This window comes from Callorhinus ursinus, unplaced genomic scaffold, assembly GCF_003265705.2.
Source record: "Callorhinus ursinus isolate GAN/ISIS: 27379988/994484 unplaced genomic scaffold, GSC_fseal_2.0 scaffold17, whole genome shotgun sequence".
Lineage (NCBI taxonomy): Eukaryota > Metazoa > Chordata > Mammalia > Carnivora > Otariidae > Callorhinus > Callorhinus ursinus.
In genome coordinates this window covers 38,204,183-38,274,803 of record NW_027397079.1, presented here as the reverse complement: position 1 = coordinate 38,274,803, position 70,621 = coordinate 38,204,183, and the positions used below count along the sequence as shown (strand labels likewise).

General features: G+C 49.1%; 1 protein-coding gene across 1 annotated transcript; it reads left to right on the top strand.

Annotated features, from left to right (window-relative positions):
- The first annotated feature begins 14,772 nt into the window (after positions 1-14,772).
- SFRP1 (secreted frizzled related protein 1) lies at positions 14,773-56,673 on the top strand. The gene is made up of 3 exons (XM_025886301.2): positions 14,773-15,561; positions 20,609-20,686; positions 56,318-56,673. The coding sequence occupies exons 1-3, from the start codon at positions 15,018-15,020 to the stop codon at positions 56,638-56,640; spliced, it is 945 nt and encodes a 314-aa protein (XP_025742086.1). The 5' UTR covers positions 14,773-15,017; the 3' UTR covers positions 56,641-56,673.
- The last annotated feature ends 13,948 nt before the right edge of the window (positions 56,674-70,621 follow it).

Here is a 70,621-nt window from a genome sequence, read left to right as displayed (position 1 = left end):
GAAAGCTGTGCAGAAAGCAGTTCCAAACGTCCACCTGCATGCACTTCGTGGAAGGTGTCACCTGCTCCTTAGCCGGAGCTACTTGAAAAAATGCAGAGGGTGTGGTGGTCCTGTGCTGCATCCTGCAGCCCAACGGGGCGGGGCAGGATGGGCCAACTTCCCTGCCGGCAAGCGGGGGTGGGGTGGGGGGGTGGCACCCATCCCAGGAAGTCTTTGTTGTGGCCTGGTGTGAAGGTGAAGATCTCTAGCCTAGTGACACAGGACCTGGTACATTCAATGGTAGCTCAAAAAGATTTGTTCACCTTTTCAGTTAGTAGCTCCTCGGCTCCATCCCCTACGGCCATGTCCTGGCAAAGATTTTCTGAGCCCTGGGTCTCAGTTTTCCACTTCCCAGCTCTGTGGCTTTGGACAAATTGCTTAACACTTCACTTTCAGTTTCTTTGGAATGATCTTACCTCCGAGACTTTGCTGAGAAGATTTTATTGTGCTAATATATGTACAAATGGTTGTCAACATGTGTGACACAAAGAAGGCATTGAGTAAATCTTAATTGGATCAGAATCTGAATCTTATTTCAGCTTGTGGACAGGCAAATGAGGTCTTCTCCAGGAGGCTAGAAACATCCTGAGGGTGGTTCCGTGTCCTGTTTACTTTGGTCTCCTCAACCGAAAGGCAGGAACTGTAATAACTTCATCAAGACGAGAGGCTGGTCAAGTGTTGGTCATACCCTGAAAGGTGGGGAATTGTCTTTCGTTCTGGAGATGTTCCCCGAGTATGGAAGCCCCACCAGCCCTGGGGTTCCTTCCCTCCCCACACAGCAGTCCTCATGTTGCCGGGCCCAGCTGGGAGCACCAGCCATGCTGGTCTACTTCTGGCTGATACTCTCCACCTGCGTAAGGCATGTGCGTAGGGAGGAGGGATGCACCACACATAGTCGGAGGTCTAATCAGAACCTGAAAAGGTGGGCGGCACAGGGAATGGGCTGGAGCCCCAAAACACACAGCTGGGGCTGTAAAGCAGGAGAGAAGCTGGTCTCTTGTGGCCGCCTGTGCTTAGGTTGAGGCTTTGTGGGGGTTATCATGTGGGGACTCCTCAAGCATGTCGATGGGGGGCAGGTGGAGGGCAAAGGAGCTGTTGGTGAGGCTAGTGTCATGCCATACAGGGTGTCTCGGGTCTGCACCCTACGCTGGGGCCCGGAGGCGGGGCAGGAAAGCTTCTGAGAACAAGGCTCTCCACTCACAGGCTGATGCCCTCCAGTGGAGCTGAGGCTGGATCCCAATTAGAGCAGGATTCCTGCCAGTGAATGCGGCGCTCTGCCAGGACCCTCATTAGTTTGGCGGGAAATCCTTGCAAACCTTGCTGGATCCTGCCACATGCCCAGACACACTCCCCGAGGTCCGAACCACCAGGCTCTCTGCCTCCCCTCTCTCATTGGATGACACATGGTTTGTCCAGCATTTCCTCAGAACAAACACCCCCAGGCCTCTGCGCGCTCGGATGCTCTCTGCGGCACTCAAGGAGGCAAGCTCACCATCCCTCTCGTCCTGGGACAGGGTCCAGTCCAAACGGGAAAGATGTGTTTTGTGCGGCAAGTTATTACAGGATGAATTCCAGTAGTCTGGAAAGGGCGGCTGCCAAGCGCTCCCCTGGTATGACAGGTATATGACCTTCCAAGTCTCCCTCTTGGCATGGCTGTCTTATGGGTGGATCATGCCTGGTTTCACACCCACTATGGCCAGGAGGGTGGAGGGGTCCCAGGCAAGTGGCCTGGCATTCACCAGTAACCCAGTCTGTGACCTCAAGCAGGCTGTTTTTCTTTTTTTTTTAAGATTTTATTTATTTATTGGAGAGAGAGAATGAGATAGAGAGAGAGAGTATGAGAGAGGGGAGGGTCAGAGGGAGAAGCAGACTCCCTGCTGAGCAGGGGGCCCGATGCGGGACTTGATCCAGGGACTCCAGGATCATGACCTGAGCCAAAGGCAGTCGCTCAACCAACTGAGCCGCCCAGGCACCCAGGCTGTTTAACTTCTGTGAGCCTGTTTCTGACCTTTTGTTCAGAGTCAGAGCAAGTGGAAGAAGCTCAGGATCTCTTCTCTTAAGGGGATGCACGATGCGATGATCAGATGCCCAGACTGGGCCTGTGGTGCCTGGGAGGACAGGAGGCCCAAGCAAAGCAGACTCAGATGTGGCAAAGGGACAGCGAGCAGTTGAGGAGGAGACGTGGAAGAGAGAGAACACACATCAAGTACAGACCTTTGCACATAGTAGGAGCTCATTAAATATTTGTTGATTGATTGCTGGCCCCAGAGTTCTGACTCCATACTTGACTTCTGTGTGGTCTGGAAGAAAGATATAGAGTATGACTCCAAATTCATCCTGACCTGGACAATGGGGGCAATTATCCAGAAATGTGAGCCATCGTTCACCCCCCCTTCCCACACTTAGTCTTTTGCAATAATCACCTGACATTTCAAATGAGGCAGGATTTTTAAGAACCTATGTAATTGAAGCTAGTATTAGAGACTTACATTGTTCCTTCTGCCCGAGAAAGACATTTGTGCTATTCACCCTTCTTTTTTGTTTTTTAAAGATTTTATTTATTTATTTGTCAGAGACAGACACAGCGAGAGAGGGAACACAAGCAGGGGGAGTGGGAGAGGGAGAAGCAGGCTTCCTGCCGAGTAGGGAGCCTGATGTGGGCCTCGATCCCAGGACCCCGGGACCATGACCTGAGCTGAAGGCAGACGCTTAACAACTGAGCCACCCAAGTGTCCCTCAGCCATCTTCTCTTCTTTAAAATTAATATTTATCCTTTTACCTTCTTTTTTTTTTCCAAAAAAATTATGGTCATTGTAGAAGTTTTGGAAAATGAAGAAAAACAAAAAGAAGACAGTTTAAAGAGCCTATGAGTCCAACAAACAGAGACAGTTAACATTTCAGTGTACCTATTTCCAGGCTTTTTAGCTTTTTTCCTTCCTTCCTTCCTTCCTTCCTTCCTTCCTTCCTTCCTTCCTTCCCTCCCCTCTTTCTTTTCCTACTGTTCTTTCTTTAAAACCTGAATTGTACTATATATACGTTTGTGTTCTATATTCTCTGTATGTCATTCATTCATCTATTCATTCATTCATTCATTCATTCATTCATCATTCAGCAAGTCTTTATTCACTGAGTGCTTACCAGGTACCAGGGCACTGTTCTATGGGATATGATATGGGAAAACTGATACAAATCTCTGCCCTTGGGAAGCTTACATTTTGATGGTGGTGGTGGGGAGACAGACAGTAAAATAAATAAGCAAAACATGTAGTGTGTTAGAAGATCATAAGAAGTAGATAGGGAAATAAAGCAGGAAAAGGGGATAGGGAAAGCCTGGGTGCCACTTAAATAGGAAAGACCTCCCTGAGTGGGTGATGTCTGAGTCTGAACCAGCAGGGCAATATTCTCTCCTAAAATCCCGCATTTTCTTTTCTTTTCTTTTTTTTTAAAGATTTAATTTATTTATTTGACAGAGAGTGAGAGAACGAGCGAGAGAACACAAGCAGGGGGAACGGCAGGCAGAGGGAGAGGGAGAAGCAGACTCCCCGCTGAGCAGGGAGCCCGATGTGGGGCTTGATCCCAAGCCCCTGGGATCATGACCTGAGCTGACGGCAGACGCTTGACTGACTGAGCCACCCAGGCACACAGATCCCGCATTTTCTGTATCCAAACTTTGGCATGGCTTTCTCAGGTGCACAAAAAAATCTAGGCAAAAGTCTTGTGTCAGCCATACTGATAATGCAGTAGCTAAGAGGAAAAATGCAAAGAAAAGTGTGAAAGCCTATGACCACGTCCTGGATCTTCCCGTCAGAGTCATCCGACGTATGTCCACAGCAGGAAAGAGAATGCCGTGGGAGAAGGCAGGGTTGGTTTGGGGCATTGCTGGCGCCTGCTTGTCGCAGCTATGCCAACGGGGTGGCTCTCTGGTTTCCCCACTCGGACAAACCTGTTTAGGGCTAAAAAAAAAAAAAAAATCACATCAGAACAGTTCCATTTTTGGTGTTGGCATTGCATTTTTCACACTGATCTTTGCCAAGGCCATAATTATCACAAACATTTGCACCGGGCTCTTCAGTTTTCCAAGTTCTGGTGTTTTTGGAGTTCCTAGTGCAGAACGGGATAAAGTAAAGGAAGTGTGGTCAGAGTGTTCTTTTCACATGAAATTTCAGAGCTGGTCTGGCCCACTTCCTCATGAATTAAGGACCTGAAGCTTAGAGAAGTGTAGAGATTGCAAATGTCTACACTCAGTACTTCAGGCTGGAAAACTAGACTCCTTAGCTCCTTGCTCCATCTATATAGGGTTGAGATTATCCCAGCATCATTCTCTTTCAGGTGCCAAGCTGGGTTTTCCGATGTAAAACTCCAAATGATAAAGATTGTTCTGGAATCAGCCACTGGTACCAGGGCCCTCAAATTAGGAACGAAATCTGTCTTGCCTGTTTCAAGTAGCAATTTCTTTGCCCGTCTCTGGGCCCATGTGGGCTCTGTCTAGGACTGGGCCTCAGTGGCGGTGCCAGCCTCAAGGATCTTTCCTGGATTGCTTTGAGTGGGGGGTCCCAGAAAGTCATCTGGTGCTGGTGCCCCAGTGCCCATGAGCCACCCCCTTATGAAGTCCTGAATATAGACTTTGTCTGGTGAGCTCCACTGTGCTCCGAATGGACTAAGGCCAGTCATTTGGCAAAAATCAGCTCAGTTGCCGCCATTGTTCTTAAAGAGGCAGCGCTGAATGGGCTGTGGACTAATGTATTCTATTATGCCCCTCAGGCTGGCCTCTGAGTGTTGGGGAGAGGGCTGCATTCCACAGACGCTTCCTCCCCTGCACTCTGCTCTCCAGCCCTGCACTGGCCCCAGGGAGGAGCTGCTCAGGGGCCAGGGGTTCACTCACCTCCCAGGAAGAGCCCTTGATAATCAGCTGTGAAGAAGGTGTTCCATCTGGAATGCCTGCAGTGGGAGGAAGGGGTGTTGAGAGTGGCCAAGCGTCCAGTAAGAGAGCCAGGAACGGGCATGGAGAGGCAGGCTGGGCTGCTGAGAGGATCAGGCAAGTTGCCCCTGTCCCGCCCTGCCTCCCTCACATCCACGGATCATGCAACCTGTGTCTGGCGCCCATTGCCCACCAGGAACATCCCTCCTCTGGAGAACAAGAGGGGTCATGGGATTTGTTTCGAGCAGTCTGCAGATCTTTCATAAAAGAGTCAGTTATGCCCGAACCAGGAGAAATATGATGTGTGGAAGATAAGGGGAGAGGGCTTGGAGACAGAGAGCCTGGGCTCACACATTTATCATATACGCCCTTATTAAGCACAAAGGAGAGGCCTGTGTGAGTCTTGGGACACTACCTCTGGTTCCTTGTGTTTTGCAAAGCTAGGCCTCTATCTTCCCTTCACCTTGGAGAGTTGGAGGGGACCTCAGCCAGAGGAGTGAAGAGGGAAGGCAGGGTGTGGCCAGCTGGGTTAGGCGTCGCTCCCAACCAGACAGAGGTTTGCAAGTGTGACTTTCTTGGCTCCGGGGCTAGGTGAGCTCATTCTTCAGAGTTCTCTCCCCTTTTTGGACCTTAGCACTGCCTGGCTCTTCCTACCTGCCATCCTAGGTAATCTGCTGCAAGTGTACCTATTCTCAATGACAGTAACTACCCAATCTTCGGAAAGCTCTCAGAAGGCCGAGAGTCTACTTGTTTAGGATGGTTTGGGCAGGGCCAGAGCTGGGGATGTGAACAAAATGATGGGGAACGAGAATTGTCTTCCAATCTGACAGAAGTGTTAGACCTGGGGGCTATGGGGACCTGCACGTGCCTAATGCCACAGGGAGGTAAGTTCCTGGTGGGCTCATACTGGGGTCATGGCCCCGGGATGCCCTTGGCTTCTCCGAGGTGCTGGACAAGGAGTAGGCAGACGAATGCTCGGGGATGAAGCAGGCTGTCCTGACCGACTGTGACATCTCCTCAGCCTGGGCTCTTCACACCTCCCCTTTCCCCAACTCTCTGCTCTGCACAAACTGCCCCCTTGGTTGATTTGATGTGTGTCTTTCTTTCTTACCTCTATGCTTCTAGGGGTTTGGGAATACATCTTCGATGGCCTCTCTCATGTGACTCAGCCTGGGCAAAGGTTATGTCAGGAGAAAAGGGAGAACGGAATAAACTCCCCGATCGGAAATCCCTGCTAATTGCAAGGAGGCAATTTCCTTGGGGAGGGGATGGAAATAAGATAAAATATCTGGGAGTGTGGGTGAGTTAAAATGGTGTAAGATGCAGAACATTTCATACTCCAGAAAGAATAATTTATTCTCCTGTCAAGGCTCCAATGATAATGGCAATAAAAGAAAATATAAGTGATGGTGGTAAGGATTATGTGGCAATTTAGGAAGGAGCCAGTTATATATTTATGGACCGAAATGGCTGGAAACGCTTCACACCCGAGGAGTTAATGCAGAACTTGGGAAGCTCTCCAAGGCTGAGTGGCTCTACTTGGGGAGTTGTTATTTATGGAGCTTTAAACTGTGTATTAAGTAATTTGGTGGTCTAGACTATAGTTAAAAATAAAGAACAAAAGGGCTGGGTGGACAAATTATGCTTTTCTGAGGGGTGGGGGCTATGGCTTTCTTGTAACACTCCAAGTGTTAGGTGGATTGCTAGAAGGCCATGTTTGCATAGTGACAGATATTAAATATGATAGAGTGTGGTGCTGCTGGGAGATCGCAGAAGCCTCTGGATACACAGCTGCTTAAGTTACAGTGCGTGGGGAAGAAAGCAGGGTCTGTTCACTCCTGGCCACTGCAGTCAGCTTCGGAGGGGCCAAGGGGCAGCACCTCTTCTCTGCATGCCCTTTACTTGCTAAGGCCCCTGCAGCGCAGCTTCCTTATGAAAGAGAGTTGCCTGTCTATCCTTCCTGCTGGAGAACCGGGTTTCGTTATTAAAGGATTGTCTGAATGCTTTACCCGTGGGGTGGCTGAAGAGCTTGTCTGTGACTAAGTCTCCGGTTCAGAAAAGCGGGCCCTTCCAGGGGGATGCTAAATTGAGGGGTGCAGAGAAATGTGATGCACGTGTGTGACAAACCCTGACACTTCGAGATAGGGTGCTCTGCTACTATAGGAGTCAAAACAGGAGAATGGCAGGCACATGTTAGAGTTTCTTAGGATGGTGCTTCTCAGTCTTAAATATGCATAAAAGTCACCTAGGAATCTTGTTAGAATGTAAATTCTGATCGGACACGTCTGGGGTGGGGCCTGAGATTTCGCATTTCTGACAAGTTCCCAGAAGATGCGGATGCTGCTGGTCTGGGGACCGACCTTTGAATAGTAAAGTACTAGGAGACAGTAAAAATTAGAACTTGAAGCTTTTGAGTTTTCTGTCTGCTTGGAGAGTCCCTAAACTACAGATCTGTGTCAGTTAGGCTTGTTTCTAGCTGTATGAAAGAGAAAACCCAAATGACTTTGGATTTCAAAAAGTGGGGGAGAGAGATTGTAGGTCTCACCTAACAAGAATTCCAGGGCAGGCCATCAGGTCATTTCTTACAAACAAGGTTCTTTCCATCTTTCTGTTCCTCTACCCGAGCGTGTGTGCCTTTATCCTCATGGTGGCAGGATTCCTGCTGTACCTCTTGGTATCACACCTGAATTCTAAGCAGGAAGAAGAGGGAAAGGCCAAGTTGCGTGCCTTCTAAGGTTGTCTATTTTAAAAAATGCTTTCCAGGATGCCCCACTTACCAACCTGCACTTGATTCTCGATGCTTAGAGGTGGGTTATAGGACCAGCCTCATTTGGTAATCACACGTCCACTGTGCGCCTACTCTGTGGCAGGCACTGAGCTAAGTACTGGAAATAGGGGGACAAAAAGATGGTTTCTGTCCTCAGGAAGCTTCTAGAGACATGTAAACAAGCAAAGAGTGTTTGAGGAGAGGTATTCAGATAGCTGTGGGACCCAGGGGGCAGACACAGGACTGCCCTGGCCCCTTCTCGCTGGGAGGCTCCAGGGAATGGCCCAAGATAAGGTGGAGAGCTGAGTCTTGGATCGGGGCTGGGGGAACAGGCAGGCCTGCCGGGGCAGCATGAGCTTTAGGCACAGAGACACAAGGCAGCATGGTACATCCTGGGAACTGCGTATCCACTCACATCTCTGTTGGAATTGTCCCAGTGCTGGGGGCCAGCTGGTACCCACCCGCACAGGTGATCTTCATGTGACATACCATCCTCTTGGTCATACCAGGTTTTTTTTTTTTAAAGATGTTATTTATTTATTTGTTAGAGATAGAGCAAGCGAGCACAAGCAGGGGGAACGGCAGAGGGAGAAGCAGGCTCCCCACGGAGCAGGGAGCCCGATGCGGGACTCGATCCCAGGACCCTGGGGTCACGATCTGAGCCGAAGGCAGCCGCTTAACCGGCTGAGCCACCCAGGCGTCTGGCCACCCCAGGTTTTAAAAGTTTTAAGTATCACTCCTGGAATGATCATGGAACTCTGGAAACATCTAGGCTCTAGAGAGGACCATAGGTAGACCTCCTGCCTTACACCCTGGATCAGCTTTTGTACCCGAAAGGCACCCCCCTCTCATGGGTATAGAGCGAGCCCTCTCTCTTGGCATGGCTCAAAGTCTTTTCTCCCTGGAGCCTTTCTTTTGGGCATCCCCATGATGGCAGGCCAACTGTACATGCTTATGGGCAGCTGCCTGCACAGAGCCCTGCGGTCAGTCTGTAACTGAGGACGGGCCAGGGCGCCGTCCTTGCAGTAGTCCCCAGCCCCCACTTCTGATGCCTGTATGTACTCATGACTCCATCTTATTCTTTTTGTGTCCTGGGATCGCATAGGAAAACACCTCATGCCCTTGTCCAGACCTTCAGACCTAGCTCTCCATCCTCCCCACTCTTTCAAAGCCATCTTTTCTTTCCAGCGGGCCCCTTGGAAGAGTCTGATAAATGAATTCACGATAAGACGTTAAGGACAGCTGAAGGCTCTCCAGGTTTCTCTCCCCAGGGATGAGCATTTAGCAAAGGCAGTTCAGCCTAGTGCGGAGTCAACAGGATTGAAATCCAAAGATCTATGTTCCTGATCTGAGTGTGTCCTGCACCACAGTGCCATGGTGGCTGGATTGGTGGGGAGGGGCCTACCGTTCTGAGCTCTGGGTCTTCTGTAAAATGGGGATAATGGACTTCTCTGCCAGCTCCTGAGGCTTTTTGTGAGGCTCTAAGGCCATAAGGCAGGAAGGATGCACCTGGGGAAGACAGTGGGAAGACAGCTCACTCTACTGGGCTGTGCCTGAGCCAGCGGAGGGAGCCTGGTGGGGGGGAGGGGAGGGAGGCTGCCCCCTCTGCCCCCAGGGAGGCTCAGACATGATTGCTTTCCCAGCCAGCCCTGGACAGAGGTGAAGGCTCCCGGAGTGGGGAGCAGGAGTGTGATGATGCGCTCTCCTGCTCCTCCCCCCAGCACCTCATGTGTATCCGAGTTCTTCTGGAGAAAGGTGGTGGAGCTCCCTGGTGTGCCTGCCACGAAGGGTTAGGTAAATAAGCACAGGGAATGTGTCCTGCTGCTGGGGCACTGGCCTCCCTGGGGCAGTCCTGGCAGATTTACGGGTCCGCCGCCAGGGAAGCATGGGCCACTTCACCTCCCAGGGAGAGAGGGGAAGGAGTCACTAAAGCCCTGTTTTTCCTACTCTGTGGTGTCCCAGTGAAGCCTTGAGCTCTGAGGTCAGGACCTGGCACCAGGTGTCACAGGGCTAGAGCCCCTCCCAGCTTCTCTTGCCCTGCCCCACTCCCAGGTGTCAGAGGCTTCTGGAAACCTGGCCTTCTGGTCCCAGTCTCTGTTTTTAAAGATTTATTTATTTGAGAGAGAGGGAGAGAGAGAGAGAGAGAGCGAGCATGTGCAAGCCCCGGGAGAGGCAGAGGGAGAGGGAGAGAGAATCTCAAGCAGAATCCCCGATGAACACGGAGTCCAATACAGGGCTCAATCTCACCATCCTGAGACCATGACCTGAGCCGAAACCAAGAGTTAGATGCTCAACCAACTGAGCCCCCCAGGCACTCCCACCCCCAGCCCCTGTTTTTAACAGGATTGCTTTAGGGCCTGGGGCTCAGTGTTCACTGCCATGTCCATGTCCATGCAGGATTTACAGGAAGTTCTGCTCTCTTCCTGGAACTGGCTTCGATATTCACCACCCCCTGCCCTGGCCATCCTCTAGCGCAGCCTACTCTGTGTGTGCCCTGGGGAGAGAGAGGTGAGTCTGCCTGTGGTGGCATCTGTGCACCAGGTCGGCTCTGGATTTGCACGAGAGGAGAGCCAATACAAAAGTCCCATACTCTCTTTGCAGCCTTTGTATAAGGCGCTCATGATTATTTCCCTTAGACTTCAGATCTAGGCAAGATTTTTCTTTCCTGCCGGCAAAGAGAGCATGTGAGTGTTTCACGCTTACTTTTTGCCTTGGTTCTCGGGAAACGCAGTGCAAAACCAATGCTCAGGTGTAATGCCTCTCTCAGCTTGGGTTTTTTACATATCTGCCTCCCTCTACTACATACCTGTGCTCTTTTTGTGACAGAGGGTCTTATTGAGACCCTTACTGGCTATATGCCTGGAACAGTGATAGATGCTAGGAATGCCTATGTGAGACACAATATGATGAGATCCTGGCCTTCCAAGGGCTCACAGTCATATAGTAGATACCCCAAAGCAAACAGTTTTAAAATGTCCACGCAAGTGCTGTAATGAAGTGTCCACAAGTAGTCTCTCTGGGTGCAGGGAGGAGAGAGGGGTTCATCTGACTAAGAGTGGAGAAGGGGGGTGATGGACTGAGAGGTCAGGCAAAGCTGCTGGAAGGATGGATAGTGGGCTTGCCAGGTAAAATACAGGACATGGGAGTTCAGTTTAAATTTCACATAAACAGGGCGCCTAGGTGGCTCAGTTGGTTGGGCGACTGCCTTCGGCTCAGGTCATGATCCTGGAGTCCCGGGATTGAGTCCCACATCGGGCTCCCTGCTTGGCGGGGAGTCTGCTTCTCCCTCTGACCCTATCCCCTCTCATGTGCTCTCTCTCTCTCATTCTCTCTCTCAAATAAATAAAATCTTTAAAAAATAAATTTCACATAAACAGGAATAACTTATGGTATAAGTATGTCCCATGCAATAATTGGGACATACTTATACTAAAAATATTAAAAAGCAGATACCGTATTTTATTTTCCAAAGTAGCAGGACAGGCATTAATAGTTCTGTTTTACAGATGAGAGCTCTAGAGCCAGAGGGATAAAGTACAAGTCACCCAACTAGTGAGAGGCAGAACCAAGGCATTACTCTGTATTTCCTGACCCTGGGCTAAAATGCTTTTCTCTGCATTGCACCAGACCCACCACCACCCAGCCACAGCAGGACGCCCTCTTGCCCTACTGCATTGCTCCTGGCTGATGGAGAGGATGCTGAGTGTAGCTCTGGAGTGTCAGAAAAACCACTGATGATAGGACAATGGGACAGAATAGGAGGAAGAGACTGAAAAGCGCTCCCCCCGGCCTTTTTTTCTAGGAACAGGCAGGAAGGAGCTCTGTGTGTGGGAAGAGGCCACCAGGTAGGCACCTGGGAGGCCCCTCTGTGGCTCTGCTTGGGCCCAACATTCAGCTTTGGGCAACAGGAAGAGAAAGAATGCCTCCTTAAGCTCGTGTTATGAAGCAACAGGGAATGCACTTCCAACTTTCATGTATGGGCATCTGGCAGTGTGGAAAAATCAGAACTTTTTTGAAATGAAAAACACAAGTTTAAAGTTGTATTTTTCCCCTGCTCATTCAAACTGCTCAAGGAGGGAAGTATGTGCCTCCTGGCTCACAGCTCTCCCACTCTAGAACCCTGGTTTCTGGGAGCTCTGTCATGTCAATAGCATGTTTAAAGAAACTTTGTTCTCGAACTTTCTCCTCTACATACACACATTCTTGCCATTAGGGAAAGGGAGATGGGACTTTGAAGCACAAAGTTTTGATAATATGAAAAAGGACAAAACAACAACAACAACAAACCAACAACAACCCGTAGGCCCCTTTAAAATGCACTCTTTAGTCTGCTCTGCCTGGTGCTGCTATATAGTACATGAACTGATTGGCAGCAGGCCGTCATTCTCCAAAATCTCAGGTGTGGTTTCAAGTCTATCAGTGGTACTGAGACTGAGTCAGTCTTTCCTTTCCAGCTGGGCCTTAGGAGGATCCAGGAGTAGGGGTGCCTGGGTGGCTCAGTCTTTAAGCATCTGCCTTCGGCTTAGGTCATGATCCCAGGGTCCTGGGATTGAGCCCTACATTGGGCTCCCTGTTCGACGGGAAGCCTGCTTTTCCCTCTCCCACTCCCCCTGCTTGTGTTCCCTCTTTCGATGTCTCTCTTTCTGTTAAATAAATAAAATCATTAAAAAAATTAAAAAAAAAAAAGGAGGAGCCAGGAGCATACTACTGGGTTTAGGATTCTGGGTTCTTGGTTATACCCACACTCCCTGTCTATCCTCCAGACAATTGGGTCCCTGGCATGGCTCAAGAGGCCCCTCTCTCAAGCAGTAAGACTGAGTGGGGAATGGGGAGTTGGGGGTGATCAAAGTCCACAAAGAACAACCAGGTGTGGGGTAGGTCCTCTCATGAGTGGGACTGTGAGGTTTACTCCTGACTTGAGACCTCCGAGACTGGGGGAGGTGTAGTCACTTGGGCTACTTTCCAGAATTTTAATGGTGGACAGACCCAAGTCTTTCCACCATCTGGGGAGACTGCAAACATGAGTGTGAGGTCAGCTAAGCCTGGATTTCAGAGGTGAGAGGATGTTATCTACAAACACAACTCTTTCCAATGAGTGAGTAAACAGACACATTTGGCTTGGGATTGAGGGCCTGGCTGGAGGAAAGAAAAAGACCCCCTACCAAACAGCATTTTTTTCTCTAAATGCCCCTTGAATTGAGACACAGTTGCCTGGTCTCCTGCAGTCTATTCTCTGTGAGGAATGTCTACCCCAGCTTCTCGGGCTGAGCTTTACCGATTGTTTAGGGATTAACCCTTGGCCATCCAAAGTCTTGCTCTATGGCTCTCATCTCTTTCACTCCATTCTGCCCCTCTTGCTTTGGTGCACCTTTCATTAGCCCGAAATGACACTGGGGCTGACCGATTGCAGATGCTTCCAGGGTGAACAGTGCAGAATCACAATCTCTGTATGGGCATGAGTGCTTTAAGAAAAGAGCCTCGCTTCTTCACAAACTCTAGTAATGTTACTTGGAATCTGTCCATCAAGAAATTAGGTCTGCGGAGTCCAAAGCAAGCTTCCCCAGAGCTTTACAAACAAGCTGGCCCAGCGAGGCAGCACCTCCTATGGTATCTGCCTTGAGCTCTGAGATCTGTGGCCCATTTGCCACATGGGGTGGTATCACACTGCTCAGATGTGGGTTTTCAGTATCCTTGGCCTCCCTCCACCCACACTTCAAGCAGGTTGGAAGCCCAGCCAACTTCATGAGCTGCTTGCTGTTGTCATCTGTCCCTGGGGTCAGTCATGGTCATACTCCCAGCTCTCTGGAGCTTGACCCTTCCTCTCAGGGTGATGTTTAAAGTATACAAAAAATTTCCAGGAACTCTGAGGGCGGGAAACTTCTGTTTCTTTGGGGGAGAGGGTTGCCTACAGGAGAAGGCCTGGCTGTTGTTTCTGCTAATACACTCTTTTCGCCTTCTGCCTTAATGGGGACCCTTGGTTTTGACTTCAGGTTCCTGGGCCAGCTCTGAATGGAGCATGTGTGCCTGAGTGAGGGGCTTGATATTTACACAAGCCACACTGATAAGTGCACATGTGTTTTTAATGTTTTGGCTTTCTCCACCACAAACATGTCAATGTGTATATGTGTGTGCACACAGATGTGCTGTCAGGCTGGGACTCGGGTAGGTCTTTTTGTTTTCTTTAATTTTCTTGTCTTTTCTTTTCTTGTCCTCCCGAAGCTAACACCTTTGTGAGTAATATTTCCTTCCACACTGAGCAACGTTGCAACAATGACCAGCACCCTCCGGTGTGTTTGAGGGCCACCGTCTGGTTGTCCCACCTGGGAAGGAGCTGCATTTTTAAACCAGCGAGCAGCCCCAACTGCACCTTCCCCCTTGGTTTTGCGGGACCCGAGCCGGACCGGCTGGGGATTTAAAAGCAGACCTCGGTTGGTTCAGCCTTCATGAGCCCGGGTTTGGGCTTGTCCGAAACCCTCTGCCTTGGTACTGCAGCTGCGGAGGACAAAACCCAAGAGGTGGGCTGCTTGTCTAGTGGGCTGCTGCTTGAAATTAGGAAAAAGCGTTAAAAATAAAAAGTCTTCATTATCGCGTGGATTTGCAAGTACTGATAAGCTTTCTTGCTTCTCTTCTGGCCGACTCAAGTTGACCAGCGGTAACTCCCCTCTTTATCCACCCCACACTTCTATCTATTCCTTCTTTCTCTCCCTGTCCTTTTCTTCTTCTTTTCCTCTCCTTTCCCCACTTCTTCTGTTATTTATTTATTTATTTATTTATTCATTTATTTATTTATTTATTTATTTTTGGTTTTGTTTTTTAAGGGGTGTTGACCTGGGTTTAGTTCTAGTAAACCGAACCCCCTTGCAAGTGAAGCGATTGGTTAATTGCGCCGGTGACTGACATGCTAAATGAGTGCGGCTCGCAGCCGCCGGGAGCTGATTGGCTGCGCGGGGAGACTCCGAGGGCTCTGCAACACGAGCACCGGGCACTCGAGTCCTGCAGCCTCAGGAGTAGGTGCCGCGCGCCCGCCCGCCCGCCGCGCGTCCGGGAGCCGGGGCAGCACTCGGGCCGCCGCGCGCGCTCCTCTCCCCGCGCGAGCTCCAGCCGCGGCGCCCGCCGCAGGCCGAGGGCAGCCACCCGCCGAGGACCGGGCAAGCAGCGCGCGGCCGCCGAGCCGGGCAGCGCTGGGGACGGCGCCTTTTGTCCCTGGAGATCCCTGGAAGTTTGCGGCGGGACGCGCGCGGGGAGGCGGCCGAGGCAGCCCCGACGTCGCGGGAGCGAGTGCCCCGAGCCAGCATGGGCAGCGGGCGCGGCGCTGGGGGCCGCCGCTGGGCCGCCTCGGGCGTGCTGCTGGCGCTGGCCGCCGGGCTCCTGGCCGCGGGCTCGGCCAGCGAGTACGACTACGTGAGCTTCCAGTCGGACATCGGCTCCTACCAGAGCGGGCGCTTCTACACCAAGCCGCCGCAGTGCGTGGACATCCCGGTGGACCTGCGGCTGTGCCACAACGTGGGCTACAAGAAGATGGTGCTGCCCAACCTGCTGGAGCACGAGACCATGGCCGAGGTGAAGCAGCAGGCCAGCAGCTGGGTGCCCCTGCTCAACAAGAACTGCCACATCGGCACCCAGGTCTTCCTCTGCTCGCTCTTCGCGCCAGTCTGCCTCGACCGGCCCATCTACCCGTGTCGCTGGCTCTGCGAAGCCGTGCGCGACTCGTGCGAGCCCGTCATGCAGTTCTTCGGCTTCTACTGGCCCGAGATGCTCAAGTGTGACAAGTTCCCCGAGGGGGACGTCTGCATCGCCATGACCCCGCCCAATGCCACCGAAGCCTCCAAGCCCCAAGGTCAGGTCGGCCCTTTCCACGCGCGCGAGCCCCCCAACCCGGGCGGGCGGGGACCCAGGGGACCCGCCTCGGGGAAAGCCCCTGCCACTAGGACCCCCGCCCCGCCGCTCCTCCCTGGAGTTCGGACGTGCTCCCTGGAGGCTGCTCTCAAGCTGTGCGGAACGAGTTTTAAAAGCCTCTCGTCCGTCCGAGGTGTCGCTTAGCACCTCTACCGACCCAGGTGCACGGCCGGCAGCGGCGGCTGCGCCTCGGCCCCTAGCAAGCTCGATGCGGTGCCTGGAGCGGCTCTCTGGGATCCAGGCTCGCTTTTTCCATACCTGAGACAAAGCCTTATCCTCCATATGAAAGGAGAGCCCTTCTCCCTCTGGGAGGGAACCGAGTCCCCGTGGAAGTTTTTAATACCCGAGACGGGATGCCCCAGGAGGAAAAAACCCAAACCCAAAGTGTAGAAAGCCTAGAAAGGCCGAGGAAATGCTAAGGCGCAGCTTTGTTTATTTTCATAGGTTCGATGAGGAGTAAAAAAATATCCACCCTCCTCCCCCCCTTCCCCGAGCTTTCCTTAGCTAGTCATTCAGCCAAGTAGCTCTGGGAGGATTGCAGAGCTGGCTGAGAAAAAAAAGTTTAGAAACAGGATTTCTGTTTTTCCACCCTTTTCAGGTAACTGCTTGGGGGAGGGCTGGGGGCTGGAAAGTGTGTACTCTCATTCTTGCATACCCCCTGCTTTTCCCATTTACACAAATCCTCAGGTAATTAGAAAGATAAAAATGCAATTAGCTCATTGTTCATCTCTCCTTGGGGAGTGGGGCTGCGCAAATTGGAGACTTTTTGAACAGCTCCACGGAGGAGCCTGAGCCTCCTCTCGAACCCCTCCCACTTAAAGGGCAGCTCTTGAGCGGGAGGGGAAAAAAATCCCGGAGAGGCAAAAGCCAACTCAAAACAAACAAAAAATCCAGCGTGGTGGCCTGACTTTTATAGGAACGAATTCTTCAGGAGCAGAGTTGAGGCTGAAAGATGTGCCCAAAGTCCCATAGTCCGGGATGGGGAGCCATACCTAGATGCGATTAGCACAGGGGCGCTGTCCGGAGGGGGTCTGAGGAGGGGGTTTAGGGTGGGGGACCGGCTCTTGGCTGACTTAGTTCATCTTGAAGTGATGCCTAAAAGAGAAATGTCCTCTGAAGGGTTTACTCTTCCAGTGTGAGGGTGGTAGTATGGGGAAAGGGAGTCCCGAATTTGCAAAGCTCCTGCTTATTCTAGGGAGGGAGGAGATTGGTCCAAAGTGACCGGCATTGGGTGGCCTGGGCCCCTGCCAGGTGTGGGAGAGACAGCAGTCTGGCTGCACTGGCCAGGGCACCTCTGCTCGCCCCTTCCTGGGTGTCTGCACAGGGTTAACCTTTGGGGGAAGTGCGGCCCTTTGGGAGCAAGAGCTCAGCAATTACCTAGAGCAAACAAAGCACTTTGTGTTCTGCGGGTGTGGAGCCATCCCCGGCAGGCAGCCCCCAGGCTTTTCCTTCTCCCCTTCCTCACTGGTTGGCCACTGGCTGGCTAGGAGATTAGCCCAGCTCTGTCCCAGAGGCCTCTACTCCACTCCCGGTTGTGTTTAGGGAAGAGTCCATGCCCATGGAGACCTTTGGGGGAACACATTTTGAGGGGAGGATGGGGGACTGGCCAAGGTGCCTACATATAGAGGGGGAAGAATCCTCCCAACTGACCCCCTCAAAGGCTGGAGTGGAGTGGGGGATATCATATAATTGCTGTCTTGCCTTTGACCCCTGGGCTGCTGTTTACCTGACTGCCTCCTCCTGAGTCTGGGCCTTGGTACCATCCTCCTCTGTCCTCCCCTCTAGCCCAGGAGTGCCTAGGCAGGCACCCTCCCAAGGCCAGCTGCCGAGTAGAGATGAGCCACATGAGCCACGAGAAGATCAGTCAGGTGTGGGGCTTGGGAACTGGTTCTTCCCTCATTGTTTTTGGTGAGAGGTTCTGGCCAGAGAGGAGAGAGCACCCACTCCTCCCCAGCACTGCAGCCCTTCAGTGGGAGGGAGCCCCACAGGACCCCCACATGACATTGTCTGAGGTGGCATGGCCATTGTCAGCTCAGCATGGAGGTGGGAAGGCTGTGTGTGTGTGTGTGTGTGTGTGTGTGTGTGTGTGTGTGTGTGTGTGTGTGTGTTTGCAGGGGCAGGTTGAGACAGACCAAACTACCAGTCCTTATGACCTTATGGCTAGTGGCTCCAGAACGGGAACTTGTACTTTGGGGTAAGAATAAATACACAGGCACTGCTTTTATTCTTTCTCTTTAGTCTTTGAAATTAAAGCCAAATTTTCAAGGCAACACATATCTCTGCGTGCTATTCATGTAAATGGGCATGTTTTGGGGTCTTGGGCACTCCTTAGGGGCCATGTGCTAGTAAAGATCAACTTGATAATGAGAGAGAAGTCAAAAGATACTTTTCCCTCCAAAAGGCTGACGCCCCAGCTACATCAGCATCTGTCCCTATCTGTTACAGGAGAGGCATAACTTTATCAACTTTCCAGGAAAGTTATTTCTAAATCTCACGCTTACATTAGACCTATCCATTCCCAGGCCAGTACATTGTTGCTTCCCCTTCCAGCCAGGTTTCACTGACTGAAGTTGGATGAATGAGCATATATTTTTATTTTTTTTGTTCAGATGTGTCATGCGTTAGATCAGCCTGGCCGTTCTAGTCACGGATTGCAGGGCCCACGGTGCCCTCACATGTCCTGAGAGCCTCCAGAGGGTCTGTCCCGGGGTGTCAAGGAGCTGGCCAGGGAAGACCTGCTGTATGTGTGAGAGAGAAAGTTTACGTGTAAATTTTGTGTGTGTGTGTGTGTGTGTGTGTGTGTGTGTGTGTGTGTGTGTGTTTGTATAAGAGCGGGAGAGACAGCTGTGTCCATGTGTGTCCGGATTTTTTAAAAAATCACTTCATTGTGCCTCTAGTGTTAGACTGTCTCCTCTCTTCCCCCTAAAATATTAGTGAAACACAAAACCTTTCAGTTTTTGGTTCCTTTGCTTTAAACATTATTTTAAATCTACCTTAGACCAGCAGTTTAGTTCTACCTCTCAGAGGGATGGTGGATTTCTCCCGCTGAGGCGGCCTGCAGGGCCCCAAGGACACACCAGAGGGGGGCATAGATGAATATTGCATTACACATTCCTCCTTTCCCTGGATCAAGCTGCTCCAGAGTTGGCCAAAAGAAAAGTCAAGATAGGGGTTAGCTCACCCCATGAGCTCTTTCTACCTTGAGAAGTGCTGAAGGTCAAATATTCATTGGTGGGCCTGAGGAACATGGCCCCGTGGACTACAGAGCCCCTCAGGGAACTCAGAGGGTCCAGAGGGGATGATGTGAGTGTGCCAAGGGGACAGTGTTTGATATTCTCACTGCCCGGGCCCTGCTACTTGTTCAGTCAAGATTATATTAATAAAAACTTCCAGTGTGATAACTTCCACTTAAAAAAAGTAAATAAGAGAACAAGGAAAACCCCAAAGCACGGTTCACTCTCCCGGGATAGGTAACATGGTCCTTCCCATATTTCAGGACTCCTTCTGTTTTTCTCCCCATGGAAGCAAGAACCATAATGCGAAAATCTGGGTAAGTTTTTCCCGTTGTCAGAAACATTACCTCCAGAACCTAATTTCAAGTTCTGGCCGAAAAGCAAATTTCCAAATTCTGGGCTAAAAGACAGTTACACAGTCTTCTGCTTGGAGAAGGTTCTGGAGAACCTTGGAGAAGTCTTCTGCTTGGCTGTGGTTCTTGCTGCGTTGAGTATCTGGATGGTGTTTGGCCCTGGGTACAGAGTGAATGTGGGAGAGGAGTCTGAAGAACAATGAAGGGGTGTGGTCCCTGGGTGGAAGTGGGGATGACCGGCTGTGGACCAGGATGTCCTGGGGGCAGCGCTGGCCTGGCAGGGCTGTGTAGCTCTCTCCATAGCGTCTCCACTGTGGGAGGCTTGGCCCATTTCACTGAGCCACAGGGGACCTCACAGGCAGGAGACTCTGCCACGGAGGCCACTGGAAAGGGCAGGACAAAGGGCCTTCCATCTTACCGTTTTACCTTGGGTCACTTCCCTCTGCTCCTCAGCGCCAGACTGGCTTGGACCCCGGTGCTTTGCCAGGGGCAGAGTGCCCTTCGAATGTGCTAGATTTCCTAGATCATGGATTAAACTCCTCGTGGTTGATGGATGATGGTGGGGATGGTGGTGATGATGATAGGCCACCTCACCCGTCCGGGGATTCCACTGTCCTGCTTTCTCGCTGGCCTCCCACAGAGACACTCCACCTCTCAGGGGTCCTCTCCAGCAGCATTTTGGCCTGGAGGAGGCCTCTGGCTCTGGCCTCAGAAGTCTCCTCCCCCTGTGCCTAGTGCCTGGCAGTGGCCCTCATGCCTACCACACACACACCTCCTCTTCAAAGCACTTCACAGTGTTGTGAAAACGCCTTCGGAGGGTTCCCCTCTCCCATTTGGCAGCTCTTGCTGGTGCTGCCCCAGCCCCCACCCAGCTGGCCCTGCCTCCCCCCACCCGGCGCAGGCAGGAACTCGCACTGCAATGGCCCTTTTGGAGAGGGGTGTTCGGGGCCTGTGGCTAGGGCTGGTGTGTCGGAGTTTCCTTCTTGGCTCCTAGAGAGCAGGTCAGATTGATCTGCTGTCCCATTGGGAGTTTGGGAATGGGAAGGGGGCAGGGATCAGAGAGGGATATTTAAGGGCGAGGGGAGAAAGAACCAGAAACAAACACCTGGAATAGATGCGCACTCCCCATCAAGCCACAGTTCAAAGACCCGCCCCTGCCTAGCCCCAGATTAGGTTGGTTTACATGGTTGTGCCGTATTCCACAGTTCCAGCCCCCAGGTTTTCAAGAAACTGTGTCTGTTGGCTTTAGGTCCAAGGTTCCAGGACTCTTTGATTCTCCAGCTGCCCTTCAGAAATTCCAGAAGACCTTTAACTACTTCCAGCCTGGTCCCAGGGATAGCTCCTTCCAGAACCCCTATCCCTGTCACTCACAGCTCCTTTTTCTCCTCCTTTCCCTTCCTAGGCACAACCGTGTGTCCTCCATGTGACAATGAGTTGAAATCTGAAGCCATAATCGAACATCTCTGTGCGAGCGAGTTTGGTAAGAAAGCACCCCTGGCCACCTCTGGGAGGTTTGGCATAGTCCCTGCTTCTTCCTGGTCTGCGTCCCTGGGGAACAGAGAGCCTGTGGATGCCTCTTTCTGGAGCTTCATATTCTCTCCCTTCATTCTCCCCCAGTGGTTGCCTTTCTCAGGCCCATGGTAATCTAGATAGGGTGGAGAACTGGCTCCTTTTTATTAAAGTCAAACTTGCCTTCTGCCCTTCTGTGTGAAGGATCCCTGGACAGGTTTTTGGGGACCTTCACTAGATGTGGAGGGTGGCAGATTCGAGGACAGATGGGGAGGAGTTAGGGAGCAACACCACTCCTTGGATGCTCCCAGGAGGTGCACCCAGGAGGTCCTGCCAGCTGCTTGGCGGGCCTTCCTTCCCTCCACACTGGCTCTTTCTCCATCCACCCCTAGGTGTCAGCACCACTCTACCCAGGCTCTGAAATGCTGGGGAGGTGGAGTCCAGCCGCTGGGGGCATTCAGGTGGTCCCCCCATCAGGTCCTTCCTGGCACAGGAAATTGACCTCCCTCCAGTAGCGAGAATTCTCTCCCTTCTTCCCAGACCACTCTGGGTTAAAATAGAATTCCAAATCAGCCCTTAGAGCCCCAAGAGAAGGGCTGGGTGTGGCCTGGGGAGCAGATCTCAGGGGGCCTTCTAGGGATGCCCCCTGTAGTCAGCCTCATAGAAGACCTGAACAGCTCCAGACGCCCTGAGCCTGTCTTCTCTGGGAAAGGTAAACGTCAACCACATTCGTTTGGAAGGCTGACTCCTTCTATTTCATATGGATGCTGAGAAGTGGCTCTGCTTAGGCCAGGCCTGCTTTGCTGAAGGAAGGTTCAGCCTGACACTGAGAGGTGCATTTCTCACAATTCCTGCTTCGTGTCCCTGAGGCTGCAGTTCGTGCAGAATTCTTACCAGGAAAAGCAGAATGGTAGGTGATGGGAGTCTTTGGCCATTCAGGGTGACCAACTGCATGTTTTCATTAACCAAGCATATTAAAGCATAAGGAAGGGGCTTCCACTGGTCAAGGGCTGTGTCCGAGTCACACGAATATGACCTGTACACGCAAATGGAATGAAATTCTACACGTGACACACATATTCTCAGGACTGTCATTGTGACTGAGGACAGAAGTGGGAGAACTCAGACCCTTTGCTGCAAAGAGCTTCTTGAGGGTGGATATGCCTTGCATGTTTTGTTTGTGCACTAGGCATCTCTGCTTCCTTTGTTCTTGGTGGGGGCCTGCGGGACTTCTAGGAAGTTTGGTCTAGAATGCATTTTCCTGCCTGTCTTTGAGGCACATCCTTTTTTCTGGTTGCCATTTTAAATGAACCCAAAGGAAATGGTAGAGGGCATCTGAGGTGATGTGTGCAGACTGTGTTGACCCTTCCATCATCTGGTAGAAACTTTTGTTTCTTGATGCTCACCTCCTTGCTTCACTGGGGGTGCCAAGAGCCCAGCTGAGCATGGCAGGTCTCCTGCTGTAGAGTCTGTGGGTGCACAGTCCCACGCTGCATTAGCAACAAGCTTTTCTTCCACAAATGGGGTTGAGATTCCTTCCCAAAGATGCATTTGGGACAGAGAAAAAAAAAATCTCTCAGAAATCCTGGGGCAGGAAGAATCTGTTGAGATAGGCTGTGATCTGAAAGAATTGTTTCGAGGGATAACTGAGGGGCCCCGTTTGGATTTCACTGATACTCTTCAGGTATTGTAAATGAGCCCACTCACTTTTAGAAGTTGGCCCCCTGATATTTGCACAAATCCAGGATCCATATTAAAGTAAACTCTGGAAGGTAATATATTAGCTGATGTTTTATGCTCCTGTGACTTCTATCAGGCTCAACTCCTGAGGGAAGAGTGATGGAAAACTCTGGAATTCAGTGTATGAAGGAAGTGATTGACTGACCATGCCTTCCTATTCGGGAGCTCAAATTCAGTGTATCTGGTCATTCATTGATTCACATATCCCTTCATTCAACATTTCTGGAGGGCAAAGCACTGTGCTAGACACCATACTCAAAAATACTTGCCTAGAGTAAATTACAATTTAATTAAAATTTTTTTTCTTAAACACTGACCAAACACTAATCAGTGATTTCCTAGAGAGTCATGGAGTCATGAGATAACTCACCAGCTGAGAAGGGGGCTGTGGGAACTCAAGGCCAAGTTAATGTTAAGGACTTGTTAATGTTAAGGTGTGAGAAGAGAATCCGTGTCTTTATGCTCGGAGTCTTTGGAACTTACCACCCTGAACTTGTCATCAGGTCTCCTCCCTCCACTCCCACTTACTCATCAAAGTTCTGGTAATTGGGGGTTTTGTGGCAACTAGTTCAACTAGAGACATTCCCTGGAAGTGGGCCGAAGAGGCAGGCTTTGGGAAAGAATTTGAACGTGGAAGGTTGACCTTATGGTGTAGGGTAAGGCTCTAGAGGGTGCTCAGGTAACCCCCCTGGGACAGCTATCCTTGCCCCCACTGTAGTAGCTGCCTACTAAGTCAGCAAGCCACCTGCTTACTGCTTATGGGAGGGAGGGGTAGATCTCGTTTTAATAGCCAGTCAGGTCTTGGCAGATCTGACTGATGAGTTGTTTGGGACTGTGTTCCATTTGCCCTGAGCTGATTTTCTTCTTGGCTTCAGAGAATTTCTGAGGTCCTCCTGGACCCTACAGGTCATCATATCAAGTCCACTTACTTCATAAATAAGGAATCTGACTTTGCCACCTGGAGTTCTTTTACTCTCTGGCCTGCTGCCTTCCTCATTTAAGAGAAGATGAACAGCCACTGGGCTTTGCCACAGAGGCATTTATCCCCTCAGCATGGGTATGGTGTGTGCCAGGCTTCTTTGAACTGGGTGCAAGAGAGACTTTTTAGTTTTTTGTTTGTAATGTTCTTATAAGGCCATAAATCGGATTTTTCCCCCCCACTCTGCAGGGGCTGAGCTTAACGCTGCCCTTCTCAGCATCCTGGAGAATGCAGCCTTGTTGAGAAACTTGTTTCTTAGCTCAGTTCATTTCAAGTAAGTGAGGCAGTCAGCCACGCTGATGGGATTCAGTTAGGAAACAAAGAAATTCAGCAATGCAAGCTGACACACAACAGAGAAGAAAAAGAATGTTTTACTCTCTACTCCAGGGATCAAACTTCGCATTAAGTGGCCCTGACATCCCCGGTGGGAAGACATCAGGTTGTTGGAAGGCTTTCTGTGAGCTCGAGGAATAAGGGGGTGCATTCCTTCTGGGTCAGTGCACACACTCGCCCTCCTGCCAATGCATCCTCAGACTCCTGCAGCCTCTGTGGAGCTGGGCGTGCACAGCCCGTCACCTCTTTCGCAGGCGGTACATTTTAAAACCTCTGGCAGGTCTGCATGGCCACTAGTCTCTCTACCTCTGCACCGTACCCCGCCCCTCAGTTCCGAGTGCATTTCTTTTCCCCAACAGGGAAAAGCATCAGTAGAAACACCTGTGTGCTGATACTCAGGAATGCAGGTGGATTAGCCTGGATCAAGTGCCAGATGTGGGAAAGCCGAAAGTTAGATGGCGCAAAGTCTCTGAATTCAACATGGTGGCCAGCCTGTCTGCTGTGCTGAAATTGGGACTCACTGCTCTGCTTTTTGTTCTCTCGGCTTTTCCTGCTATGTGACAACAGGGTGCTGCTCCTTTCTCTTCAACATGCCAATATCGTATTTGCAAGCTGCCCCACTCATAATCCTGCTGGTAACAACTCGGTGCCCATAGGCATCTTTCCCTCACGTTAGCTTATCCCACGGGTGTTAAGATCTGATTTATAATTGCTGGGAGGTTAGGACCCCGCCTCCGGCCAGTCTCTCTGGCTTCTCCAGTATCTGTAAACACCCTTAAGCTTTTCTGCTAGAAATGTGCATGATGATCTACTTCTGCTAAGAGTTCAGAGCTTCCTCTCATACTGGCTTCTCCAGTTTCTTGAGCCTGAGAGTTCAGGTGGCAACTTCTTTATCCCAGTATTTTCTTGCTGTGGAAAAAAAGATTTCTTTGCCCCCAGAAATTTTCCTTGCCTTCTGGAAGGATTTTTTTTTTCCATTTATATGTTTCCTCATAAAGAGTAAAACCATACTTTGTAATACCAAAAGGAGTCAAATAGGAAAGGAAAGAAACCAGCTCTCATTGTTAGCATTTGGGAGTATTTCCTAGAAGAAGTCTTTTCAGAGGTTCCTGAAACTTCACTAATCTGTTCTTGCTCTGCCTTAACTCGTCTTTCAAGGTGCCTTGGCTGTGCGGCTCTTTGGAGGCACAGTGTTTTACTCTGAAGGGCGCTTTGATCTCTTGCAAAATGTAGATTCAGCCTTTCCAAGCTAAACCTTGGGTTTCCTGCTGCAGGTGAGGAAAACTGGCTGCCAGCGCAGTAATTGAGACATCTGTGAGCTGCTGGGGAGCAGGGTCTCTAATCTGCACCATTTTACCTAATGTGAGATGCCCACTAATCATGACATGCGCTGTTCGTTTTGTAGCAGTGACAAAGGAAGCATGCTTCACGTGAAAATGTGAAGATAATCCGTGTCTTAGAATGAACAAAACAAGGCCTGTTTGTACTCAAACAGTCCCAGGAGCAGTCTCTTCCCCATGGTAGGCATGAAATAAAAGTTTGTCAGATGGGATGGTAGGGGAGATGGAAATTGGACTTGGACTGCCTTTTTTTTTTTTTTTTTTTTTAAGTAAAAGGAGAAAGCTCCTTTCCAGTGACTATGTACAACATGTTTATTAATTTCAAGGAAAACTTTACACTCTGTTTTGGGTGACTGAGTATATATGCATGTATGTTAAAAACAGAACAAAAGCACTCACATCCAGAAATCTAGTTCAGTGAAAGTAAAATTAAATAGACAGGGGAGAAGGCACACAGCTCCTAGAGTGGAGTTGGCAGGCTGAAGACCCCTGAAATACATCTCCCATCCACAGATCTGTAAATACTTGGGAGGGATTGTTAAGGCATTTCATGTGAGGGAAAACGTGGGGTTGGCGCTTTCATCCACGGGAAGCATAGCCCACAGCTCGCAGCCCGGGTCCCGTTTGGAGTAGCCTTCCCATCCGTGCACGGGGGCCTGCAGCCGTGGCTGACCCAGAAGCCTTGAAGCCTTTGGTTGGCTGGGCTGGTAGTGATGTCTGTTCCCTGCTCACCCGTGGTCTCAGATTGGAGACTGTCTGAGCAGGCCCCAAACCTGGGGTCCTAGCCAGAGTAGTCAGGCCCTGGGCAGTTTGGGCTGAGGTCACATGGGGACCACTTTGCACTCTGAAACCATGCTAAGGAACGTCAGGGCAAAGGTGGGAAAGAGCCACATTTCCCCTTCTGGTGAGTGCGGTGCTCCCTGTCTCCATGCCTAATTCTCTCGGCTCCAGCAGGCAGGAAGACACTTGGGTAAAGCAAATTTCGGTGAGAATCACTCTGCTTTAGCATAGTGGAGCCCGTGAAAGTATACTTAAGTATGAGAAAGGACAGAGAAGCGAGGATCTGTGGATGCGGCACAGCGTTCCCTGGAACTGAGTTCAGTCCTTCCTTTTCTCCTATGTGCATGCCCTGCAACACTGGGCAAATCCCTTCCCCGATCCAGGCCTCAGTTTCCCTCTATTTCATAGACCCAGGTATAGGTTTTGGTGAGGAGTAGAAGAAGAGGTGGTGTGTCAGGAACCCAGGCCGGACTCACTAAACATTCACTGCGGTTGATCCTTCCAGGGACAGAAGTAGCCCTTTCAGGGATGGTCACCTGTCCCGGGCCTCCCCTGTGGCTCTCCCCAGAGAAATGAGAGGTGCATCTTGGGAGCTCTCTGTCCTCTGTTTTCAGTCTACTTATTGAAATCTTTCCCAAACCTAATTCTGTTTTCAGCCGTGTCCCCTCCTTGCATCACGCCGGAGTGGCTGCTTTTCTTTGTCCTAAGAGTGATTTCGCTGCGGGTGCAATTGGCTCAGGATTGGCTGACACACGACTTCCCCTTCTTGTGACCAAGTCCAGGTCTGACTCCTTGGGACAGTCAGTGGCCAAATGGTGTGGTCGGGTATCCTGTGAGGTCCTCTCCAGCTGGTGATTCTCTGATTAGGAGTGGCCCTGCCCCATTTCTTAAGCTTCCTTATCTTTTTTTGTAAAGTTATTGTAGTAAAATATACATAACATGATATTTACCATCTCTGTTAGGTGTACAGTTCAGTGGCATCAAATACACGCGCGTTGTCACGCACTTTTCCCCACGATCCATCTTTGGAGAGGTTTCATCCTCCCAAACTGAAGCTCTGTCCCCATCAAACACTAACTCCCTATCCGCCCTCCTCCCGGCCCCCGGAAACCACCATCTCATTTCTGTCTCTATGAATTTGATGATTCTGGGTACTTCACGTAAGTGGCGTCCTGCAATATTTGTCCTTTTGCGTCTGGCTTATTTCACTTAACAAAACGTCCCCCTTTTCATGTGATGTATGGATAGACTATGCTGGAGAAGGGGACTGAGAAGGACTGACCCTCAGCTTCACCTCTGTTGTCTGAAGCTTTTCTGGGTGTGGGTGGAGAAAGGTGGGGGGAAGGGATAACTGGGGAAATGGGGGCTGTTCACAGTTTGCACAGGCGGCCCATGTCTTTGGGTGCCGCATTGCTCATTTGTATCCCTTTGTCATTCTAAAGACACGCTGCGCTGGATGGAACCTCAAAGATCAGCCAATCCAGGACTCATGTCACAGACTGAGAAAAATAAGACTCAGATAAAGGAGTTAGTCATGTGATTGCCCAAGTCTGCCCTGCCTGGCATACATTAAGGTTTTTGTTCCCACCAGCACTTCCCTGGGCACCTGGTCCAGATTTCATACCTGTCCTTCACGTACTCCCATGCTGTCAAGGTCCCCCCCTGCCAGGAATGGTGGGGAAGCTCCCTGGGAAGAGGATATAGGGTGTTCCTTCACTGCCCTCAGGCCCTGTGGGATGGAAATGGACTAGTAGGTGTGCCTGCCACAGGGAAAGAGCTCAGCAATCATCGGTTTCTTTCTTTGTGGGGAGGCAGACAGTGCAGTAGAGTAGAAAGAATGTAAGTTTGGGCCAGGGAGACTTGGATTAAATCCCAACCTTATGAACTGAGTGACCACGAGAGAGCCTCTGAACCTCCCTGAGCTTGTCTCCTCACTTGCAAAATATGAGTGGTGATTCCTGTGTTACTGTGTTATGGGGAGAATTGACTCAGTCAAGTGTGTGGGGTTCCGGGAATATGGCCGCAGCTCAGTCCATAATCATGATTATCTCTTCTCACTGGAAAGAATAGTTTCAGGATGGAAATTAGACTAGGTAGGAGGATTCTGGCACGAGTGAAATCAGCTTGTTTGGCAAAAAATTTTTAGGAAATGGAATGGAATGTTCTGGTTAATTCTCTGGTTAACAGAGGATTAGACTGAAGAAGGCTTTTTAAAAGCTCATTTGGAAAAACTTGAAAAGCTCTATGCAGCTTCAAGGTGCCATAGTTAACAAAACCCAAACAAACCTAACAGAAAACAACCTTGTGTATTCTTTCTAGAAGTTAGATCTGGGTTTTAGTTTGATGACGCCCTAAGCACTGTGCCCATGGAGCTTGGACTGACCGTATGCAGTTTTAGGATGTGCCTCCTGAAGGTGTTTTGTTTATTTGTTTGTTTGTATGTGATTTTCAGAAATCTAATTCCTGATACGCGTTTTTCTACTCCTAATTTATTGGGTTCCGTTTAGGAGAGGTTTTAAAGCCCTGTGTGTTATACTGCTCTCCGCACTCTTCCTCAAGCTGATCTCCGGGGCCTTTGCTTCTTTTCCAACAATGGCCTTGTGGTATTTGTGAGATGCACTCCCTTTAACCAAAAAACAGGCTAATTTCAGAGAAGCGAGCAAGCATTTAAATATTGGTAAATGCCATCCAGTTTTGCAGAAATGAGCCAGAAGCTCCAATTTGTGTGTGTGTGTGTGTGTGTGTGTGTGTGTGTGTGTGTGTGTGTTTTAAAGGAGAACAAATGGCCAAAGAAATGTCAGGCCCTTGCCCTGCCCTACCCTGCTTAGAGCAGCCAATTAAACATGCATTAGCTTTGGAAGACTTCTCAAAGGCCTATAGATTACGTTTGAAATCTTTGTTTAGTCTTTCAGGAACACTGTCACACGGATGATTTATCAAAGAAAGTTGTTTATCTGGCAGTAAAATAAACTCTGGGCCTGTTCAGACTAAAATTTCCCGTGAATTTCTACCAAGGTAAACACTGGTAATTGGCAGGTTGCAAATTCCGTGTGAAAGCCAGACACATACACTAAATATTTGAGCGATAGCTTTGCTGTGTAAGAGGCCTCGGGACTGTCACTAGCACTGTCACTCCCACCGTGGCCCCCGAGAGTTTGGCACAGCAGCCTTGCCTGGAGCAAGACCCGGCCAGGCCCGTGGGTGCAGGAGCCTCCTGTGCCGAGTGGGCCTCCCTGGGCTCAAGTGCCACTTGGTGCTAGCACTGGGGCCTTCCTGGTTCAGAGGGGCGAGCCTCAGGATGTCAGCATCCCACAAACAGCCTGTGATGTGTGAGGAGGGACGTGAGCTTGAAGCAGCCAGTTTAGGTTTCTTGGAAAATAGACATTCGTTGGACCAAACTGGTAGGGGGCTGGGACTGGGACGCAGGGGCGGTGAATTCTCCTGAGTTTGAATGGTAGCGTGAAGAGTGCTGCCGACATGTCCCTGGGGCCATTGGCTTTGCTCGCTGGTGAGCGATCCTCTGGAAGAGAGAGGGCAGGTCTGGCTCTGTCAGTGCCCACGACATGTTTGAGAGAGGGACTGAATGAACATATGAATGGTGGTAGAAAAGAAAAGAGATGAAAGAAAGCCTTCTAGGTCTTTCAAAGGAAGATATTGTGGTCATCGTGTATAGTGGCTTTTCGGGGAGGGACGGCTGAATTTTAAACAGCTTGTTTTTGGACAGCTCTGGTCCAGGAGTCTGGAGCTTCTAGATCACCCTGGCCTTGGGTGGGGTCCCTATTGCAGGACCGAGCTTAAAGGTGTTCTAGGGACCTCCTGTAACTTAGGCCTCACCCTGGGTCCCTCTCATCCTGACTTCTTTAGTGGGTCAGGGAGAGGAAGCCGGGACCCAGGAGAAGAGGTGATGTTTGTGTCCTTGGTGAAAGCGTTTGGGATGGAGATCTGGGCTCAAGTGCAGAGACAGCCTCCGTGCTGGTGTTTAAGTCTTGAGAGTAACTGGTGCTGGTCTTTCGGGGTGGGAGGGGCTGCGGGTGTGTGGGGCCAGGCTGTTCTGAGGGCTTTTGAGGGATGGGTGTGCAGGTAGCAGGTGCTTACCGGCTTGCAGATATTTAGGGGAATAAATATGGTATTTCTTTAGGGCAGGAATTAAGGGAAATCATTTACAAATTCTGAAAGGATGTCTGTGAGTTGTAAAGATGCCAAAATAGTGCTCTGACAGTGAGGAAACATGAGTAACCAGCTTCTCCTCCTCTGTGTTCTCATTCACTCGGGCAGGGTTATGAGAACGGCTTTCTCTGGTTTGCTCTCGTCCTTCATCAGCGTGCTCTCCAGGACATATCCTTCTGTAAGAACCTCAGATGTCTTCTTTTCTCTTTGTGAGCCCTTTGAAAATTCATTCATGCGGGTGTGTCTTCCACAACAGATCCATTCAGCTTCTGGAAATTGCTTTAGAGCTGAAGGAAAGCCCTATCTCTGTGTCTGTGGCAGCAGAGTTAGAAACGGGGGCCTGGAATTGGCACTTGGACCCGAACAGACAGCTGCACCTGGAGGGTGAGCGGCCTCCTGCAGGAGTCCCTGGGGGGGCGGTGGCGCCGGCCTGCCACGAAGACCTCCTGGACCCAGAGACTTGCCTGTGCTCCTTCCAGGCTTCCTTTGGTCTCAGCTTTGAGCCAAGAACCTGCTTCTCATCCTCAACAAATTTAAGAATCTGGTGGATGAGGCAGGCCTTGGCCATGCTTGTTTGTCTCTATTCTCTGGTAGCTTCAGAAGCTCTTAGGCCTGAGGAGGGAAGGTCTTCCGTGGGGGCTGGAGAAATTCAGGGAAGTTGACCGCAGGAATGAGTATTCTAACTTCAGATTTAAGATTAATGGAGAAAGTAAAGACTGGAGATTAATTAATCCATTAATTAAGATTAATGGAGAAAGGAAATTCCTGGTGTCAAGAGACAAGGACTAGGAAAGGAGTTGAGAACCCAAACAAAGAGTAGTAATTCTTAAATGACAAAACCCAATGCAGGTAAACAAATATGGGTAGAGAATATCATTTGTCAGCTCTCACAACTGAGTCAGCATCCTGTGTTAGAGCTTTGCCCTGGCTAAAGACTTGGGGACACAAAGCCTGAACCGAGATGTGTTGGAAGGACTTGGGTTTTGTGCTGTCTGTGTACCTCGCTGGGAGGGTGGGGTCCCCAGCTCCTGGAGGAGTTGGAATGAGCAGGTGTGTTACAGTGGTTACCCATCCAGTGTGGCCATGGGCCCCAGACACCTCCCAGGCCGCTCATGGCTGCAGGAGGAAAGGAGGTCAGTCATTAAGTATTGCCATCTGCTCTGGGCAAGATGCTGAAAAGTAGAAGGACGAAGCAGCAGATGAGGGCAACCTCTAACCCCCACGTAAGCTGTGACTGCTTGCACCCAGAGGGAGCTTGGCAAACTGGAAAGGGTTACCACCTTTATTCTGAGATGCAGAGGCGCAAAGGGGCTCAGATGCCTGCAAGGTGCCACATGCTGGTCAGTGGTGTCCAGTGTCTTAGGTTACAGCTTCTTTACTCTTAACCATATTCATTTAGAAACGGGTGTGTGATGCACGTACGTGTGTGTGTTTTCTTTTGCAAATCTATCTGCAGCAGGTATGTGCTCTTGCACAGACTGAATTCAACAGACAGTGGTTGAACATGTACTGAGTACATGGCCTTGCTAATACTTTGTACTACATATGCTCACTTTGGGATCCACACCCAAGGAGATTCTAGTTATGCACACAGAAGTGTTTGGATCATTTCTTCCCAGGGCCTGGGAAGAGGGGACTCCCATAGTCAAAGCCAAAGAGACAGTCTCTTCCTCCCAGTAGGTCTTCTGAGCTCTGAAGTGAGCCCTTGGCAAGGAAGTAAAACCTTAGCTGGCCAGAAGCTCGCTCATACCCGTGCAGATGAGTACAGGCAAGGGGAGATTTTAGAGGGCCCAATTCTATCCTGTAGTGCCTTTTACGCTGGATCCTAAGTGAGAAACCTTGTACAGAGCCTCCAGATGAGGTGAGAGTAGCCCACTTGGTCATGCCTCCATCGGAGCAGGAGCTGGTGAGTTTTGGAGGTGGAGGTGGGGGTCTATCTGTGGCTGAGCTCGTGGGGGCCTGGGGCACCTACCCCCGCCTCATTCCTGGGGCCCTCTGGAGGCCAAAACTTCCAGTTTGCCATGGGCTTCCCGAAGGTGCTTCTCTTCTGCCTCCCACGCCTGGCACCCGGCCCTTGTGTGCCTGCTCCACATGGCATTTCCTGCCTTTGAGGTGGAGGTGCCTCCATGGGCTAATTGCATGTGAGTGGTAGAGGTTTAATAAATGCCTGGATTGAGGATGCAACCTATGTCAGCCTCAGCACTGATTAGCGCATATAAGAGTGGCTGGGCAGGATGATTGGGATGTGGCGGCTGCCCTCAGGGCTTACCTTCTGAGGGGATACAGAGGGGGAAACAGTTACACGTAATACCGTGTCATCCTATGCTGAAGTTCCTCGAATAGCTAGGAAGCGAGGGCTGCGGGAGCACAAGGAGGGGTCAGAGAAAGCTCCAGAGAGGAGATACCTTGTGGTGTTCTCCCAGGCATTGGTAGTTTGCCAGGCTGAAAAGATGGGCATGGGAGGAATGGTCTATGTGGAGGGCCCAGTACAGATCTGGACATGGAGATATGACATTATCTGCATATTGAGGAGCAGAGAGTCTATTCGCAGGCAGCTTATAAGGTGTGTGGAGGCAAACATTTAGAAATGAGATCGACAAAATAGGCAAAAGTCAGATCACGGAGGGCCTCGAATGCCATGCTAAGGAATAAAACAGTTGTCTTGTTGGCATTGGAGAGGTATCAGAAACCTATTTTGGAACGTTACTTTTACTTTTATTTTAAAAGAAGACCTTGGGAAGGGAGGGAGACTGGAAAGAAAATGTACTCATTAATCCAAAGCAGTGAAATGCTAACGGCAGAACTTCAGGCAAGATATTTTGGATGGACGAGTCTGCGGGTAAGGGTGAGGAGGGGCAAGAGAGGAGGCCCTCAAATCACATCCTTTTTTTTTTTTTTTTAAAGATTTTGTTTATTTGCGAGAGAGAGAATGAGAGACAGAGAGCACGAGAGGGAAGAGGGTCAGAGGGAGAAGCAGACTCCCTGCTGAGCAGGGAGCCCGATGTGGGACTCGATCCCGGGACTCCAGGATCATGACCGGAGCCGAAGGCAGTCGCTTAACCGACTGAGCCACCCAGGCGCCCCTCAAATGACATCCTTAAGAGAGGGCCCAGAGCAGTGCCGGCCAGGCCTGGGCCAGCTCTGGGCCACCCACTTGAAGGAGCCCCCGAAGGCTGGCCTGATGAAGTCAGCACGCGGCCCGGGCATCTGCTGCGGTCAGGGCCCCCCGGGAAACCTCTGTTCTGGGCGTGCGGAGTGGGAGCCAGAGCCTGTAATCAGCTCAGACCCGGGTCGCGTCAGAGCTGGTCATTACCGTGAGCAGTCATCATTAGGAGCTGTCATAAACTGCCCTGACTTTTCTCTCCAGATCTTGTTAGGGGCCCAGGCAGGCAGCAAACGCAGTGCTTCTGGAGCCAGCCCCGTAATCGCTGGACTGGGAATGGTATTAGCCAGAGCCCGAGGGGCTGGCTTTCTAGAGGAGGGAAGTGAGAGGGGCTGTAGCTACAACTAGGGACAGGGGGAGAGGCCACAGATGGGGTGCGTGAGTGGTGCGCATGTGTGTTCACGCCTGTGTGTGTATGGCTAGGTCTGAGGCGTGGGCGTAGATGCACGTGAGAAGCCGTGGGGCACCAGGGGCTGTGCGCGTGTCATCGTATGCACAGCTTATCTGCAGGGCAAGCACGGCCACGCCAGTCAGCAGCTTGCAGAGCTAAGAGCAGCCTGCCTCTTACAGCCACTCTGGCGTCTCCAGGAGCTTAGTCTCCACTGGTGAGCTCAGAGGCTTCCCCTTCTGCCAGCACTTCAGAGAGAGGCCTTTGAGAACATGCCACTGATTTCCCCACCTTGGGAAGGCTTTAGGGACATCTAGAAGGGCTTTCTCCACAGCCTGTCTCTGTGCAAACCCGGCGCCATCTTTGTAAGTTTGGGGAACACTCCTATAGTCTTGGTGTTTTGTTTATTACCTCAAACGCCAACTAGGCCTCTTTTGTTTAGGTTTTTAGTGTTTTTTTTTTTTTTTTTTTTTTTTTTTTTTTTTTGCCACAAGTCCGTTTAGAACTGCTGGTTCTCTGGGCAGGAGTTACTTCCTTAGCAGGTTCGAGTGGTTAGCAGGTATTATCATAAAGGACATGGTGTCATCTCAAGGATCTTAAAAATATATTGGAAAGAGCACACATACCCTTAGGAGTCGTACAGACCTGAGTCCAAGGCCTGGTTCTACCACCTACTGTGTCAACCCAAGTAAGCCACTTAACCTCTCTGAGACTCAGTTTAGCCACCTGACAAAAAACAAAAATAAGAACTCTGTGCAAGGAGATAATATGTGATGTGATAGAAAATAACACAATTTCTGGAGTCCCAGGTTCTAATTCCAACACTGACACTCGTAACTTTGTGACTCAGGCCTGTTCCTTAAAGCCTCTGAGCCTATTCCTTAAGCAAATTGAAGGGATTACCTGAGGTGATCTCTAACGCTTCTTCCAGATCTGGAATTGCACTATTTTCTTCCTCAAAAACTCCGTGACTTGGGGTTCCTGGTCGAATATCTTTAATCAGTGCCTCCCTGCTCCCCAGGCATGTGCACTGGGAACACTGGGCCTTCATCTTTGGCATGCGTGGGAGAGAAGACTGTGCCTAAGAGTGTGCAGCAGATGAAAAGTGTGTTGGATGCCCGAACTGAAGAGTTGAGTTGGGGTTGCAAGCCTACTGCACAGGGCAGCGCATTGTTGCCCCGTGGGTCAGCATTCCTTGACGGGGTCTGGGTGGCTGCTGGGCGTCCTGACCTCAGCCTTTCCTTGGACTGGTCCCGTGTTGGGATCCCTCTGCTGACCACGTTCCCAGGCCTCTCATTCTTCCCTGTGCTTCCTCGGAAACCCAGGAACGGAGGGCACAGGAACCCCTTCGCCTGCATGGGGAAGGAGAGCATGATGGGAAAGCAGCTTGGAAGCGGGGAGCGTGTGCTTTCTAGACCTCAGCCTCACGTTGTAAGGCCAGCTCCACAGTTGACTAGCCATGAGACTTTGGCCCAGTCCTGTTATTTTCTCACCTGCCGCACAGGGATAATTGTGCATCCTTGTCAGAACTGGTGTGTAGACCTCATGAGATCGTATTGAAAAGTCCTGGAAATGACAGGTGCAAATTCACATCTAACCAGTTACTCACCCCTGGTCACAGGTGCCATCTTGCAGTTCAGCTTGGCAACCTCAGGAAAGGCTTTCTGTTCAAGTGGGGGCTGTCAGCATGCCCAGCATGGCCGTATTTTCCCTAAAGCACTCATAACACAAAGCCACACATCCTTAAAAAAGAAAAAAGTAAAGGGCGAGTGCGGTTTACAGATATATCAAATCTGAACCAGGATAGTAATGGTGATATTTTTCTCAGAGAGGCTTAGAAAGAGTTTTGGAGGTTATTAAAATATAGGCTGATGTAACCCCTGATGATTTCTGGGCTCACGAGGGGGGCAAATATTAACTGAAGACCGAAGTCCGAGGCACTGGGTGGGAGAGGACCCTTGGAAAACCTAGGCCTGAGACTTCATGACAGCCTTGCCCCCAAAGGGGACGGTGGCCCCAGCAGATGTGGCACATCTGGGAACCTCTATCCTTCAGTCGAGAGTGACTTTTATTGGCACTCTCTGTGCTGTTCCTCTGCACCGAAGCCAGCACAGAGACTGAGTGTTCAGCACCCCTTTGGCCCGGGGTGGCCGGTGGCAGATATTTTGTGCAGGTAGGAGCTGTGAAGTGGGGGAAAGTGAGCTGCGGGCCATTGCACCTAGGTGTTGTGGGGTCGAGTTGGAGGTTTCCCACTCTCCAAGGGGCCTGGCAGTTCTCTTCCCATATCCTCCTCCAGCTGGACAAGTCTGTGTGTTTAAAGATGTCTGCTTCTTAGGACTACAGGTGTCAGGAGGCCAGGAGATGAGAGCGCTGAGGTTGTGTGGTCCAGCAAAGGGAAGACACGTTCTGTGTAGCTCTGGTAGAAGCCGGCTTGTTGAGGCAGTAAAACCTTGATCAACAGAGTAGTGGGGTCGCAACCACAGGAGCTATTCAAAGGCTAAATGGCCTCTTGCCGTGGTGCGTGAACTTCTTTTCTCGTGAGGCCATCAGATGATTTTCCCGCGGAAGGGGGAGGAATAAACTGGGGCCCCAGCTCATGAGATCACCCAGCAATGTGGAACTCTGGAGATATGTTTCTTTCCTTCCTTTTTTTAAAGATTTTATTTATTCATTTCACAGAGAGAGACACAGTGAGAGAGGGAACACAAGCAGGGGGAGTGGGAGAGGGAGAAGCAGGCTTCCTGCCAACCAGGGAGCCCGATGTGGGGCTCGATCCCAGGACCCCGGGATCATAACCAGAGCTGAAGGCAGATGCTTAATGACTGAGCCACCCAGGCGCCCCTGGAGATCTGTTTCTATTCAGTCATGGGTAGACCCCCTTTTCAGCAAGGAAAGGGGCAACTTCTAGGTGTGCAAACTCAACTTCGAGGTCATTCTGACTTGTGTGTCTGCAGGGAGGCCCAGACGGCTTGGAGCATTCAGATGGCTATGACTCCGAGGGAACGTGCCTCTAGTTGTCAGAAGGGAGGCCCAATGGAGCTGGAATGAAGTGCAGACCCCAGCCTGGGCCTCCCTCTCCTGCCCTTTCCTTCATACAAGCAGAGACATCTGGTCCACCCCCACTCCCTGGTATCAGTTTTCCTGGTGACTTTTTACAAAATCCTTTTCTGCCTTCACAGTCGTGTAACTGTGTGGGATGGGGGAGGGCGGTGAGAAGGTTGAACGTGAAGCTGCCCCTTCACTGGGAAAGGAGAATCAATAGATTGTGTTGATTTTTCTCTGTGACTGACAGCTCTTTGCCTGGAGCCTTCTTTTCTTACAGACTTAATGTGTCTTCTGGCAGATTTCCTTGTTTTGAATGATTACTCAAAGTAGAGAGCAGGCAAGCCTAGCAAAGAACTCGGCACTTTTCTTTTGCTCATCATCCCCACCCCATCCCCCTCTCCTCATGCTCTCCGGGAATCGGTTGGTGAGCAGAATCTAATTCGGGCCAGCCGAAAACCCTCTGTGCTCCTTCCTTGCCCTCCAGGTTTCCTAGCATGAGCAACCCCGGATGCCGTTGAGAAGCAGCCTCTTCCTACTATGGGGCCTTCGGCATATGGATGGTCCTGTGGGGCCCACGCCCCGAGAAACTCTGGCACGAGACACCAGTGGACAGCTACCTCGGACGTGGCTGGGGGTGTCGTCTGGTGATGTGCTCTCTAACGAGTGCGCTCATGGGAGCACACACATCTGTCTTAGTCCCTGCCTCATCTCGGAGTGCTCCTCAGGGGCAGGCAGGTCAGGGGCTCACCTGGACAGGCCCCGGGATGGCTCAGTAAGTTTCCCGAATGAGGGGATGGCGTGCTGGGCTGCAGCCCGCTGTTTTATCTCATCGGTAGCCCTGGGCCAGAACGAGGACCGGGCAGTGTGTTTCCTCGATTCTCCCTGATGGGTGTGGGGCACTGGCAGAGGGGCCTCTGGTCCTGTCTTCCCTCCTTCACCACAGCCACATTTCTTGCAGGAAAAGGACTTATCTGATAGTGAGCTGGGGTTGCACTTTTTCAGCCTGGATGGAGCTCAGTTTTCTGGTTTCTGGCACTTGGTCCTGGCGCTGAAATCGGGTTGCTTGCATTTGGAGGCCGGAAGGGAGGCTGCATGATCCCGTGGGCTGGAACCGGAGGGGCTGGGGGCCGTCTTTCTGAGACCGGGTGTGCAAAGGGACCAAATCGAGGGCAAGTGCGTGGGAGCCAAGGGGAGGGGAGCCGCCTTGGCCCCGGGGAGACAGCAGCTCCGGTTTTAGTGCCTGACCAGCTGCTGACCGCCGACACTGTGGTCCTCATTCCTCCCGGCCTCTGCAGCGAGACTTGGGCTGCGTGGCCTCTTCGGTCCCCTCCACTCTAAGAATTGTGCTTCTATGCCCCAAGTTGGTGTTCTTCCAACGCACACCAGGCCATGAAGCAGAACCTTCCCCTCAAGGGAAGGCTCACCCCGAACCGGTCAACACAGACTGCTGGGTTGGAAGAGGAGGGACCTGGAGAGGACTGGCGTGGCCGCGACAAATGCCTGAGGCACATCGGACACGCACTCTGTTATGAAGTTACTGGAGTCTGGGGCAGGGTGTCTGACCTCAGGGAAGAAGGGCTGAGATTATCCAAAGAGACGCTCAGGCTCTACTTTCCTCCTGAATGGACCATTGGGGACTTTACCAAATGTCCCCTGGCCCAGCAGCCTCTGGATACAAATGATGACAATGCCATCCAAACCGTGCTAGCCCGCTCGGCTGCAGGCTGAGGCCCGCTGTCCCTGCTGCTGCTGGCCGAACTGGAGAGCCCGGGGCATGGCCAGCCCGGCTTCTGCTCAGCTGCAGCTCCATGTCAGGCTGAGGCTCCCGGCTCTTGGAGAGCCAACGTGGGCTCCTCTCCTCCCATCTCGGCCCGAGGGGCTTCTCAGGGGGAAGGCCCTCCACCCTTGCTGTGCCCTAATGTGCCCTAATGTGTCACAGCCTCTTGTGGAGCAGCTGTTTGATATCTTTACATAGCACATTTTTCCCCACCGTGAGGCTGATCCACATAAGAGCCCCTGCGCTGTACCTGGAGCCACAATTCCCTCCTCCCCTTGGATCCAGATTCTGAGTCAGTGCTAATGAGCCACACTCATTCCTCCTAGACTTCTCCAGTGGCTTCATGTCCTCCCTCAGTGATGGTGGCTCCTGGCAGTGCCTGTAGTTGGGCCTGCTTATATATGGGTCTCACTCACTAAGAAACTTAGTGTTTTATTTTCTCCAGGAAGTTCCATGTACTCATGTAACCAGTCAGTTGCGAAGAGGCGATGTTGGTGGGCTTGGCGCAGGGGTGAGGTGGGGGGAGGGTGGCAGGCACAGCTCTCAGTTGTGCTCTGGCCCCGCTAGGACACCAGTGTACAGTGATAGGCTGGATGGAGCAAAGGAACAGGTGCTAATCAACTCTGTGCATTAGTTAAACTACTCAATAGATACGAGAAAATTGGAGGAATGCATTGTTTTCTCCATCTCGAAGAAGTAGTATTGATCTGGGAGGCTTTATAAGCTCACCTGCTGATCTTGGTCTGACCTTCTGGTTCCCTCCATTGGATTGTCTTTAAGCAAATCTTGAGAATGGCTGAACAAAGCGATCTGGTGCCTGCATGTCGTCTTTCCAAGGATGGTTTTCCTGGGCTTCCTATCCAGCTACCAGGTCTGCCTGATAGGGATGATGCAATATATTCCCAGGAGAAGGCCTTAGAGATCATCCCGCTCCCATTTCAAGTGGAGAACCCACAAACTTTGTAGGGGACACAGAGGGGGAGATAAATGTGACAGTCTCCTGGAGTCGCTCTAATTCCAACAGGTCAAGGAGAAGTACTTTCTGTTGTAGCAAAGATGTGGCCGTGTCCTGACACTCAAGAGATAAAGACATAGAAATCTAGATGACAGAAAGAGAGGGAGAACCAGGGCAGGGGACCCGTGCTGTCTAAGGTCACACCATAAAAAGCAAGAATTTGAATTCAGCAGGGCTCTATCTGTGAAATAGTTGGAATCTTCAGGCTTTGGGAGTGGGATGAAGAAGCATGAGATCATACACAGTTACAATGAGCTTCTTAAAAGACCATAAGGAAAAGAATCAAAATTCTACAGCTAGAGTTATTTTGGCCTAAACACAGTAGGAAACCATATTTGCACTTCTCTGCTTCTCCTGAAGGCAGAGGGGTGCTTGAAAATTGAGAAGTTCATGGGAATAAAACAAGTGAATGAATGAATGAAGTATAAATAAATCATTACTCTATACATATATACTTACTCATAATATATAAATTAAACATATAATTTATTTTTGAATATGTAATTCAGCTTTGAAATGGCAATGTACTCTCACATGGTATAAAATAAAAATGTTCAAAGCAGTAGAGATTTAAAAGTAACAGGAACAGTTTGCTTCCTTATACATGAGTTTATTTTTATATTGAACCTACCAATGACCCTATGATGTGTGGAAAATGCAATTATCCCTTCTTGTAAGTTGATGAAAATGAAGCTCAGGGAGATTAAGTGACTTGCTCAAGGTCACACAACAGAGCTGGTGGTCAGCCAAGGCAGCCCGCACAGGTATCCGGTTACGGCAAGGTGTAACTGATCACATCGGCAAAAGACTACCTTTCAAAAACCACATTCTGAGGTTCCAGGTGGACAGGCGTTTTGGGGAAACTCTATTCAGCTTACTATAGGGTTCTAGGGCCAACTTTCCTGAGATTGAATCCTGGCTCTAGGTCACTAGTTGGTGTCTTTTGGGAAATTATATGCCTAAATCTGCTTGTCTTAAAAGGTGGTTGATAAGGGGTGCCTGGGTGGTTCATTGGTTTACATGTCCAGCTCTTGATTCCAGCTCAGGTCACAGTCTCAGGGTCGTGAGATCTCTGGGCATGGAGCTTGCTTAAGACTCTCTTCCTCTCCCTCTGCCCCTCCCCCTCTCTCTAAAAAGAAAAGGTGGATGATCGTAGTCCCTAGTTCATTAGGTTGCTGGGAAGATGAACTAAAAGGCGTTGATAGTCGGTACCAGGGGTCCCTAAGGCAGACTTGGTAGGTGACCGTCGAGGGTGGTCGTCAGAGGCATTATGAACTCACAACTACATGAAGCAAAGGCAGCTTCATGCAGTGGGTACTGATGTGTGAATCTTGGGAGGGGTTTCCACTGAAGAAAGCGTTGTCAGTCTGGAGTGCTAGGCTCGGCAGAGGAAATTTCAGGCCTGAGATGGGAACCCAAGGGGTGCTGCATCCCACGTGGCAGGGCCTGGCTCCTGGTAGCCCCTGGGAGGCAGGGAGCGGCTTGGAATAGAGCCAGTGGCTCTGATGTGTAGCTGCTGGAGACAGGGGATGTTGTAAGACCTACTTGCTAACATTATGGGCATGTTTGTGAATGGAGCTGAGAGCCACGAAGTACGCTGTACAGAGCCCCCGAGGTGAGGTGACATTTGCCGTGCCACCCAACCTGGGGGAGTCACATCCAGACATGAAGGGCAGTCTCAGCTCCCCAGAACGTGCTCAGGAAGCCGTGCCCCCGGCACGGAACTCTCTAACACATTGCTCCAGCAACTCAGGTTAAGCTCTTCGGAAAAATAGAGACCCTTGAAAAACTGTATTGGTTGAACGTTAGGCACAATAGCTGCCTTTTCGTGGAGGAATCATGATCAGGGTAGACTTGAACACAAGCAAATGGTCAGCAGCTTTGCACAGGGATCCTAGATCTGGAGACTGCATCACTGGGTCAGTTCCTCCGACCGCTGCCCACAGCCCCGCAGCCTGCTGATCAGAATCAGCTCCAGCGTGCTTGCCAGATTAAGGATAGTTTCACAGCAAACCCTCCACTTTTTATAGATTGGCACTGCGTTATTTCTGTGGTGCCTTTCTGTGCACATCCGTCCACAAAAGACATAAACTGGTACTGGTGTTCTTATAGCACCCGACAGCTGACAAGACGCATTCCCACTTACCGACTTCTCTGAAATCTTTGGATGGGAGCCAGGAGCTTAGACATTTTGTGTACCGAAGTGACTGTGCAAGTGCTCGAGCTGTGCTTATAGGCAAGGGGACATTTGTCCTCCATCTTCCCCTGTCTCTGCTGTCACATCCATCGTTCTCTGCCGTGACCTCGTTTCTCCAGCAAATCCGGGAAAGACCGGCCTAGCCTCCCGGACTTTTCCAGGTTTGGACAAGGGCAGAGCTTGCTGGTGAGGCCTGTGCGGTGGCGGGGTGTGGGCGGTGGTGTGATGAGTGCCCGGGGCACAGTCCCAGAGAAGGTGGGGAGGAGCTAGCTGCGGGAGAGGCCTCCCTCTGGCTGCCTGGGTGGTGCACAGGAGCCCGGGAAAGGAACTAGGCAAAGTCAGTATGTTGGGTCAGCGCTGCTGACCCTCTGTAATGGGCACACTTGTTGGGGGAGCTGGGTATTGACAGCACTGTCCCACGGGGCTCTCAGCCAGCCCCTGACCCCTGGGGCTTTGACTGTGTTCAGTAGGCAGGGATGCATCTATGTAGAGAGTATTGGGGCACATGGAAAGAAAACCTGCCCAGGACTTGGTAAATACCCAGATAGCATTTGCCACCTGAATGGTAGAAGTGTGTTTGGGAGTTGGGGGCGTGGCCCCAGAAGGTGGTCCAGACACCTGTTTCTTGCTGTGTTCTGTCTCCGCAGTACCCTGAGTTTTTGCCCTTTCACCAGACTTCACGGGGATCTCCATTGGGCTGGGGCTATTTGTCCCTTCTCTGGGGCCCTAGGGGACCACAGCCTTACAGCTATGGGGAAGTTTGTTTGTTTTTGGTATTGTCTCTTTCTAGTAAGTGGCATTCCCAAAGAAACAGAAAGGAGCATAGTTGGGGGGGCATATGTGCCCCCCACCTTCATTTTCCCTGTACCATGTGCTCCCCTTAGGCTCACAGAGCTGATGGGTGGGGAAGGTGTGCACCGTGGGCCCGGGCCCGGGCTGGACCTTGGTGCCTGCAAAGGGCCACAGTTGGTCAGGTCGCTAGGTCAGCTGGGTCTTCCAGGCCTCTCTGCTGTTTACACAAAGCCTAGAGTGATGGGGCGCTTGGGGGAAGAAACAGAAAATTTAAGCACAGGAAGTTGGGTAGATATGCGAGATCAGAAAGAAATGTGAGTGACTAAGAAACACCTAATATCAGGGGAAGGGTGGCATCAGGTCTTGAGATGAGGCTTCTGTTTCTGCCTCAGAGCAAATCCCAGAATGAATCTTTTGGTCATAGGCCTCTTTTTTTGGAGCTTTCTTAGCTTGGTACTTTGGAGAAGTCTATTATGAGTCAGAGAGGTGCTTCTCTCTTCTCAGTCCTTTTATACCTAGAATGCCCTTGGGCGGGAAAAGGGGGACAGTGAGTCCTGAGTGAGAACATTCCCTCACCTCACACCTGACAAGCAGCTTGCCACAGTGGAAGGCAGACACCCCAGAACAGGTGTCTTCTCTTCTGCTTATTATACCCCAAACAGCTTTGTGCCTCAAATCACTGACTGGGTGTCAGTTTCCTCACTAAACTGAGGGGACAGCTTGGAACTTCTGGGCTGTGTCCTAAGTTTCCTACCAGCTGAATGGTGGTTCCGTGCTACTGGACGCTGCTTTGCCCCAGTCGGGGATGTCTGTTTCACTGCTTTGGAAGGGTTGGGATCTTCTGGGTTTGACAAAGTGTGCCTTATTCTCTGACCTGTGCACCTGCTGCGCAGCTTTGGGAGCCCAGAGAGGGAGAAGGCAGGGCTCTGTTGCCTCCTGTTCACCGGCTCTACACCAGTCACATCCTTAAAACAGGCACACACTCCTCACATATGGGCCAGTTTCTTGTTCGGATGACCGAATATTCTAGATGGCCTGGGACAGTCCAGTTTATTCCTTTTGTCTCGGCATAATAATCAGTTACCTTCTTTCTGTCTCAAAAGTGTCCTAGTTTGGAAGCTCAATTATACACTTGGTCCCCCACCCCATGCCCAGGGTGTCTCTGTGGTGATCACCCCTGGAAACCATGGGGTAGCAAGGAATTTAACATTTTTATGGAGGGGGAATGCCTGGGTGGCTCAGTCGGGTAAGCTTCTGCCCTCAGCTCAGATCATGATCCCAGGGTCCCAGGATCAAGCCCCGTGTTGGGCTCCCTTGCTCAGCGGGAAGCCTGCTTCTCCCTCTGCCTGCCGCTCCCCCTTTCTCGTGCACGCGCGTGTGTGCTCTCTCTCTGACAAATAAATAAATAAAATCTTAAAAAAAACCTTTTTTTTTTTTGGATGGGAAATCCTGGTTAAACACACACAGGATCAGTACATACTTAATTTGGTGTCTCCTGGGATTTCTGTGAAAACCTGCTTTCCCCGCTGAGGCAGCAGGACCTCTAACAAGGAACAGAGAATAACCTCTGAACACTGTTGATGAGCCGAAGAGTCATGAATGGTTAGGTTTTAAACATGTCATTTGACCACATCTTTTCCTGAAATGACTTACTTCTTTTTTGGAGACCTTCCCCCCCGGCCCTCCCGATTGTAATATACATATTTATTGCGTGAAACTTGGGAAATCATGAAGAGCACATGAAGAGGGTAGATGTCGCCCATCCCCTCGGCACCCGGAGACAGCTGCTGATAAGATTTTGCTGTCTTCCTCTCCTCTACCTCATCGATATACACAATTTTGCAGAGTGATTTCTTTGCATTTAACCTCATATTATAGGCAATTTCTATCCCTAAAATTACTTTGCAGTTTTCCTCATCCCAGGCTTTTTAAGAGTGGAGATTTTTTTACTTAATTGCTTCACCATATCAAATTAATATCATCTTAATTATCAGTACCATTCAAGAGTTTCAGTAGCACCCCTCTTTTAGTACTTCTGAGGGACAGTGTTTGGGGTGAACTTATTCGAGAAGATTCTTTGCATGGTCAAGAGAAGAAATAGGGAGACCCAGAGGACAACGGTTGCCTGCTCAGGCCTCACTCGAGCTCTGCCTGTTCATGTGGCCCTTTTCCGAACACCATCTGTGCTGGAGGCGTTGGACAATGACGACCTTGCCTCAGTCCCCTTCTGGTAGAGTTAGCTTCCCCTCTGATATGATTCACATTTTGTGCCCTAGACTCCCCGGGATCAAATTCCAGCTCTGCTGTTGACCCGTTGGTGCATTACTTGAACTGTTCTGCCTCCAGATCAGCAAACGGGTTATAATGAGAGAATTTCCCTCAGAGGGTTGGGTTGTTAGAGGATTCACGGAGTTAGTATGTGTAAAAGCGCCTAGGCCGGTGCCTGGCTCGGGCAGGTGTTCAATGACTGTTGGCCGCGGTGGTGGTTGTCAGTCCTAAGGCAGAGGTGTGTGCAACTAATTCCAGTCTCATTAGTAAGGCTGTGGACTTCAAGGCAATGAGTTTGCTGTTTCTGTCTCTTTATTCATTTGGGTATCCGATAAATGTTAGACCGAGCTCTGTGCTGTGTTAGGCACGATGCTAGTCCGTGAACAGAGATGAGCATGGTCCATGCCCGGCATGGGGAGGGGGACAGATAGGGCACACTCATGGGTAATTAGCATTGCTATGCTCAATCCTAGTTCAGACAGGGAAGGCCAATGAAGGTCAAAGCTGGACCGGCCTGGGGAGGCTTCAGGGAGAAGATGGGCTATAGCTGGGCCAGGAGGTTGGGGAGAAAGAAGCATGAATTTTGCCTGCAGTGCACCTTCTGCCTTTAGAGGGGTCAGCTAAGAAAACACTAAAGGGAAACCAGCTAAGGTGTGCCTGCCCCAGTTCCCAGAGGCCTGGGCTCACAGCTTCCTCAGGGATATCCCAGCCAGGGGCCCAGGGCCAGCCAAGGGGTCGGGGTCCACCCTAGGCCTCCTCTCCCATCTGTCGAAGGGGCTAGCATGCAGACGTGCTGGCCCCTGTGCTTGGAGTGTGTCAGATTCTCTGGGGCTTTTTAAAAAAGATTCTTTTGAGTCTAGTTGGCACACAATGTCATGTTCATTTCAGGCTTATGACATAGTGATGCAGCCTCTCTTTGTGTTATGCTATGTTCACAAGTGTAGCTACCATCTGTCCCCATCCAACCATTACACTCTCATCGACTACGTTTCCTATGCTGTGTTCTGGGGCTGTCTTTGAGTTTAGGCAACTGCACCACCAGGACTGGACTGTCGTGCCAAGATGTTCGCTGTAGGCCCGGTCGACAGAAGCAAGGTCCCCAGGTGATGTCAGCAGGTGAGGGCAGCGGTTGCCGTCTGAGATGGGAGATCCTTTCCCTAGGATGATTAGTGTTTCTGTATTGGATTTCAAGACAAAGAAAGGAAGTATGATGATTTAAAAAGATTTTTACCAGTACTGAAATGGAAATTGAGAATAACTGGTCCAAGTGGGCCTCATGGGGAACCAGAGAAGTAAAGTGATTTACCCAAGTTTATACAAAAAGTTAGTGTTGGGAGTCTGCACTGGAAGCTGGAGGCCTCTCCACTGAAATGTGCTGCCATTTGCTACCAAAGCCTTTGTTTTCCTGACGTTGCAAGATCCACCTCTGAGGAGAGGGGCCCCAGAGACCTTGGTGATTCTGAAAATGGTGTCAGACCAGCTTGCTCAAGGTCAGCTGGGTCTCGGACGTGTCCATGTTGAACTTGCTGACTTCAGCTGGAAATTCAGTGAGTTTGGAGGGCATGGAGCGTGTTGGGCCTCCAGGATGTTTGGACACCATCCGAGAAAGGGTCCTCAGAGTGCACCACTGTGAATAACCAAGGTGACAAATCAGAAAGCCTACCCTAGCCTTACCCTCAAATCCTTTGAACCGGTGGTTCTCAGCTGTGGTCTCCAGACCAGCAGCATCAACATCACTTGGGAACTTTTTTTTAGATTTTAATTAATTAATTAATTTATTTATAGCACACGAGCTGGGGGAGGGGCAGAGGGAGAGAGAATCTCCAGTAGATTCCCCGCTGAGGGTGGCGCCGGAATCGGGCCTCCATCTCACGACCCTGAGATCATGCCCTCAGCCTAAATCAAGAGTGGGCCGCTTAACCGACTGAGCCACCCAGGCGCCCCTCACTTGGGAACGTTTTGTGTTCCCAAATGGGAATACAAATTCTTGGGCCCTGTCCTACTGCTACTGAATCGGCCACTGGCTCAGCAACCTGCATTTTAAACAAGTGCTCCAGGTGATTCTGGTGACCTCTCTCTTAAATCTCTCTCAGAGACAGGGAGAGCTCGTGGCTTTTCAGACCCTCTCCCCACCTTTTTCCTTCCAAGAGACCATTCCACACCCCACCTTGCCATTTGGGCGAACACTGGGGGGTGGAAGGGAGAGGAATGCAGGAAACCCAGTGACCCTGCAGCAGGAAACACTGTTTGCCTTGGCAGGTTGGCTGGGACTTGGAGCCAAGATTCAATCAAACCTAAAGATTGACTGCATTTAAGCAATTCTATTCTCCTCTGCCTCCTGCTCAGGGGTGGGGGGCACGGAGCCGGTGCCTACTGGGACGAAGGGCCAAAGCTCTTCTTTGTCCCACTCTGAGGCCCTTGGCTCTGCTGCCTGGGCTGCCAGTGCACATCTCTTCCCAAATAAAACCACACCAGGCAGCTCTTTGCTCTCAAAGTAGGGTTTTCATTTTGCACCATTAGCTTAAATCAGTGGGGGTTTAACGCGATCCGTGAAATCAAGCAATTAGGTGGCGGGATTCGGGGTGGCTGACACGGTTGCTGGTTTGCTCTGTGTGTGAATTTCTGTGAGGGTGTTGGGGGGGTAGCCGCCTCTCTCCTGCCTGACACCTCCACCCCCAACCTCCCCACGATGTCTGGGGTCCACAAAACAGGAAAACCTCAACGAAATAATTTGCCCCAAATAAGTCACTCAGGAGCATTTTCTCCATCTGCTGTTTTTTGTAAATGAGAGAAAAAGAAAGCTGCTTTCAATTGATTTTTGTTCTTTGTTTTTTTGTAACGTATGTCCTATAGTTAGTAAACACACGTAAGTATTCAGCGTGTGGTTTGTGGTTAGAGGATCGAGTCCGAGTTGTTGTGACCAAATGCAAGCTTCTTTCTTTGCTAAACGAATGAATGATGCCAAACACCGGCTCCTGCTGGGAACAGAGAGGTCTGGTAGGCTGCCATTGCAGGGCCTCTTGTCAGTAGGACTCATCTGGGCCCTGATGCCTCAAAGCCAGCCTTGCCCTGCTGCCCAGGCCCTCCACTGCAGGTTGGAAAGATGCTGTGGTTTCTCACAGTCAAACCCTCATCCAGTGCTGTTACCAAATCTCCTTTGCACTGTTGGATTTGGGGACGGCCCTGGCTGCCTCAGGGTCGCCCACCCAAAGGATTTGCGAAAATGGGGCCAGGAAGTAGAAATTAGGTCCTCTCTGTCACAAGTGCTTAGCTAGGTCTTGCTATCTTGAACGGGCTTTTTCATTTGGAGGAGGGGCGTCAGCCAAGCCCATGGGGCTGATGCATGGGGTGCTCATCTGTGGGCCTTCCCGATCCAAGGGGCTGAGAACAGGTCACTTTGTAAAGAGTTTTCCAGTCTTATCCCCCTGTTCCTCAAATCGTCTGGGATCTTCAGCCCTTTCTGCAGGAGAAAGTAATTGAGGACGAAAGGCAAGTTACGAGGAGTCAGGGTGTGGTGTGGTATGTGCTCCTGGATGATTTTTCATTGCCCAGTTGTCCTCCAGATCTGCCAGGATCTCATTCATCCCCTTGCTTTCTTGATCCATGCTTGGAAGAGCTCTGGAACAGAGCAGAGAGCTCTGGGTGGAGAGGCAGGGAGCAGAATTCTTACTGAAATCCCTTAAGAAGCCCTAACGCCAAGCGTCACTCGAATGAAGAATAGAGGACCTGGAAATGTAATCTTTGTGTTTAAGATCTCAGATTTTGTCATTTATTTGTAGTTTATATACATTTAAGTTATTTACTAGGCTATAAAATTTATTTAAACTTAAGGTTTTTGAGTTAAAATAAATGCAATTTAAAAAGTCATTTTTAAATTGACATTTAAAAGGTTTCTAACAAAAAACTGCAGTCCTCCATGTGATGCCTTCCCACCACTAATTCCCACAGCTCACAGGTAATATTTTCGAATTAAGTAGCTATTTCTTTTGATATTTAGCAAAATGGAGTCAATAAATAACATTACTTTAAAAAAATATTTTATTTATTTATTTGAGAGAGAGAGAGAGAGTATGAGCTGGGGGGAGAGGCAGAGGGAGAGGGAGAAGGAAACTCCCCGCTGAGCAAGGAGCCTGATGCGGGACTCGATCCCAGGACGCTGGGATCATGACCTGAGCTGAAGGCAGACGCTTACCTGACTGAGCCACCCAGGCGCCCCAAATAAACATTAATTTTTAATTTTAATTTTTAGTTATTACTGATACTGTATTATTGAAGAAAAAAATTTATCTGTCTTATGTGTCCACTTGTCCCCATTCTTTACAATATAATTATCTTACCCTTTTGGTGAAATGATTACTCAATATTTAATTTATTACAATGAATAAATGTGATTTGCAGCTGAGCCATGTAGTGTACTGCATTTGTATTCCCACTCTTGTGTACCTTTTTGTTTTCCTTTGGGAGAGCAGTTGTCTCATTCTCTGTTCCCAGTTCCTTATGTTCATAAGAGGAATTCAGCCCGGAACTTTTCTGCAGGTGTACAGCAGGTGATCTGTCCTAGCCCTCTTTCGTCCGGTTTCAGTGTGGACTGATTGAGCTTTAGGCCTGCCCCATGGTTGTTCTGGAAAAATCATTTTAAGACTTCCATTGCTTCTATCATATGTTAGATCTTTGGTTTCCTGAATCCTGTGACTTGTTTTTGCGCTTTTGTAGAGCACATCATAGAGTAGTTTCCTAAGAAAAGGCATATGGAGGACAACTTTTTTCTGACCATTGGACTTCAGAAGATGTCTTTATTCTACACTCAGACACTGAGTGATAGCTTGGCTCAGGGTTGAATTTGGGAATTTTAAAGGCGTTGACCCATTATCCTCCAGCTTCTAGTGTTGCTGTTGATAAATCCAATGCCATTCTGCTTGCCTGATCCTCTGTACCGGATGTATAATCTCTTTTTCCCTAGAGGACTTTAAAAGTTCTCTTTATGTTGGTGTTTCTAAATGTCATGATTGGTTGAGCAGGGTACTGTTGAATCCAGGAATTCATGCTTATTTCTGGAAATTTTCTTGTATGATTTCTTTGGTATTTCTCCCATCCACTTTCTTGGTTCTCTCTTGTTCAGATGTGGAGGCTCCTGGCTGACCCCGTGTGGCTTCCTTCGGTCTCCCATTTCCCATCTCTTTGTCACTTGGTTCAGCTTCCCAGGAAACTGTTTCAACCTTATCTTAAAGCACTTGTCTAGCATTCTTACATTTTAAATATCCAAATACTTTTTGTTCTCCAAACATTTCTTCTGATAGCTTTCCATTCTGGTTTTGTGAATACAACGTCTTCTCTAATATTATCTTTGTAAAAAGTTTTCTTGTGTTCCCCACGTGGTCTCTGTTATCTCTGAATTCTCTTTTTGCCTGTTTGTTTTTTATGTTTTGGTCTCTGTGGTTCACACTTCGAGGCTTTGTTTAAATGCTTGCTGACCCTTGGCTGGCCATTCGAGTCAAAGAATGAAGGACTACATTGGAAGCTCTGTGTGTGGAATGCATGGCCTGTAACTTGTTAGGGCCTTGGTGTAGAGTTTTGCTGGTGGGGGAGCTGTAGGTCTTCTCTTTAGGGCTACTAGTTTCTTTAGATAGAAACCCATCACTCCTCTCTGGGGGATATAAATGCAGTGTTCTAAGACCTGCGGGACTCACTATTTAGTGTGCAGACTATCATTTAATCCTGTGGAGGGAGTCCTGCCCTTTTTTGCAGTCTGGTGCGCCTAAGCCCAGAGTCTGTCTGGTTCAAACCTTCTACAAAGGATAAACCTCTTGGCTGTTGCTGGAGTTGGTCAGGAGCTCTTACCGGATTTATGGCCCAGGGCTAGTGGATCTGAGTGTCTTTCTACATACTTTTAGCTAATTCTTATATTCAATACAACCTCTGTAATGGAGTTCAGAAGTACCCAGTGGCCCCCATTCACGACCATTTCTGGGTCCTGCAGTGTCATCCCTATCCATAAGCCATTAGGTTTCAGCTTTTCTTCTCCCTGTCAAGCCAGGGTTCACCATCCATTTGCTTTCTATTATCCTGCATGCTGATATGTTCTTGTTTTCTTGCATGTGTTTATAACTTTGTTTTTTTTTTTAAAGATTTTATTCATTTATTTGAGAGAGAGAGAATGAGAGATAGAGAGCACGAGAGGGAAGAGGGTCAGAGGGAGAAGCAGACTCCCTGCTGAGCAGGAAGCCCGATGTGGGACTCGATCCTGGGACTCCAGGATCATGACCTGAGCCGACAGTAGTCACTTAACCAACTGAGCCACCCAGGCGCCCTATAACTTTGTTTTTTTACTATGATTTTAAACTGACTGCAGAATGGAGTGGAAATGATTGTATGTGCTCAGTCTAATGTGTTTGGCTACAAGTAGCCAGTGGTAACTCTTCACAAACATTCCAGAAGCTTGGTGGTTGCCAGTATGGCATACCTTTTCTTTTCACTTCCCAGTGGTTTTTAGCTCCCCAGAATTCACCCTCAGCCCTCCCACAGGCCGTCAGTGACCCCCAAATCACCAAGTTGAATGATCTCGTCTCACACTCATGCTTCAACTCTGCAGCATTTGGGATGGAGGAGCATTTCCTCTATTTGAAATGCCCTCCCCCTGCGCTTTCTGAGACACTTGGCTGCCTGGTTTTCCATATGTGCCCCTGATGACTTTCACAATAACCCTTCCTCTCTCCCCAGTGATGGTGCTCCCTGAGGGCCCTCATTCTCTCTTTTCTCTGTACTCGACTCTTCACTGTCATCAGCCGAGTCACAAATCTGATCACTAACTTCGCTTTCCCACCTTTCGCATCGGATCCTTCTTGTACTCCGGCTGAGCAATTCCACATTATTGTTTGTATGAATGGCCAGCTCTTGGCCAAGGGTTGCCATACATCCAAGCACCCTGTGTAGGTAATCGGACGCATGGTGGCACCATTAGTATAAGAGGGTCAGGAGGAAGAGATGGTTTTGAGGAGAGTGTGGGTTTGAATTGGGTGTAATGAGTTTCCCGTTCTCATTTTAGCCTCAGAACTATGGCCAAGCCTACCAAGGAAGTATCTTTTCTGAGCAAAAAATGTGGTTTCAGGTGACATTTGGAATGAAAGTGGAATGAAATTTTAAGGGTCTACCTGAAGATAAGGGGTTATTTTAAGATTGACGAGAGAGACCCAGACAACCCCTCATCGCAACCTTAACTTGGGCTTTCAAAATTTCTGGGTCTCTGAATTCTTGCTGGCAGTGACCAGCAAGGTGAGAGGTGGGAGTAATATTCTTCGCTCAGAAGTTGTTAGGTTGTTGCAAAAAAAAAAAAAACTGAAGTGTTTTGTTTGTTTTGTTTTAGTTCAGGGTCCAGGTGTTCCAGGTAGCTGAGATCAAGGGCCCAAGGTACTTGTAGTATTTTCCCCCAGGGTGAGAAGAGCATGTGAAGATGGAGAAGACTGAGCACAGGGTGGAGGATAGTGCCAGAGAGGACATCTGTCGGCTCCCCAGTATTGCCCCGCGTGGGCCCTCTGGATGGTAGTGCTGCCCAGGCTGGAAGGCAGGCAGCACTCTACACTTTACAGATGGAAGACTGAGACTCAGGGAGCTCAAAACCAGATTTTGTGGTCACACAGTTAGAACCCAGGACCCGGGACTCTATCCAGTGCCCCAGCTCTTGTCCCAGCTGCCTCCTCCTGCAGCTTCTCCTGCCTGCCCACGCCGCCATTTGCATTGCAAACTGTGAACACAGTCTATGGGCAAATCTCTGGGGTCCAGGCTCTGTCTGCATGGTGGAGGCCTGGTAGGGGAAGAGGAAGTGGTGATCAGTTCCAGGCTGCTCCTGGGCCAGCACCCACCCCTGTCCCAGAAGCCCCTGGATGTTGTATGGTGGGGGGCTGCACACATATCCACAAGGCACAGAGAAATCAACCTTGGACGGCTAATCGCCTATCCAAACATTGTTGGTAATCTGCATCCCTAAAATAAACCCTTAAAAGATGGAAAGATGTTAGTAATTTCTGGCCATATGTGCCTCCTCCTCCCTTACTCTCCCCACCTCAAAAAAGAAACTGAGCCAAATGGCAAGAAATAAAGAGCCTAATGCATAACACATTTCCATCATTTGATTTCCCCTCTCCCCTCGCTGTCCCCCCACCTATGTAAACTAAATTCCTTTACACGGTCATGGCAAAGGAACATTAATTTCTGATTTGAGTTGTGATTAAAAGCAACACAATCAAAAGAGTGAAATAGTTTCCACTGAAGCAATATCATTTTAAACCCAGTCATGGTGTAGTAGGAAAGAGTGTGGTCTTTGGGGTTAAGTGTGGGTTTTAATTCTGAGTCTATCTCTTACATACTGTGGCTTTGGGTTGTCATTACTTAACCTGAGTCCTTTTTCTTGATTGTAATAAATAATAACGGTGCCTTCTTAACGTGATTACTCTGAGCATTAAATCCGGAGCTGTGCACAGAGCAGCCTATCCTGTGCTCATCTGTAGAGTCTGGCACTCGAAAACTGATGGCTCACTAATCTGCAGAGAAGAGGGTGCCCACGTGGTGTCTGGGGGGTGCAGTTGGTTAAGTGTCTGACTCTTGGTTTTGGCTCAGGTCCTGATTTCAGGGTTGTGAGATCGAGCCCGGTGTTGGGCTTGTGCTCAGTGTGGCGTCTGCTTATGACCCTCTCTCCCTCTGCCCCTCCCCCCCATGCTCTCTCTCTCTCTCTCTCTCTCTCTCTCTCATAAATAAATAAATATATTAAAAAAAGAGGGGACCCACATTCTCAGTTGGGGCATGCACTCATCTCACCTGGTGATGTAATTGATTGTTTCTATAGCAACGCTTGGTTCTCAGCCTTCGACTTTGGGAGGTACCTTGGGATTCATCTAACACTGTAGGGCGCCTTTATTTAGAGAGTCTTGTGAAAGGAGTAGAATTGTTCTCACTGCTTACCTTCCTGCAGTATTCCTTCCTGCCTTTCTCTGATACGTGGTTTCTCCCAGTCCTGTCTTCATTTTGTGGAGGGGAGGCAGAGGTGGATACTTGACTTCGCTTAGGTCCGGGCAGTGAGTCTCCTCATGCTGGTCTCTTATTCAACCCCACTGAGAACTCTTCTCATTCAGTGAGCCACAGACCAGAACAGTTGAAGTCTTTTCCCAAGCGAACCACCAGGCACCACATTTGTAAGCCCACAAGGGAAGCTAAACCAGGTGTTGGCCTGTGGAGGCACGTCTGGGGTGACGCCCTGGACGGGTGGTTTCTGTTGCTCTGTTTGCCACACTCCTGCCTGCTGGGCCCCACTACCCTCTGTCCAGACTGGGGGTGGGAATCAAGCATAATCAGAAGCACTGGGCAGTGGCTGGTTTGGGTGAGGGAGAGCTTAAAGAAAGGAACTCTTTGGGAAGCTGTGCTCAACTCACTCCCATGTGTGCTGGGAAGCCTGGACCAGCCTGAAAGGTCAAGGTTAATCCTCCACGAGAGCCTTCTGCTGCTTAGTGCCCAGTTCCTGAACTTTCTGCTGCCCTTGGGAGGGAGGCATTTCTTAAGGGATCCCAGGCCTAGGGTATTATATGAGATTAAGTAGACTGCAAAATCTGGAACTCTTTTTGTAAGAAAAAGAAAGCAGTGGGAGTGTTTAATTTACTGACTTTGACACATTCATTAAAGGTTTGTTTCCAGGATGTTCCCCCCTCCTTCTTATTCTCGGGTTATCCAAGGGTGTGTTTTCTAATCAACTAAATACTAAATAATAAAGCCTTTGCAAATGCAGTTTTCCCTTTGCCAGAGCAGGCTCTTTCAAGCAGGAGAAACTCTTTTACCATTTCGTAAATGAAGTCATTTTGAAATGTGGGTGAAACCAGGAAGTGAGTCTGAGCTCCTCCCCCTTATTTTCTTGATCCTTGTAGCCGGGCCTCTAAATATGAGGTTCATTATAAAGAATTTTGCAGCCATAGAGTCAGCATGGACTGCACAGTGATTCAAAGTGCACATTTAAGACATGGGTTTAAGTTGAGGATTAGTGACTCTGGCCAAGTAAACTTAACCCCCTATGCCACAGCTTTCTCATCTATTAAATGGGAAAAATAATTATACCTTCCTCGTGGAGTTGTTAGGTTTAATTGAGGAAATTCATGGAAAATACTTAGCACACTTCCTGGCATGCCATATGCTCTCCTAATTGTTAGCTAGTGCTATTCTGTTCAGATTCAAGCCTTTCCTCATGAAGTGTGGGTGGGAGCTTTGAGTTATTAAAAAGAGGAGGGCTTACTAATTTTGAATTTAGAAGAATTCAGAGGATGCACAAACTATCTGGTGACTAGCATCTGGAGAATGATTTTCCTCTTCTTTGGAACTATCTGGGCTGGCCAGCCTGAGAGGGATGTTGATTGTCCCAGTGATGCTGTATTTCTAGTGCATTTACATCTTATAGAATGCCTCCACGTGAATTTAGTTATCTTCACCGACAGACCTTGTGTAGCCGTCACTACATTTCCTGCGCATACGTTCACATTAAAATAATGTTAACTTAGGTCCGTAGAGACAAAGAAAAGGGAAGGCCGCCTTGGTGGATGGGCCGTTTCTCTCCTTGCAGAGAGCTGTGCCCACGTCCCGTGTCAGACTCCAGGAGGTCCTCACTTGGATTTCTCTGTCAAAAACTCAAAGCAGAGTTTGATCCTGTGTGAGTCTACCCAGTGGAAAGAATATTTGTGGCACCCGTCAGTGGTCGCTTTGTGGTGGACGGAACATTAGCAGTACCTGCTGTCAAAACTCCCTACAGGTGCAGTGGTGGGGATTGTGATTTCTCCAGTGCAGAAGTTGGACACTGATTTTTGATGCACTCAAGCATGACCGTTTGATGCACTGTTTAAATTTCCCCATTGCTGCATGTGCACACATAGATTTTGTTGGTCTGGTTTACAGGACCCAACTTTCAAGGAATTTTAGGTCCTTTGGATGTTAAAAATCTAAACCAATGGATTTCTCTTTAAAAAAAAAAACAAAGCAAAACTTGGGGTGAGTTTTCTTTGAATCCTGAGATCTATAGTGTTAGAGTATATGGATTATATTCAAATATATGATCCCCTTCTCTTAAAGCATTGTATGTATGATATTTTGAGTCACTGAATTTAAAAAAAAGAAATATGATTTGGTTTTTTTTTAAAAAAAGATTTTATCTATTTATTTGAGAGAGAGAGAGGGAGAGCATAGAGGGAGAAGCAGACTCCTCGCTGAGTAGAGAGCCTGACTCGGGGCTCAATCCCAGGGCCCTGAGACTATGACCTGAGCCGAAGACAGATGCTTAACTGACTGAGTTACCCAGGTGCCCCTATGATTTGGTTCTGAAAATGTATTTGAGACTCTCACGGCATCCCAGGGCAAATACTGAGTTACCATTAGGCACCATGGAACTAGGGGGCAAAATCAGAACATAGAGATGAACTGAGACTTTGGTGTTCATCTGTAAAACTGCTTCTTTCTTTGACTTGCCAGTTGCCTTTCATTTCAGCCTCCTCTTGAGCCCTAAGTTTGGGTTATTGTTTTAGATGGAAAACCGTGTTCTAAAATCCTTTTTCTCCCTCCTTCTCTCCTCTTCCCCTCTCTGCCTGCACCATCTCTAGCACTGAGGATGAAAATCAAAGAAGTGAAAAAAGAAAATGGTGACAAAAAGATTGTCCCCAAGAAGAAGAAACCCCTGAAGTTGGGACCCATCAAGAAGAAGGAACTGAAGAAGCTGGTCCTGTACCTGAAGAATGGGGCCGACTGCCCGTGCCACCAGCTGGACAACCTCAGCCACCATTTCCTCATCATGGGCCGGAAAGTGAAGAGCCAGTACTTGCTGACGGCCATCCACAAGTGGGACAAGAAAAACAAGGAATTCAAAAACTTCATGAAGAAAATGAAAAATCACGAATGTCCCACTTTTCAGTCAGTCTTTAAGTGATTCACCCTGGGTGGGTTGGGGAGGGAGCCGTGGGTTGGGGTGAGGGGTGGGGCTGAGCAGACAACCCTGGAAGCCGGGGGTTCACACTCAGTTGCTCCTTCGGTTGGTAGAGGACATTGTAATCCAGTTGCCTTTGCTCTGGCAGCATCCCCATGCCTTCCGCTCCGTAGCTACGCTTCAGACCCAGTACAGCCAGTATTTAAAGCCACATGCCCCGGTAAGGAAAACCATTTAGATTAGGAAATCTTTTAGGATCTACAGCGTGGAATAGCACACCACTGAGTAAAAGCAGGTGCAAACCATTTCAACCAGAGACAGCCACTAAAAAAGAAAATTTTGCCAGTAAACAAAGAAACAAAAAGCAAAACCAAAAACGAGATTGGACAAAAAGTGAGAGACAGCAGCAAAAACTCAGTTCTGCAACTTTCTTTGTGTTGTTACAAGTTCCTTATGGATCTATCAGCTAATCCAGGCCTTTGGAACTAGAATGTTCCTGCTATTGGTAAGATGGGTTGCTTTCAGTTCCAGAGTAGCTTCTCTTTCTGTCTGCCTTAGGCAGAAACACACCACCACACTTACAACTTGAGATCAATTCCAGAAAGTCAGCGCAGGGGAAAAAGCACAAGGACAGTATATAATAGTGAAAACATAGGGAGGTCATGCCTGCTCTGCTTTTCCATGTGATTATCTTTTGACATGAATCAGCTAGTGTCAGATGCCGTGTAAATGGCAGTTAACATCGGCCTCCGGGAGTGGTCTCATCGCAGCACGTGTGAAGGGCCGCACGTGCCTGCCTTTGTGTGAGGAAAAGGAAACGCCGTGGGCACCAAACCCACGACATGAGAGAGACCATGATTTTCAGATGGAGAAGGCAATGGTTAGTGGTTTTCAAAAAACGTAGTTAAAGAAAAAAAAAAAACGAAGAAAAAAACATTAGGAACAGCCCCACAAATTGCTAGTTAGTGTGAATTGTAATTGGGTGAAGAGCTTAGTGTTCTAATTTCATCCGTCCGCTCATTTCACTTTTTTTTTTTTTAAGAACAACAACAACAAAAACCCTATTTACTTTTCAACTTTTTTTTTTTAAGTTTACATTGACATTTGAAAGGGGTACTGGACTGAGGGTCTTTTGGTGCATTTGAGGCTACTTTCCAGGGGGCAGCTCTCTCACTGGGCATTTGGGGTGTGAGGTGGATTTGCCGGATATCGTAACCATGTGGCCCCCTTTTCTGAGGCGTTCTGGATTGCCCTGGCCCCAACCCAGTGCCAGTCAAAACTCTCAGTGCTCCCCGTGCTTTCCTTTCCTGCGAAGAAGTGGATTCCTTTCAACCTGATTGCTGGTAGATCAAAGAAATTCAGAACAACCAGCCTGCCTGTCCTCTGCACTTAAAAACAAAGTTTTCTTTTTTTTTTTTTTTTAATTTCTGCAGAGGGAAAGTTAAGCCCAAAGTGTCCCCATCCAAGGAGTGAGTTTCAAAGGCAACACATCTCTGCGGGTTTTCTTGAGTGCCCTAAGATGCTTCTTAAAACCCTTGCGTTTGATAGGTGATGTATATAAACTCATTCACATAAGCAACTTTACTCCTCTTGTTCAGTGTATAGGAAGTCACTCTAAGCAATTAATGTTAATTTGCTCCTCAAGCCCGATTCTTCATTCTCTGTAACACCTGAAGGTGGTGAGAGTTAGTGGTTGTCCCTCTGGGCAAATGTTTATACCAATCCGGAAGCTGCAGTGATGCTGGGAGGTGTCACCCCCGAGGGCCCTGGACTGACACAGAAACGGCAGTAGATTCTGTTAACTCCTGAAGACTCCAGTCTGCAAATCAGCATGCCAACTTCATTACCTACCTGAGTGTTATCCTGATATAATTAGCTTCTCACAATTAGTGATCCTATTTAACACTTTTTGTTTTTGGTTCTCTCTGACCTTTAATCATAAAGTGTTGGGGATCTTAAGTGATTTGCCTGTAATTTTGGATGATTTTTCAAAAAAAATGTGTATATATATTAGTTAATTAGAAATATTCTACTTCCCTATTGTTAACTGAAATTCCAAATGATTTCATGAATGCATGGATCTGGGCCTTCGTTTGGATTGCTTGGGTTGATGAACTCAAGAGTTCAGTGCTCATGTGTATCTGCTCATTTTGACAGAGAGCATCATGCAACAGGCCTCTGTCCAAAGCAGGGCCTTGGGAAGGGGTTTGTGTAGGGGTATTCGCAGTTACTGCAGAGAGACTGCGGAAGAATGGGTGGCTGTGTTGTGCAACTCTCTAAGTGGGAATTCTCAGGTAGGAAGTGACCTTTGCAGCACGAGTTCACAGTAAACTGGAAGTGTGAATTGCAGCTGCAGGTTTTACCCCAACCAGACAGTCCCAGGACCTGTGAGCTTCACGCGGATTTGAGAGACACACTATCTTTGTCTATAACACATCGGCAATTTGAGGGCACAAAAGAGAGGCTATGGGCCCAAAGCTGCATTTTTATCACAAACCTTGGTTTTTCTCAACAAAGGGTACGACAAAACCAATGTGTAGACTATCAGCTTGGTCATCGGTTTCCAAAAGTGGAGGTCTGTATGTGATTTGGTAATTTGGTCTAGCTAGTTCAAAGGTCGTATTTGTAAAGGTTAAAAATCATTCTGGGTGGAATCCTGCGAAGTCATTGGCAGAACTAAGCTCAATCTTTGAAGATTGCTAGTTCTCTTAGTGAGATGAGAATCCCAAGAACACTTCACTTTTAGACTATCCCGTGTAACACTTGGCTCTTCTGCTGGTGCCTTAGCAATGAAGGCTCCCGAAGGCAAAATCTGGTCGCAGCTCCAGTTTTCATTTGAATCTGTAAATTATAGAAACCCCAGTGCCCAAAGCTAGAAAATGTGTGTTTCTCATCAGACTCCCAAGTAACTAGTTGCTCTGTTGGAACTCCGCAGATGTGGGCTCGGGCCATCTGTTTCTGAAGCACACCTTGGGTGACCCCTGGGAATAGCTTCGTGGCTATTCTGATGTCACCAGCAGATACATAGGGCGTGGGTGAAATTCCTGTTTCCTCTAGTCCCCTCACGTAGCACTCCTCTTTTAGAGTCTAAATCTTTTACAAAAGCTTTGAATACTGTGAAAATGTTTTACATTCCATTTCATTTGTGTTGTTGTTTTAACTGCATTTTACCAGATGTTTTGATGTTATCACTTATGTTAATAGTAATTTTCCCGTATGTGTTCATTTTACTTTCATGCTTTTCCTGCCATGTATCAATATTCACTTGACTAAAATCACTCAGTTAATCAATGATAATGTGAGTTGTGCCTTCCGCCCCACCCCCAATGATAGACCACTCACCTTCTACATGCCCTGCTTGAGTTTCTTCAGTGATGTTTTCTGGTCTTAGCTTTACAGCTTCGCAATGGTAACTGAGCGTGGGTGGGCTGGGGGTGCACCTGGGAGGCACCGCCGACTCTCCTCACCTCCATCCCATGTTGACCATCTGCTCCTGTGAATAACTTCCAGAAGTGTTTCTCTCAGCTCTGTGTTTCAGACCAGAAGGAAGGTTACATACTTGTTCTACAAAGAATGTATTTTTCGACCCTGCCTTTCTTTTCCATGTTTTGGGTTTCAGATGCTCTCTCCTCTTCAGCCAATTCCATGTTAAAATTACCAACTAAAATTTGAAAACTCTCTGGGACCTGGATTCTTAGACCTGCATGAGATCTTAGAGGAGACCACGTCCAACTGTTTCATTAAAAGATGGAGAAGCTGAGATGGGGGATGGCTGGGGTTTCACAGGGAGCTTGGGGTTCCCAGGTCAGTGGTGTCACTGGAACAGGAACCCAGGGCTCCTAGGCGCTAGACATGTGGGAACAACATCTGAGTGACTGCCGAGCTTCTCTTTGGACCCCGAGGGTGGCACTTGCTGAGCCCAAGCCATTTCATATTAGGTGATGTGCCTTTTGCCCAAGGAATTCCTCAGTGTGACTTTTAATTCTGCAAGCACTTACAGTGACAACTTCATTTGATGTCATTCTCTGATTAACAAGGCACCTCCAAGCCTAAGACAACTGGCAGTTTTACCCAGAAGTGAGTAAAATACTCCTGGGTCACCAAAAACCACATGGAAGCACAGAGACACCATTTCTCAGGCGTGGTGTGAGGACTTGGGAAAATTCCATGAAAGCTGTGCCCTAGTATCTAAAGATTTTCCCATGCTGATGTACATGACTGGTGAGCTAGTGATACGCTAGCCAAGTCAAGGCAGATATCGGCATTATTTTCCTTTTTATTCCCCCATGGTTAATGAAAAAGAAAAATGTCTTTTAGCTTGGGTGCAGAGGTCTTTGTCATCTTTGGCTGAAGCCCTATCACTGCGACCCATAATTTCCCATTGCTGTTTTGAATTTTTTTTAACAAATCAGCAAAAGGATAATGAAGTATGTACAAAGGCATCTTGGTTTCTGCTGCTGGAGTCATACTGGAGTTTGGGGACAAGGGTCATGACTGCTTATGCCTTGTGCCTTAGAGATGCTGGTAGCACCAAGATCAGCAGCCTTGCCTTCAAGCTCATTAGCTTCCACACTTCTTCAGGGAATTATACAGGTGCTCTCCTACTAAAGGGCAGAAAGAGATGAAGGGTCACACCGTTATCCAAGTTAGGTGGGTCTTACTTCTTTTTTTTTTTTTTTTAACATTTTATTTATTTATTTGACAGAGAGAGAGACGAGAGAGGGAACACAGGTAGGGGGAGTGGGAGAGGGAGAAGCGGGCTTCCCGCTGAGCAGGGAGCCCGATGTGGGGCTCGATCCCAGGACCCCAGAATCATGACCTGAGCCAAAGGCAGACGCTTAATGACTGAGCCACCCAGGCGCCCCTAGGTGGGTCTTACTTCTAAGACCATCTCCCCACAATGGGTCCAGAAGTGTCAGCAATTCACTTTTGCTCCTGAGGAAGAGAAATCTGTACCCATCACCCAATAGTAATCAAAGGAAATGGAATCACTCTTAAATTTTAGCATAGATCCCCAGAACTATCCAAGAAATGCGAGTATGGGTTCGTTTCATTATTTCCCCAGGAATCCAGCCCATTCCAAGCCCCTGATATTTATCCATGCCCTTCAGAGAGAAAATAATCAGAAGGAAGTTTCCAACGTCTTCCCCGGTGTAAGGGAAAGTTAAGGTAACACACCTTCAGGGATAGATAAACCTCAAAATTTCATTGAAAAAATTTATTTTTTTTAGCATAAATCATCAAGGGAGAGCCTGCTAACAAGCGGTTTCTGACTTCCACCTGTAAATTCGGATTCAAAAGATTTGCCATGGGGATTTGAACTTTGAACTAGTGCTCTAGGTTTCTCAGATGCCAGCAGTCTGTTGGATCTTACTTGGCAAAACATTTTTGTAGGACATAAGTGGCCTGGGAACGACAGGCAGGCTATTATTTTGGTATCCCCTTAGCCCTACCCACATATTCCATATTACTGCAGCCCTTTCTAAAGTTCTGAGTTATTCTTACTAGGTATGAGTCAATAAAAGAGGAGTGTAGAGACTTGAGGGCAGGAATGAGCCTTTCTCCTTTAGCTAGGGACATTTGGCTTCCCAAGTAGTGCTTCTCAGACTTTGATATGCACACCAGCCACTGGAGACCGAAAATGCAGATTCTGATGGGGTAAGGGGGTGGCTCCTGGTTGTAGGGAGAGGCCCACGACAGGTCTGCTGAGCACACTTTGAGGATGAGGCTGGAAGGGGCAAGTGAGAAGGGCTGCGGGGTTCAACAGTGTCTTTGCTCCCTGTTGTAATAATGCCACGTCTGAGATCCCTATGTAGAGCCCAACTCCTCGGGACTCAGTATTAACAGTGCTCTGGGTTGGAAAGAAAATCAGTCTGTGGGGGAGCCCCAGTTAGAAACCCAAAGCTGGGGACTAACCCTCTCAACCCTCCACTCATTCGATTTCACTTTTGTCCCAGGCCTTGAGGGTTGGTTCTTCTTACACACACTCCACTCATTATGGAAACTCACAGATCCCTGCCTTTTTTCTTCCTCAGCAAACCATGAGCACGGCCAACCTCTGCCCTCTACCGAATTCTCTCAGTTCCCAGGCCTGGGCCACCAGGGGTCATTGAGGTTGACCAACTGGTGGTATTTACCTCGGCTGCTGAAGTCCTGTCAGAATCTGACAATAGAATCGGGACTTTACATGTTCCATTTGTTCACATCTGGGCAGTTTCAAGCTCAGGTTATGGGAGAGGCCAAGAAAAGGGGAAAACTGAAGTATTTGGAGGGAAAAATCCCACCTCTTTGATAAATTGTGGACAGCCTGCCGAGCCGGGCTGATTTACTGAGGAACAGGCATTAGGAATTTCTGTCAGCAAGGGCCTTTTTGTAGGTTTGGAGAAGATGGGTACCAGAACAAGCTCCAAATAGGAGCAGAAAGCTCCTGTGTCTCTATACATCTGTGGACTATTTAGATAAGAAGGAACTGTATTTAATCATGGAGAGAAGTGTTTGCTTAAATAAAGGGAGAGAAAGTGGCATGTGTGTGTTTAAGGAGAGAAAGAGGAGGTGGGAGGAAGGAGAAAGGATCCAGCGGTTTTCCACAGCTGAAACCCCACCACGTGGTTTTAATTAGGATGACCTGCCCATCACCTGAGCGCCAGAGCCGGCGGGTGCGGGCGGAGGTGAAGGCTTTGGAATTCTCACGGCCCTGTCCTTGGGATTTCAGCTAAGCGACGCCGTGGGCGGTGTGAGCTCCACGGAGAAATTCTTACCCAGAAACCTGGGTTGATGGTGCTGTGACTTGATGAAAAAAAAAGGGCACCGGTTGGTGGGTCCCAGGCCATTTGGATCCCAGCAAACTTTCAACTGCTGGGGAAAGAGATCAACTCCTTCCCCGGGGTGCCTGAGTCCTGGGCCCTAGAACCACTTGGCTCAGGAAGCCTGTTCATTGGCCAGCCAGGTGGGATCTGCCCTCGCCCCAGGGATTCTCAGAGATTCCTTAGGTGTCAGGGCTGAAAGACAAAGCAATCAAAACCCCAAACTGTCTCTTAGATTTCCTTTCAAAAAAGAGATTCATGAAGAAGAGACCCTGTCGAAGTGCTTTGTACACTATCTCACGTCTGTTGCACGTTTGGATAAGCCCCACCAGCATCCACTGCCACTGTCTGTACTGGGAATGAGTGGGGGGTGGGGGTGGGGTAAGGACCTCAGTTTCCAGTTTGGCTCTCCAGTTCTCTGGAGAGTTTGTGCAGATCTGAGTAATTTTGCCTCTTGGCCTGGAAGAGTAATCTGAAGGAATAAAGGTGACACGTGCCAAAACCCAAGTGCCGATTTCACAACGTGGCCCACGGACAGCCAGGGTGGGTTGCACAGAATTAACTGGATTCCTCTGGGGTCAGCACGCCTCCCAAGGCTGGCAGCTGAGGCCACCGGGAATCGAAACTTGGCTGCTAGTCTTGGCAGGTGACTCCGTGACTTCTAGCTGCAGTATGCCCCTCCAGCATGGTGAATTGGGGCCTGACCTGGGCCAGGCCTGGGGGAGACCCCAGGGGAGGAAGGGGAGGAGGAGGCAGCTTGTAGTTGCCTAGAGGAAAAGATAAGACCAGCCCTAAACTGTAATTAATGTCAGCATGAAGCCTTCCTAGCTCTGCCCCCCATTTGTGGACCCACCACCACGAGTAAGCTCCTTGCATACTCTCATGATTCTCTCAGGCTGTCTCCTTACGTTTGGATGCCTCCTCCTTGCAGAGCCCGGACCAAGGGCTGTTTATGATATGGAGGCTAGAGATGGGTGAAAAAGGCATCTCACGACGGAGACTAAGCAGGGATAGTGCAGAGTTGCGTCACAACCCAGAGACTTGCATTTATTTGCACCCAACGGAAGGAAAGAACTCACCTTCAAAACCGTAGACACTGGATCGATGGTGACATGAATCTCGAGAAAAGGACAGCTGGTGTGACCTAGTCAGTTTAGATCCTAGCAAGATATTTCCATCCTAGACCCTCCTCACTGTGACCCTACCCCTCTAGTCCTGGGCTGGAGAGCACAGCTCTACAGTTAGGGGACCATTCTTTTCTCCAGGTCTGAACATTTTCCAGCAGTCCTCAGACTGAACATACAGCAGGTCCAGAGAATAGCCTGTCCTCTTTTCTGACTCACAATTTCCTCCCTGCCCGGTGGATGGAAATGTGTTTGTTCAAGAGAAGTGGTTTCAACTGCAGGGAAAAGAGATCCAGCTTTAAATCAAGTCAAATGAAATTCATGTGTTCCAGAAGGCGTGCGCGCACGTGCGCGCGCGCGCGCGCACACACACACACACACACACACACACACACACACACACACACACACTGTCCACATGTGCCAGGGAAGGTCGCAGCTCCACCCCAGGACTCCTTTTTCCAAAGCACAAAACTGCTCCGGGTCTAAATTTGTTGCTATCGTTTTTTATAATCACTGTTACGTGTTCTGATGATTGTGAGTGGCGTTGGGAATGTTTGTTCTCATGTAATTGCTTGTTTCCTACTGAAATTTCCACGTCAGACCCTTTCATTGTTCTCATTATCGCTTGCCTCACATTCTGCCTGCTGGGGAAGACCCATCACAATGACTTTGGTATTATTGGTATGGATTATGAAGCCCGGTTGCAGCCCCCCCCCAACCCCAGGCAGGCCGTCAGGCGGCTGTCACGAGCTAGCCACAGGAATTCAGGGCTGGGAGCTCCAGTCCTGTCCTGACCAGCTGGGGTTCCCAGTTGCTGGGCCAAACATCGGAGCAAGGGGGACTTAACAAAGGTCTGGCCTGACTCCTAATTTGGGATTAGGCTAAATTTGGAGTGCATTGTGCACCCCAAGTATTTGAGAGGGAATGTAATGTGACCCTTGTGTTTCTGATTCATGTGCACTTAACTCATTCAAACGTTGAGTTGATTTGCAAAGGGCCAGTGATGTCCAAATAAACCGCTAGAGCTTCTATTCCAAGCCAGCCTTTCTTTTTCTTATGACCTTTTGTGACTAGGGTAGGTGGGAGGAAGGAATCAAAGATTTTTATCTTTGAACCACGAAGCTGCTTTCCACTGGGAATGAAACTTGGTTGGGAGTCCAGGAACACAGACCTCTGGAATCAGTTGGGCTCTCCATTGGACAAGTCATGTGCTTCTAGTCTCAGTCAGAACCACCTGGACTTCCTCAAGGCCCAGTCTCTGTCCAGACAGTACAAAGCACTTGAACTTGACTTGTGCTGAAAATGAGCCAGAGCTCAATTAAAAGACCATTATCTGTTTACACAAATAAATGCATGTCTCTGGAGAACATGTGGAATTCTAGGATAAACACCCGTGCTTGCCTCTTCTCTTCACCTGAAATTCCAGCAACCACCTCCCACGAACACTACTCTTTCAACAGACCCAACCCTTATAGGAACTTGGGGTATGTTTTCTTACAGGGTGCACATGAAACCTGTTTGGAATGGGGCAAAGGATGATGACATTATAAATTCAGCTGCAAGTGACTTCTCTGGTCACCAAACCTCTCTAGGGAGCCCTGGGCTTTTGTCCATTTCTCACTTCTTGCATGGAGAACTTAAAAAATAATTTATCCTTGACCTTGCGTGTGAAGAGCACATCTCTTTTCTGGGTGTGGATGTGTATGGATGGGTGTCTGTGTGTGTGTGGGTGTGGGTGTATATCAGGGTCAGATTGTACAGGTGATGGTTTGGGGATATGTGTGCTTGAGTTTGTGTTGGTGTCTTTGCGTGGCGTGGCTTTGATAGCTGGCCACTGGGATTTCCCCTCCTCACAGACCCCTCGTCTGCAACACTCACCATACTTGATGTACTATGGAATATTCAGCTGTGTGGTGCCAAGTCTGTCTCATATTGATCACTCTTGTTCCAGGGATGTCTTTTAATCACTTCAACCTGTCTGTAGGCACCAGGAAGTCTAATACTAGTGGCATACACATTATGTATTACAACACACTCTACTAGTATTATACATGTGTAATTCTAGTCTGCTTCTCCCTCGCCCCTGCCGTGGCCCTCAGCATGGTGCCTTGCACATGGCTTTGCACTCAAGTAACTTGGACTGGTTGGTTAAGAAAGAAGAGGGATGGAGGGGAACAACTGGACATCATAGCATTGTAGATTGTGGCCTACGTGGGGCCTTCCAGGAGAAAGGAACGTTCCGCTACCAGGTGATGAGGTTGGCAGAGTTCCAACAGCTTTGCCCTCCCTGCATGCGAGGCCCTTTCTCATCCCCTATTGGCACTATTGGGTTGAAAGTGTCTTCAACAAACTAGCTTTGTTTTTTCCATGAGAAGAGGAAAATGAATTCATGCCAGTAGATTTGAATGTGTTAAGGCTGGTCTGGGTTCACAGATGGTGTCCATCAGCGGCTGACATAATCAATGAAATTAGGGAAAAGCTGGTTTTCCCGTATTTCTTTGGCAGAAGACCCAACAACTGACACTGGATCTGAATTAGGGCTCACGAAGCACAGAGGCAGAACCCTGAATGCTGAGCACCTTCTCATAAGATGCTTTCAACTCCTTATCTTTCTGACCAGTTAAATGCTTACAATTGGCTCACTTCCTTTGGGACCATTTATTGACTTTTTAGGATGATTCCCTTCTGCTGAAAATAGTGAAGATCTGAGCTGGCCAGAAAACCTGAGACATTTTCTTGGATCTTTTATGTGTAGTGAATTCTTCAAGATTCCTTGTTGTAGGACCCAACTAGCAGCAATAAAACAACAAAACCCAAAACCAAAACCCTAAATTCATCATGGGTCTTCAAAGAAAGAATTTCTTGTAGCCTCACATACAAACTCTGACATGGAAAGAAACAGAATGTAAGGTTGGTCCTAACCTGGTCCATGCCTGCTCCCTTGGGGCCAGTCTGAGCTATTGGGGTATACACATTGCATTCACTGGGACAGGGTTTTATCTTGCTCTTTTTCTTAATGGCAGCTTGAGAAGAGCCAGAGTATTGAAGCTGGGTTAAAATACTGCTCCTTAATGGCAAGAAAAGAAAAAAAAGTTAAATTGGAGGACTTCAAAATTAAAAACTTCTGTGCATCAAAGGACAGGATCAGCCGTGAAAGGCAACCCATGGAATGGAAGAATTTGCAAATCGTATATGTGATAACAGAATAGCCAGAATACAAAAAGAATCCCCACAAGTCAAAAACAATACAAAACAACTTGATTAATAAATGGGCAAAGGACTTGAATAGACATTTCTGCAAAGAAGATACACGAATGGCTAATAAGCTCAGGAAAAGATGCTCAGTGTCACTCATCATGAAGGAAAGGCAAATCAAAACTGCAAAGAAATACCATTTCACACCCACTAGGATGACTTGTATCAAAAAACCAGAAGAGAACAAGGGTCAGCCAGGATGTGGAGAAATTGCAACCCTTGTGCGGTGTTGGTGGGAATGCAAAGTAGTATGGCCGCTATGGGAAATAATATGGCAGGTCCTCAGAAATTAAAAATAGAGTTACCAGTAGGATCTGGAAATTCCAATTCTGGATATATACTCAAAAGAACTGAAGTCAGGATCTTGAGGAGGTGTTTGTACACTCACGTTCATAGAGGCATTATTCACAACAGCCAGAAGGTAGATGAGCGGGTAAACAATGGAATATTATTCAGTCTTAAAAAGGGAAGGAATTCTGACCCATGTTACAACATGAGTGAACCTGGAAGACATTATGTGACATGAAATAAGCCAGTCACACAAAGACAAATACTGTAAAATTGCACTTATATGAGATGCCAGGCGTAGTCCGATTCATAGGGACAGAAAGTAGAGTGGTGGATGCCAGGCGCTGGAGGAGGGAGAATGGGGAGTTGTTTAATAGGTATAGAGTTTCAAGCTTGCAAAATGAAAAAAGTTCTGGAGGCTGGTTGCACAACAATGTGAACATACTTAACACAACTAAACTGTACACTTAAAAATGCTAAGTATGGTAAACTTTGTTATGTGCATTTATCACAAAAATAATTTAAAAAAATATTGTCCCTTCTCTCTTGGGCATTTTGGGACAAAAGAAGTTCTTCAAAGGGCAGGAATATATGAGTTGGAAGCTTTGTGTGCAGCAGACCCTTATTTCTGAATTACTTACGCAGTTTAGTGGCCTCCTAATGGAAAAAGACTTCACGGAGTGTTTTTTCCACCTCCTTCTGCTCACCACACTGGGGATTACAAGAGGAAAACAGCTACACCCAAATCAAAAGTGATCAGAACTCTCTTCGCAGTGGCAAGATTTTCCAACCCTGGCAGGCGAGCTCCTCATCTGTCCCTCAACTCTCTCTCTCTCTCTCTCTCTCTCTCTCTGTCTCACAGGCACGTAGGCGTGCACACGCACACATACACGGACGTAGGAGCTTTTCCAGCAGCTCAGCAGACCTCCTCCGTGAGATGACACCATTTCTCAGGCTCCCTGTTGCCCTGGGCTTAGCCCTGAACTCACCTCCCAGGGCCTCCTAGGACTGGGGCTGCCCAGGAGCGAGAGGAAGGGACTTCTTTGGGCTTCACTGAGAGACTCACAGCTTTACCTGGGTGGCCCTGCTCCTTCCTGGCACCATCAGAGGGAGCATGTTTCAAGGGCTCCACCTTGGAGGGGAAGTGTATTCGAGAAACTTTGGTATCAATCAGCAAGGCTCTCTGAAACTGTTACTGCTCACATTACTTCTTATTTGCCATCTCCTTTCTCCCCAGCTTTTAAGATTTCTTTATTTTCTCTTTTTTCCCCTGCTTACTTTTTTCTGTCTTTTCTCTTTTCTGGTTTTTGTTGTTGTTGTTGTTGTTGTTGTTTGTTTGTTTTTTTAAGAACCATCTTTCTTCATCTCTTTCCCTCTGGCTCCTCCCAGCCCCACACCTGCATCTGTTTTCTTAGCTCCCTCCTTCTTTTTCTCTTCCTCGGCTCTCTTTCATAGCTGGATACAATCCTCGGCACAGGGACTCTTGTTTTGAGGTTTGACATGGCAGGGCCTAGCTCAGAGACCCTCTCAGGGAATTTGTCCCTGCCGTAGAGGTTCAGGCAAAGCCAGACAGGAGGCTGTCCCTGCTCCTCACATTTCTCAGTTGCCGAGCTCAGACTGCTGGTGATTTGGGGGGTAGCCATGCCTGATTTATGGCAGGAACGTTGTGGAGAAATTGCAGGCATGGCAGCCTCTACAAGGGGCTGGAGGGACGTGGGTTTGGTTCCTGCAGGTATGAACTGTGGCACATTGAGCCTGCTTGCTGCCATCCATCCTGGTGTACCCTGGGATGCAGGAACAAAAACAGCCCACGATTGTTTTCCAGCTGGGAGGCACATTCCTTCCACAGCTCCTCACCCCGTAATCAAGCCTTGTGCCCGCCATGCACATGGGGGTCTAAACAAAAGTGGTTTCCCTTCACACAACACTAACCTATCTTCCATCTGTCAAGTCTGCTTCCCCATCTTGGGACAACTGGCATTGGGCTCTGATACCCTGCTGGGCAGTAAGAGGCCTGGGAGAGATGAAAAGAAGCGCCTGCTTGCCTGAGACAGGAGACAGCTGGTGTCCTCATTTTCTGAAGAGCTTAGAGAGGCACAGAGCCCTTCAAAAGGGTCCACTTAGCAACCAGCCATTTTCCTCAGTGCTGTTGGGATTTCTCTGGCTGGGGTCCATCAGGGCCTGGAACTTCCTGGCACTTGAGGTAGGAAGAACAGACAAACAGCTATTTATCTCTGCCCAGCCAGCTCCACCCGGACTGAGGGAGAGGGTTCTGTTGTTCTCAATCATTGATAAAAGCCCAACTTTATGAGGTAGCCACTCTGCCACTATTATGAAGTTTGCAAAAATAAAGGAGAAATGAGTCCTGTCCCCAAGTACCTTACAGTCTCACAGGGAAGGTGAGACATGGACATAAATCACCACAGTGTTGGCAAGATGTGAAGTGTGCTTAAGAGAAGTATGGCTCAGCCCCCTTGAGAGGTCTCAGGGCAATGCTATCCAGGAGGACGG

Bases quoted from the DNA above. Each gene is read 5' to 3' on its own strand.
- SFRP1 (XM_025886301.2), top strand. From the start codon at position 15,018: ATGGGCAGCGGGCGCGGCGCTGGGGGCCGCCGCTGGGCCGCCTCGGGC. The intron at 15,562-20,608 runs GTCAGGTCGGCC...TTCCCTTCCTAG, and splicing joins CGAAGCCTCCAAGCCCCAAG to GCACAACCGTGTGTCCTCCA. The intron at 20,687-56,317 runs GTAAGAAAGCAC...CACCATCTCTAG, and splicing joins TCTCTGTGCGAGCGAGTTTG to CACTGAGGATGAAAATCAAA.